The sequence below is a fragment of the Dromaius novaehollandiae genome, chromosome 3, assembly GCF_036370855.1.
Source record: "Dromaius novaehollandiae isolate bDroNov1 chromosome 3, bDroNov1.hap1, whole genome shotgun sequence".
Classification (NCBI taxonomy): domain Eukaryota; kingdom Metazoa; phylum Chordata; class Aves; order Casuariiformes; family Dromaiidae; genus Dromaius; species Dromaius novaehollandiae.
In genome coordinates, this window is record NC_088100.1 from 83896683 (window position 1) to 83967364 (window position 70682).

The 70682-nt window shown below is 43.6% G+C and overlaps 2 protein-coding genes across 16 annotated transcripts in view; one reads left to right on the plus strand and one right to left on the minus strand.

Moving 5' to 3' along the window:
• Positions 1-778: 778 nt before the first annotated feature.
• Positions 779-49275, plus strand: FRMD1 (FERM domain containing 1). 5 transcript variants are annotated; one of them, XM_026117281.2, is made up of 15 exons: positions 779-954; positions 9401-9490; positions 14737-15019; positions 21226-21316; positions 30944-31023; positions 33109-33185; positions 35155-35341; positions 37827-37982; positions 39928-39993; positions 40199-40267; positions 40458-40632; positions 42973-43329; positions 43469-43597; positions 44325-44404; positions 46299-49275. In XM_026117281.2, the coding sequence occupies exons 3-15, from the start codon at positions 14924-14926 to the stop codon at positions 46584-46586; spliced, it is 1851 nt and encodes a 616-aa protein (XP_025973066.2). In that variant the 5' UTR covers positions 779-954; positions 9401-9490; positions 14737-14923; the 3' UTR covers positions 46587-49275. The 5 variants fall into 5 exon arrangements, with proteins under 5 accessions (XP_025973066.2, XP_025973065.2, XP_064365381.1 ...); XM_026117280.2 differs by having other exon boundaries at positions 14839-15019; XM_026117283.2 differs by having other exon boundaries at positions 782-954; positions 14839-15019; positions 43006-43329.
• A 14683-nt stretch (positions 49276-63958) lies between these two features.
• KIF25 (kinesin family member 25) overlaps positions 63959-70682 on the minus strand; it is a 48641-nt gene continuing 41917 nt past the window's right edge. For 2 of the 11 annotated variants that reach the window (XM_064509312.1, XM_026117255.2), the window contains exons 13-15: positions 70109-70306; positions 67283-67438; positions 63959-65971 (exon numbers count right to left, since the gene is read on the minus strand). In XM_064509312.1, coding sequence (XP_064365382.1) covers positions 65814-65971; positions 67283-67438; positions 70109-70306 — 512 coding nt within the window. In that variant the 3' untranslated portion in view covers positions 63959-65813. Of the gene's footprint in view, positions 65972-67282; positions 67784-69643; positions 70307-70682 lie in introns of those variants that run through there. The other 9 variants (XM_026117257.2, XR_010388474.1, XM_026117256.2 and 6 more) reach the window with 9 other exon arrangements.

The following is a 70682-nucleotide window of genomic DNA, read 5'->3' on the forward strand; positions in this document are numbered from 1 at the left end:
CATCTTTCACACTTTTTACTGCTTTTATCTCTGCCAGCACTGCCCAGCCAAGCCGGTTATGGGAAAACAAACTGGAATTAATTCTCATGCCTTGTTGTTGATAATTCTTAATTAAAATTTCATCTACATAAACTTCATTACTGCCAGGAAAGAACAGAGACTTGTTGGACTGGAAGATGATACTTAAAAACACCACCAAACCAAGCCCAAACACCCTGCTAGTGCCTGCTGGCCATGCCCTGCAGGGCTCTGCCCTCGCAGGGCCCCCACAGCCTGGGGTGCCGGACAGGGCAGCCACCCCGGGGCCGCAGCAGACACCGCCGCAGGGCAACCCCCGCTGCAGACTAGAGGAGCCGGATTTCTCTCTTTTTTTTTTTTTTCCTCGCGGGGCAGCCCAGGCACCACCTGCCCTGCCCACGCCTGCAGACGTGCAGCTCCACCACCCCGCTCCCACGCCCGGGGCAACCGCAGCGACACCCCCAACTGCAGCCGTTATGGCCTCGCCCCTGAGGTCCGCCCGGCGGGGCGCGGACTGACAACGGCGTTCGCCAACCAGCAGCCGTGGCGGGCGCCCGTCCCGCCCACTGCTCGCGGGGCTCCGCCAATCCGCTGCGGCGGCAGCGCGCGGAGGTGGAGGGGGGGAGCCCCGCGCGGGGCTTTCGCGGGTGGCCGCGCGCGCCTCCGCTCCACGTGGGCGCCGCCGCGAGGGAAAGAGCAGGGCGAGGCCCGGGGCGGGGCTGGCGGGGGCGGGGCCTATCCCCGCGCGGCCCCGCCCCTCCCACGTCGGCTCCCCCCGCCGAGCCCCGGCGTGCGCCTGCCGTTGGGTCTTGCCGCCCGCTGCTCCCGCCGCCGCCGGCGCCTCGCCCGGCGCAGTGTGGCGGGCGTTGGATGCTGCCCCGGAGGGGACGGCGGAGCCCGGCGCCCCCGGCCGGCCCTCGCCGAGGCCGTCCCGCGGTAAGTGACCCGCCCCCCCAGTGCGGGGCCCGGTGGCACCTCACTGTCCGTCGGGGACGGCGGCGGCCCCGCGCCGGCGGGGGAGCCGCGCCGGGGCGGGCCGGGCTGCGGAGAGCGGCACCTGCCTCCCTCCTCCTCCTTCCTCCCCGTCGGGCTGCCCCTGCCCCGCCGCGGCGTCCCGGGGCGCCTTTCGGGGGACACTTCGTGCCTTGCCCCGACGTGCCGCTACGGGAGGGATTTGGAGGCGAAGGGACAGCGGGGAACTGAAAGTCGTTCAGGTGCCGTCTGTTCAGGGCTTTTTGTTGTTGTTCCCTTCTCCAGGTGCTGCTTCACACCAGACTTAGCTTACAACTGTTAGCTATAAGTCTAGCTGCGTTGTTCGGTTTGTCTGCAAGTCGAGTGCAAGGGTGTCCTAAAATCTTGAAATATGCTTCGGTGTCCGAGCACGGAGCGCTTGTTTTATTCAGCCTTGCCGTGAACAGGTACAGGTTCACAACAGGGCTGTGCTGCTGTTCACATACCTTGCAGCATGTTTGCGTTTCAGTGATTTTAAAGTTGAAGCTTTCTAAGAAAAGGACGTGGGTTGCCGACAAGCCGTGTTGACTGACAGTGTTTCACCTTGTCAAGAGAAGGAGCTTTTGGTCTTGTCCCCCGTTCTTAAAAATATGCTCAGTTCAGCTGCTGTTTCTGTGGGGTTTTTTTTATTTCTCATTTAAACAATTTAATTCTGATCAGATTCTTAAGTAATGGTACAATTAATAGGTTCTCAGTTTGACTCACCATAGCAGATCATTTCCTGACCTTTGAGGTATCAGGTATCTAGTTAGAGTTGACAGTAGTGGGACTTAAAAAGCACTCAGCTGGTCCTGCAGCCTGACCAGGATGAATAAATGAGCCCTTAGCACTGCAAACGTGAAAGTATTTGGAAAGTCTCTTGGAAGCTGAACTACATGAGATTCTTATATGTTTTTGTGTTGGTGTAAATATAAACCACTAACTGCAAAACTCAGGTTCACAACTTGGCCAATAAGAGGCCATGGCCAGTCTAAATTTCAGTTATGGCTAGACTATAAAAGCCATTTCTAGTTTTACTATGTTATCGGTTAACTTTGCTGCTGAAGTAGCAGTGAGCCCAGATCTGAAAAACCTGCGTGCTGCCGTGTGCACAGAGCTAAGCCTCTCCAGGGGCCAGGGTCTTCACCCTTGTGCAGGGCGTACCTAGTCTGGTCAGGGTGACGGCTGGAAACAGAGGAGGGAATTGGTCTGAAGTATTTTGAAGTTGTGGCAACTCTTCAAGCCCTCAGTGTCATCCTCTGTCAGTTGGTCTCACTGGTATGCCATGGCCTCACCTGATTTCAGAGTATTCCCATACTCTGCAGTACTAAACCATTTCTGCTGCTGCGTTATGAGAGCAACTTTTGGCATGCCCCAAGGCAATTAGGCTTTCCTGAATGCCTCCCTGGCACTAAATTAGAAGGTGGCATGGGTCTGGGATGGTTCCCAGTAGGTGCTTGCTTTGCCGCTGCCTTGCGTGCAGATGCTAAGGGAGGTCAGTGACGTGGCCGGTGCGGGCCGGCTTCAGGGCCTGGTGCTGCCCGCTGGGGGGGGCGGGGGGGGGGGGGAGTGTCACCGTTGTGCCGTAGCGAGGTCTGGTCACATCACGTCATGTTGTTGTTAAACGGTGCAGCAGACGTCGAGGCTCAGATGGCTGAGGAGGGTGCGCAGTGAAGGGTAAGTAGCTAAGTACCAAGACTTCATCTCGTGTCTTGTTTCATCTCCTCGGAGGCAGCAGTAAGAGCGAGGGGGGCTGGAAGGAGGTATGGAGGAAACCTCGAGTACTGCCGGGGCTGTTTTGGGTGGTCTGAGGTGAATGCTGTGACAGCCTTTTATCTACCAGCCCAAGACAGGATGAAGGAAGATGAGCATCCCAGGACATATGTATAAAAGGGAGAAGGGGGTGTCAGAAGTCTGTATTTGATTTTGTCCCCTTTTTAGTTCTTTCTTGGCACTGATTTACATCAGAAGTGTCTGCATTTTCTATGCTGCCTGTATTGAGAAATCTTCATCCACTGTATTGACAGATATTCTCCTACTGCTCTGCAATGATGGACTCTTCAGGTTATCTTCCAGGTGGCATTTACAATGCACATCTATTTTTCCACCACACCCCAGGAAACCATAAGGTGCTGTTTGAACCTTGTCCCTTCTTCAGTGAACTATGGTGATACTCAGTCCTTGACAATAAATATTTCAAAAGCATAGGGAATGCTTACCTTTCAAGACTTTATCCAAAGAAAATGAGGGTTTATTTCTAGCACTGATTGTTCCTGGAGAAATGTTCAAAAAGAAACTTTTTGAATATTGATCTCCTGTGCTCTCATGTGTTAGGCATGTTTTTCTTGTTTTATTCCTGGAAAATTTGGAATGACAACAGAATATGTTGTCCTCACTTTTCTATTTATTCCTCCCATTTACTGTGTGCTGTTAATCAGAATGTTCTGTTTTCAGCATTGGTGATGTTAATAATTTGTGTAGTAACCAGTGTTTTGACTTCAGATGAGGAATATCAGACCAGAAGAAAATGGTATCCAAAAGGGAAAAAAAATGTTTTCCTGCAGAGGTCACCTTTAAAAAAAGAAAAGATAAGCATAAACAAAAATAAATCTACAAAATGCTATTAAAGAACACGAATTATAGCAATTCTTTTCTGTCATTTACCAAAAAAATACAGCCCATTCTCTTTGGACAGGACTTTATTTTAAGGATTGTTGTTGTTGTTGTTTGTGCTGTATATATAAAAATCTGTTTAGTTATATACCAGTCATCAACAAATTTGTATAACTTTTTCTTAAAAAGTTTTAGGTTGTATTTACATGTATTTTTCTGATGTAATTTTAGTCTTTGATGGTAGAGGAAGATTTTTGATAGCAGGTAGGGGCTGATCCTTCTTTGAAGCTACAGCACTCTCTTCATTTCCCAGCACTTCAGGTAAAAAGTGTATGAATCCAGTGATTAACTCCATATCAGTTAACTACTGTAATAAAGTAGTTGCCCTACTGCTAGGCTAATTCAAGATAATGTAAATTACTTGCATGCCTGCTGTGCTCCAGGGTTACAGTTCTTTTCTTGCAGAAATTCCTGTGCTACTATGCTGCTCCTTGATTATCTTAGTATTGTTTAGCAGTAATACCTTAATTCTTACTGTTGTAGTTAGTAACTGAACATGGACAAACTGTGGACTCAGCCCAAAAGAAGTCCTCTGACTAGTAGTGGTCACTCTTTTTTCCTTAACTCTTTTCTTACACTTAACTTCTCCTTCTTTTCTGCTCTTTTCTCTTTTTGCGAAATGCAGCATCACCACCATGAAAAGAGACTATTCTTTCTAGAGCTGCTTGTTTTAGTTATTTTTAGGTTTTATGTTTCTGTTTGGAGCTTTGTCTTTCTATTTTCCCATCCTTTGCTAAAGTTAATTTCTAGCAGTACTATGTGTAGTCTTTGAAGCTGCACCTAATCTTAATACTCTGCTGTCTGTGTTAATTTTGTCAGGGTTTTGGCAGATTGATGTTTTCACACTTGTAATGAAAGCAAACTGTGTTTCAGGCTATGTTATATCCATTCTTTCTGGAGGTCCCTCCATTTTACATGAACATATTCAGGACAGATAAAATTTAAGACTAGCTGTACTTTTTTAAAGTGGAAAAAAGAAAAGAAACAGGCTGATGCAGAATCTGAATAGTTGGTCTGAATATTTAGACTGCGATTGAAATGCTGTAAGATCACCAGTGGATTTTCTCTTTCCTTTGGGGAAGTTTGCCAAATTTTTTTTTAACTAGTTAGTAACTGGTTAGTAGTTATTAGTAACTAGTTAGTTTTAACTTGTTAATGTTCTTGCTCAGAAGAGTTCTTGATGTGATAAATTGATAAAAACATGTCTGTTCTTATTGCCTGTAAAGTTATAATGATGCTTTCTTTTTTTTTTAAATTGAGACTTATAGTCTAGTTACATCTAGAGCTGATAAAAGATATTACTTGGTGAGAGTAGAAATGAAGGAATAATGTGGCTGCACATATTTTGACAGCTCTGCAGAATACTTCAGGTGGTTTGGCGGTATGTTTCAATTCAGTCTGGCCCGGCTCAAATAAAAAAAATACTTGATTTTTAGATTTCATTGTCACCACAGTGGAACAAATTCTGCAAAGTCAATCTTGTAGAAGAGTATCTTTCAGCTGCTGTATGCAAGCCAAGAGTATAATAGATTTGTTTGGGAGAAATCTTGTTTATAGACTTGATAGACTTGAAAAAAGGAATATGTTTCCAGTTGGAGAATTAGCCCACAGGCTTTTGGGTGATGGGATCTCATCCATTTCCGACTTGTATGGTAGGGGAAGATGCCTCTCTCTTGAGCTGCTGGTAGCAAGACCAGGCCCTTCTGCTTAGTGCTTTTCCTGTACTTCCTAAGCTTCCTTTCAGTTAATAGTAGAAGGGAACGAAGCCTCATTCTCCCCTATTTTAAAGACCTTGCTGTGACTCTCCATCCATGCTTTGCCTCCCCTGTTTCACATAAGTGCAGAAGAGTAACAGTCTTTAATAAAGAATGATTGCACTACTTGGCAGAAGTGCACAGGCAGAGCACCGTAGTGCCAAACACAGAAGTATTTTCTGTTACTCTCCTTCACATTGAGGTATCAGACTGTGCCTGACGCTTTCTTCGGCACTCCTGGCTCCACGTGTGTATTCCTGTGAATGAGGTTTCTCTAAGGATTTGTTCTGAAAGGGATGTGTCCATGTATTTGAGTAGAGGCAAACTTGATGTTACTGAATGGATATTCAAGCAATGTGCTTTTCTAAATCCAATGTGATACTTTCTTGGTCATCCAGCTGGTAAACGGGAGTTCTGCATTTATGAGAAGGCTTTCTTTGCAGCTGCTTTTGCACTGTGTAATGGACACTGAAGCGGCTTTGCACACTGTCCCATGTTTCTTTCTTATGTTTCTGCACTTGCTTAAGTCAATCAATATTTTCAATTGCCACTAAATCCTAAACTTCAATTCATGTGTTTGATTTATGGAGTCTGAAGAAGTCCTGTAAATGATTGTTAATCAGCAAAAGGAGTCCAGTTACAGATTATATAGAAATAAACAAATTCATTATGGTGAAATACTTCATGTTGGTAGTTTGGCACACTGGGTGTAATGCTACTTTATATTATCAATCAATGAGAAGACAGGATCAGTTGATCTCTTCAGGCCTTTGGCAGGAGGATATTTGTCCTCCAAGGAAAGCGTCATGCTGAAAGAGGAGGTGCATGCTGTAGCTTCAGGTTTCATTGTTTGGATATTGTTTCAAACATGTATATTGCTAAGTTTTGCATGTTTCTGGTAAAATAATGTATTTTAAATGGCTGTATATCTTTGTGTACAAAAATACAAAGTTACTCACTTGGAAATGATGGGGAAAACCTAATGGTCCCTGTGAGATCCTATTTTGTCCCTTTTTGCTTGGGGGCTTTAATGCTCATTGTCTGTTTCCCTCAAAAGACTCCTGAATTCAGTTTTGGTTTCAGGGAAGGATGAAGTCCAGGTGATTCATGCTGAGCTCCTCACTGGGAGTAAACTGCTGAGGAGCTGTTTCTCATCCAGAGGGAGAGCCAGATGGAAGCGCAGCAGCCACGCTGTGTGGTCCTGCCCATGCAGCCTCCTTGTCACTGCTGCCCTGCCATTGCACTTCCATGCACTCTAGGAGCCTGGCCTTTGCTGCTCCATGCTATGCTAAGCCTTTTCTCCCTCCTTGCAGCCTAGTTTGCAGCAGTAGGGTCTGATGTGTCCCAAAACACATGTCATTTTACTTGGCTACTAGAGAACACTACATTATCACTGGGTAGGAATGCTGTATCACGTTTGAGCATAATGTCTAGACCTTCATTCAGATAAGTAGCGTAGCAGCATGATCCCAGGTTATGAACTAGGGTCCTGGGGAATTTGGGGAGAATTCTTCTTTGGGAGCATGCTGGTCTTGTAGGAGGCACAATGCAAAGCAGAAGAGTTACTAACCCTTAGTGCACCTCATGTTCTAGTATGTGTTCTTAGCTAAAGGCGCTGCTTGAGTTGAGGCTGGAAGACTTTGCAGCATGTAGGCGGAGTGTAGGCGGTCATGCCTAAGAGCTGTGTCTAATCCTGCAGTGAAGACTAAAGACAAAGCGTTTTCCTCTCTATTGTTAAAGCTCAGTGTCATCAGAGAGTGCTGTTTGTAGAGAAAGAAAAGAAAAAGGATGTTGGTTGGCATCTAAAAGCAATGCTAAGCAATTGTACCAGCTGTCCCAAAAGCTACGAGGTGAGGACTGAGCCTGCTAGGGCTCGGCAGCTCTGAAATTTTTGGAGGTGTTTCTCATTGCTCCTTTTGAAAATCCCGGAAGAAAGGGCCCACATCCCGTCGCTGCAAAAGGAGTACACTAAGTTCTAACAGATGCTGATAGCAGATGGAGAAGGTTAGCTGTGGTTGCCTGGGATGACTGGGAGGTGGTCTTAGTATGCCTTGTTCAATGGCCTTGAATACAGGCTTCCTACCATGTAGTGCTCTGAAAGTAGGTGACAATTGTGTATTCCATCCTGAAAGCAGCATATGGGTACTGGATTCAGTACATTTCCACCTTGTGGTATCCTTGCCCTTAGATGAGTAGTGCTAGTCCTGGGATGATGCTGAGGCAGATGTGGCTGACAAATCAATGCATTTCTGGGAATTTGCTGCAGGACGTGACTTAGTTGTTTTGGCTATTGAAGAGAAGGTGACATTTTTCACTTCTGCTGCAGCCATGGCATAAAGCTATCTAGCTTCAGTCTCGCTTTCTACCACTGAAACATGATTTTTCTTCCCCTTCATATTTCCAGAGAAATTTTCATCACATCTAAGAATGGTCAGAGGAGGTGTGTACAGCCTTAAGGTCATGATGCTGGGAAAGGCTGATACATACCATCTGTACATTTTTACTTATTCAGGTCCTGTATTACTCTGTTTTACAGATAGGACTGGTATCCTAAAGTATGTCTCTGAGATGATAAATATTTAGGTGATGCAAGTTTCAGTTTTTAAGGCTGTGTTTCACGATCAGTGTAAGGCAACCTAAATGTAGGCTGACCCCAAAATACAGGTTTGTTTCCAGATGGTTCCTCCATCTGTCTTGTTGCACAGCTGGCTCAATTAGAGCTGCTTAAGCTGATTGTGAAACTGCAGCCTAAGAATCTAGTTAGCTCCAGCTTGTCCAGAAGAGTCTTAACAGTGCTAGATACTTCTTGACAGGACTCTGTAATACCTCTTCTGCCTAAAATTTACTGGTTTTGCTCAGGATATTAGATGGGCCAACCTGGTAAGCTTTCCTTAGGAAGAGTCTCAGTGTTCATTTTTTGTCACCTGTAGCAAAACCAGCTTTTCCAAGATGTTCTACTATAATTAACTTTGTGAAATGTTTTTCCAGGTTATGGATGCTTGAGAAACTCAGAATTAGTTGTGCCTTTTTTTCCCCCCCTTATTAGGAGAGGTTTTTATACCATTTTGCTTCTTTGAGTTGGTAGATCATTGCTCTTTCATCAGTTTGCTTTATCCTCTGTAGATGTGGTTGTGGCAGTACCAAGAGGCTGAAATCAGGATTAGGACCCATTTACAATGGGTGCTGGCTGGACTAATGCAAAATACAACTGCACTCGTAATACAGCTTGAACCCAAATATTGTTTGGGTGAGACCTGCTTTCAAATGCACTCACTGTGGTGTGGCCCCAAATTCAGCAAGGGGCAAATCATTTTCATGCTGTTGTATTACATAGGCTATTAGAGGTGGTTCAGTTAGCTTTCCTGCTAACATCCTGCAGTTAACAATTTCTGGAATTGCCAAGTATTGGCTGTGGCTGAGAACTGTGAAGGAAGTCCCTGGGAGAGAGCAGCACCTGGAGAGACAAGGGTTGCTGCTCTGTGTTGGCTTAGCAATACTGCCGAGCCACCCCTTGGCAACTATTTTTAGCTTCCCTGCCCCTTCTCTCAGGCTGAGGCTGGCATTTACATAACTCAGCAGTGTGCTCATTCAGGAAACTACACTGAAAAGAAAACTGTTCCGTAGTAGGAGCAGTGCGCTGCTAGTTTAGCTCCCTGAACTGGCTCTCTGCAAGATCAAGTTAGCCCAAGAGCCCAAGACCTCATGCAAAGAAGAGCAAAAACACGCAGCACTAGATAACTGGGCTTAGCAGGAAAATAAAGGCACATCTGCAACCAACTTCACTGATAACCACTGTCTGCAGGAACAGTTCCAGCTGGTATCAGCTGTGTTGCTGAACTGGCTCCAGTGCATGGGCTAGTTCTTTAAAACAGGTACCAGTTGGGAATCTGAGGTCACGATATATGAAGACAGTAGTGTTACTTCCTGTAACTGATGAGTGGCTAAATAGAGGCTTGTTCTTTCAGGTGGCATTTGTTTTGGGAAAAGAAGAGCCAGGTTTCAAATTTACCTGTGGAAGTGCCTATCATCTCTAGAGGCAGCTGGAAAATTACTGGGTAAGTTGGTGGGCTGGCTGTTTGACCAACAACTTGTGCACATAGGGAATGCAGATATTCTGTAACTGTGAAATGACTGACCAGGAGGAAGCTGTCAAAATGACCCTGTAGGTAGGTATTCTTGAATCTCTTCTTTTCCTAGATGACTCAGTTATTCTTATTCCAGTTACTGAGGCAAACTTAAGCAATCCTTGTTTTTACAAAGGAAATGCTGTGTTTCTGTTCGGATTCTAGGAAGCACCTTGTGAGGCCGTGGAGAGAGAAGGTGAAGACTAGCTTTTTTTCTTAATTAGTTTTTATGACTGTGTTTGAGCTGCTTAAACAGAGAAGCCTTGAAATTAATGACAGATTTATTTTCCAAAGCTCTGGTGCATGTGTGTTTAGGTAAAGTAAAATAAAATAAACAGTGCTAAATAAACTGAGCTATCACTCTAGCCAGTTATAAGACTCCTGCCTGATACCAGAAGCATACAAATAAATAGCATCTTTGACTGTTTCACTGATAGACTGCAGGGACCTTTGACCAAGCCATTACGTCTCAAACTGCACTTCTCCAGGAGCTAAAACATGAAGTGATGTTATTTAAAAAAACAAACAAACTGTAGAGTGTCCCAGAGGCAGATGATTGACTTCAGCTTTTATTAATTCATCTGCAGTGCATTTGCAAGAGCTTTTAGGGTTTAATTGAGGTTAAGAGGTTGGAATCTGTGGTAAACAAAAGAATGGCATATGGGCAGTCTGAAATTGTGTATATTTAAGTAAGAGCATTCCTTCTGTCCACTTGTTTTCATTGGGTAGTTATTCTTGGCTCACAACTTAAACAAAAAGTGTAAACATCAATGCTAGCAAGTTAATGATTCATTACATTTTATCACATTCTAACATACCTCTAAAGAAGAGAAAGCTGATCTAGGCTTGTGTTTGATCTCCCCCTTAAGATTAAGGACGTTGCTTCTTTAACCTCTTACTTGCTGTTGCAGAGTCCAGGGGCTCATTTGTTTTAAAACATAAAACGAGTAACACCTTCTCCCCATGCTTTCTCGCTTTCTTTCTCCCACAATCTACAGTTGTTATCTTAAAAATGCAAATGAACACAGCAAATGTGAGATTAAAATAAAGCTTCTGGAAAGCTTTCCTATATAGAGGCTGTGAGGAGTTGCGTTTCAGTGTCTTGAGTTGTCTACAGAGCAGTATGTGTGTATGTTCTTAAGGCTGTTTCTTTAGCCTTCTTTTCTGAACTGTGCCATAAGCTGTATGAATGTATTCATTAGGCTGCATCTCCTCTTGTGAATGAAAATGTGTAGCATCTACCACAGCAGTTTGACAGTAAAGATAAACCTCCTTATGTTGGAAGGCCTAAATTCATACTCTGAGGTCTTTATGCTATTCCTAAATTTTATGGAGCATCTGACATCAGCTGACGATAACAACAGTGACCTGTCGGCCTTGGGTCCTTCTGTAGACATCTGTTATTTATGTACGGCTGTTAATAGTGTGTGGCTAGAATCTAGGAGAACTCATCAATATAATTATATTGGTAAGAGAGGATAAATGAGAGATTTTCTCTTAATATTTCATCTGATAGGAGCTTTCATCTGTCATCTTCCAGGAAGTCAAGTGTGTCTTTTTTGTTTGCTTATAATTTAGAGCAATCTCCTTTTTAAAAGTCTTAGTTTGTAGACTAAAATTCTGATTTTTGAAAAAATAATTTTAGTGTTTGAGCACAGAATTGAAGAGAAATGGGTAAGGGTTTTTTTTTTTTTTTTTTTTTTATGAATTGTACTTTGTCTTCCTTTTCCCGTTTCCCATTCCAGAGTTTTTTCCACTGTGTTTTTCCCTCTGAAACAGGACAAAATGAATTTAATTACAAAGCAACTTTAAATGCTTTGAAAACCTTTCTATAATGTCTGAAGCCCTTTATGTAATGTCTGTGTGTGTGTGTCTATATATATATAGATTTTAATTTGTGACATCCTGTGAGCACTATTGGGAGTCTTTTTGTTTGACTTCTTTTTTGAAAGAAAGTGCTGGCTTCTTTAATTTATCAACAAGATTAAAAATACCATCTGTGATTCTGAGGCTGTTATAAAGCAGAATGCTTGTGACTGTTTGTTGAACTTAAGATAAATATAAATTAGATGCAAAATTTTCTTTTGAGAATATTTGTTCTGTGGTGTATGTCCTCTGTGTTAGTACGAAATGACCTGCTTCCTTGCTGCTTGTGATCCTTTGTTATCCTTGAACCCATTTTGGAACATGCCAAGGAAAAGTCATTGCATCACTTTATAAACCTTCCCTCCAAAGATGTACTCTGTCAGCGGTGAGCTGTGGGTGAGTGCCGTGCAGCTGCCTTTGCTGGGATACACAGTTCGTCTCAGGGAAGGTGTGCGGGAACTTTCTGGGCGCACGCTAGGCAGCAGCACCTGCCTAGCCAAGGGCACCTGCATTTTGTTGGCAGAAATAAGTCATGTGTCAGAGTAACTTTATTCAGAGTGGCTGGGGTTTGCTGGCTGGCATCAAATGTTGTAGATGGCAGAAGGTAATGAAGATAGTCATGTTGTCACTGACCTCAGAGGTGTAGACCAGGCCTCAGAGAGACTGTTACTGACTTCTTTAAGAAACAGTCTGCAATGATTCAGGCATGAGGTGGTAGTGGCATTGCTTCCCCTGGGTCCAGAGGCAGGCTTAACCAGGCCAAGGACCGGTGAAAAGGATGTCTGTTGCTCCCTTCCGCTTTCTCTTAGCGACCTTCCGTTTTGTCCTCTTCAACTTTGCTGGAAAGACCAGAAACTACTGTTTTTCTCAATAAGGTAGCCACCTGGAGAAGAAATAGTCCACAGAAAGCTAGTAGATGGCACAGCCATGTTTCTGTGGACAGTCTGTAATGCTTGGTTTAGTAATCACGTGTTATTGTACTCTCTTCCCTGGCAAGATAGACTCTGCTGGGGGGATATATATTATCCCTTCTACCCATCCTTTGCATAATACTAGTATGTTGGCAAGAGTAGGGAGGCCTTGCAACATGCACCGAAGATGGGGCCTATCCTCTAGAAACAAGTTCTGCAACCTTAGATGCTGTCATAGAGGGAGAGTTAGCCCTTGGCGAGATACCTGCAGATTTTGTGATCGGCTCCCTCCCCAAGGGATGTTAGGTGTTGTGTTAAGTAACATGCTCACTGATGTAGGTACCTGCTGTAAAGAGCTGGTGAAGAGCTGCAAGCATACGGGCTAGTTAGTGCCACAGTTCTGCTGAATGTGAGGCCATAGTTCATCCTGCTTCAAACTGGACCAGTGCAGTGCTGGCTCACCCACCAGTATTTTGACCAATTCAAGGAGGGGGCTAGGCTTTTGTTTCTGTAAGATTTATCAAGGCATATGATAGTTTATGCCAACTGCTTTTCTGCTGCCTCTAAAGAGATAGATGCTAGCTTGCCTAACAGAAAGCCTGCTGGTACAAGGTTGATGCACTCAGCTTCTCAAACCAATTTAAATGGTTAGGATGAGCTTTATGCTGGATCCATACTCTGTGTGGTCATGGTGGCTTGGGGCCCAGTGCCTTAAATCTGGACTCTCTGTAGTTGTCTGATTTGCCCTGGAGCAGGCTCTGTGCAGAAGAACCTCTGGAGCCTCAGCACTGTGTCTGCTTTCAGCCTGCCTGTGGTGAATTGCACTCATAGCCTCAGCAGGGAGACCAAGCTAGCCTGGCACTAAGATGGACAAAGAACGTGTATACAGTCTGCTAGAGGCTGCCTGTGACCTCTGGCAGAGAGATGGTAACAGGCAGCTGGGAAAGCCATAATACCTTGAACTCCCATGGCCATTTCTGCTGTGAACATCAACCTCTTGGCCTGGCTTGGAGTGTGCTCAAGAGTTAAAAGGCAGGCCATGCTGGCTGAAGTCTTTCAGGCTATGCACTTCCTGGACTCCATAACTGGTTGGTGTCATACTAGTTCAGATCTCTGCCAGCATTCCTTCATCCATAACCTTCCCTCAGAGAGCCTGGGCTCACTTTGGCCGTACATCTTCATGGAGGAGCTCAAGCTCCCTAAGATGCTGCCATGTCTCTGTAACAGTCAGCTGCCTGAATGGAAAATGATTTGGGTCTGGCTGTCATCTCTGAGCTCTTGGTCTGTCGGCATACTGATATAGATACAGCTGCCTCGTGTGCTGCTGTGAGGGAGTTTGTCAATTAGAGCTGTACAAATAAACCAGCCAAGTGGTGCGTATGCATCTTCCATCTGCAGTTGCCAGGTGCCCTAGGATGTTTTCTTGAACTGGAGAGCATTGGGGTGGAGAGGGCTGCAAATAAATGTCACAAATTGCTGAAGAAACTGTATGTAACCTATCATGTGAAGACGATGTTGGCTACTGTGCATTTGGGCATGAATTGAATTTCTCATCCCTTATTTTTGTAGTTATTATTGTAACTTCGGCTCTAAGATATTTGTGTAACTATTCCAGACTGCTGCATTTTTATGTCTGCAATTTCAGCAGCTTTTACACTTAACTGAAGAACATACAACTGTGCCACTTAGGCTCAGCTTCCAGGAAGATGCTGGCAGTATTTGCCTTGCAAAAATTATCAAACAGTGGCTCAACCTTTTCTCTCCTGCGAGTCTGCACATTTTTTCCCTTTGAGTTTATGCATAGTCTCACAGTGGTTTCCCAGGGATAGAGGGGAGTGAGGGGTAAGATGATTCAAGTAAAATCTAGAGTCCTCTTCACCAACATACACATGCTCTCTACTTTCACCAAGATGAGGTATCCCAGTTAAAGAATGGGCTGTTCCCCCCCCCGCCCCCATCCCTATATGCTTTTTCAGGAAGTAGTCCGTTGTGTCATCTGTTTTATTACTTGTTTGTGTCTGGAAATCTCATTCCTGGTTTGGTATTCTGAGTAGATTTAATTGCTTTATGGCTCACTGCTGTGATTCCTGGGCTATTTTAAAGGTTGCCTAGTTTACGCTGTGAGTTTGTTGGAAACATGAAGTGTGGCTTTGTAAAATGAATGAGTCAGGAGATGAGAATTCATAGCAGGTGCCACCTGACAGCCCTATACAAGGATTCATCGTGAGAGAATTTTTTGTTTGTGTCCCCACCTCCAGAGCAACATGACTGCCCGTAATCAATAAGTGGGTTGACTAATGCAGGGATAACCTGTGGCGATCACTCTGCGTATGCAGCCTTTTCAGATGCTTCTGTTTGTCTTTTTTATTTTCCCTTGTGTGTTGTTTTTTTTTCTTTTAGAACAAAGAGGAAAACATCTCGTTAAATGTGGGCTGCATGCTGTTACTGATGCTTATAGCCTTCTTCGAGGAGCATGGCACTGAAGCTCTTACCTTTTGGTAGGTACGTGGGATGAAGAGAGCCTGACCCCTGTGCGGAGAGGAGTTCCCTGGAGGCCCGCTGGCGTGGGCATGAGGAGCTGCCCACAATGAGCAAGGCGCTGCTGGCCAGCAAGATGCCACAGGAGTGTCGGAGCATGTGCGTCTTTCTGCCCAACAGAGAGCAGCTCAGTGTAACCGTTGGGGTGAGTGATTCGAAGTTCTCACTGAGGTCTTGGCATCAGTGCCGCAAGCATTTGAATAGCCAGGGCTGTGGTAGGGCTGATTTCCTAGCTTCTATTGTTCTCTCAAAGGCATCATGTTAGTCTGCTGACCACAAGGCTATTAGCCAGCTTAGTGTAATTGGTGCTCCATTTTCTAATTGAGCAGTTTCAAAACACTTGCACAGTTTCTTGAAAGTCCATCCTGGTTATGTTTTGGGATAGGGGGTTCCCATTGCTTTTTTTAATTATTCCTCTTTTGTTCTCTGTGAGTGTTTTTGCCACAAAGAACAATTGACTGATTTTAAAATTGAACCTGAAATACCTTGATCCTTAGACTTAGCAAGCATGCCTAATACGGAGCATGCCTCTGTTTGCTCTGGCATTTTAGCTGTTTTGGGGTTTAATACTTTGTAGATCTCTTCAAAGACTTCAAGGTAGGGTGGACAGGCATTGACTTTTTTTTTTTTTTTTTTTTAAGTATTTGTACACACACAAACCAAAGGTAAGCCATTTCATTTCTTTGATCGTAGCTTCAAATGTGTAAGTACGTGTGCAGAAGTGATAGCAGAGCCAGGTCAGCTGGCTACCAGTATGGCACAGTATCCACTACAATGCAGTGCTGCTTTGTGTAATACTGATTGCTCTTTAAACTTATGAGGTACTGAACTCAAAGAGCACACTTCAAATTCACATGACAAGCTGGCCTGAAAATTTTGTGCTCTCTTATGAGCATGTGCATGCACTATGTCTGGGTTGGTGAGGTTTTGCTTTGTTTGGGGTTTTTTTTTCCTGTGGGATGTGGAGAAGGCAGATAAAGCAAGCTGTTATTTTAAGCACATGATTGGAAATGTGGCTCTTGAAAGTATTCATGCTAATCTTTAAAATCTGTGCAGGAATTTTCCTACCTACTATGCTTAAATGTGGCATCCTTAACAGAAACAGCTACAAGGACTGAGTAGAGCAAGTCTTTAACTGCAAAATCAGGGGCTCTCTGCTTCTAGATCACCAGTTCAAATCCAGTCCATGTGGAGACTCAGAAGATTTTTGCAATCTGCTAGTTTTTGTGCAAGCCATGAAATGATGATTTAATTAAGTTCTTGGAGGCAGGTGCCCAGGTCAGGGTAATGGTCTGTTTTGATTGACCCTAAATCTCAGCTGTTTATAGCTTTTATCAGAGAGGCTAAAGATCTCAGATAGTGGTGCCTGCCCTGCCTTGTTTAAGGTGATGACTCATGCAGAATTGCAGGCATGGCTGATAAAGTCACTACTCTGTACAGTCTTGTGCAGGTGACTGACCTCGAAGTACAATCGTTCATGAACTGCTGGATCACGTTCCACTGTATTAAATTTAAGTAGTGCTTAGTCCAAGTGGTAAATCCTGAATAGCTGCAGTTTATCATCCCTGAAGCAGGGATCTCCTTCTCAGTGAGGGAGGGCAGGCTGGGAAGGGGAGACAGCTGGAGGCACTAACAGGTTCAGCCATCACTGTCTGGTTTGGCTAGCATGAGTCAAGTGGTGACTGAACCGGGGACACATGAAATATTTTCTGGTTTTGTTCCTTCTGTTTCGGCCCTGATGCTTGCCCTTGGCTGGTGTTTTAAGTACAGTGTCATGCATCTACTTTGACTTCAAGCTTAATGTTAGTTCCAAAGGATGTGACAGCCATGGGTCTGTCCAAGCTTTAGGGTTTTGGACAGGCCTCCCTGTGTAGCTGAAACATGGCCAGTGAAGATATCCTGAACCTGGTTTCTGCCCTGTCCATCAGGAAAGACTCCTTTGCCACCCCTAGTTGCATGGGCAGTCTATCCTTTCAATTTGTTATGGTCAGAATGAGTCAGGTTGGCGGAGACCTTGTGCTGGGACTTTTTGAGCTAACCCCCTGTGCCTTATAGCTGAAAATTGTTGTGCACTCACACAAGCAGCTGCCCTCAAATTTTGGGGAGAGTGGGATTTCCTGGACAGCTGGGTGGCAGGGCAGACAGGGATCAGTAATTGCTGCACTGGCAGCTGGGAGAGGCCCCTGCCCACACCTGGAGATTCCCAGCCCTGGCAGGAGTGAGGAAGGACCTTGTGTGCACTCGCCTGTGTATGCAGGGTTAGGATGTCTCCAGCCAGCAGATCTGTGTTTAAAAGTTGCTTTGAAGTGCCTCAGGCTACAGCAGTATAATAAGCATAGATGCAGTCTTTAGAGTTGAGCTTTACAATGCCAGTGGGAATGAAAGGAACGTGAAGTGTCTCTGCAGACCGTTTCTGCCTGCTTTCCTGCAGCCTTTCTGAAGGACTGCATGGTGGGAAAATGGGAGGCTGCATGGCCCCTTTTATAGTTAAGTGTAGAGCTTTATATTTGGGCCTTGAGTGTTTCCTTTTTTTGTGTGTGACTGGATCCATAACATTGCATCTGTCAGTGGCCTTTTAAAGGTATTTTCCCTTTTCACTTCTGTTTCTACTTGTTTTAGTGGCTAGAAAGATGGGAAAATATGTACTTGGACATGCACATGTGTGAAAGAGAATAGCTATCTAACTGAAAACAAAAGTTCTCAAAACATGGTTCTGTACTAATTGCATAAAGAGTGAAACGTGATCTGTTATAACTGGGTAAGTCACCAAAACTAGCTTTTCATTAGACTTCTTTCTTTACCCCACTGCCCCTTCAAAACAAAAACAAAAATTGGGATCTCACAGCTGTAAAGATCTTTTTAAAGGAACATCAAGGCAATTTTCTAGTAACAGTAGTAGAATCTAAATTTAATTAGCACAACCACAGGTGATACTCTTTGTCTTTATTATAATAATGCCACTATATAGGATTTTCAAAACATTTTAACCTTTGCAGTGTGGAATGCAAATACTGAATAATCTTGCAGCTCAGTGAGGTAGGTAAGAATCATTATCCTTCCAGCAGAAGAGAGCATAGATCCTTCCCTTGATAAGCAAAGGATCTATGTATGTAATTCCTTTCTCCCATGTAAATTCCATCCTAGATAAGAATTTTCCTATATCTGTTTTATGTGGTCAGGTTTAGATTGAAGTCTGTTCTTCAAAATGGATTTATTTCAAGCTCGTGGCAGACATGAATGTTGAAGGAAGAAGAGTGGGAGCCATTTTGAAATCCCTTCACCCATTGTCAGATGTCTCTTGTTTAACTTTAGTGTCCACTATGCTGATGTTACAGATTATTTGAGGGGACGGTGAGCAGGAAAACTGTTCCTAATTATCAGCCATGAACACTTAGAAAAGCAGAGCTGTGAGGGGAAGTAGTGGGTGCTGCAGCTTACCAGCCACCTTGAGGATCACACAGTGAAATGGGAGGCTTCTGCTGGGGAGGATGAATTTTTCTGATATCTAGTTCATTCAGTTTTATTTTTCTGTCAGTATTCTGGCTTATCTTTATCCCCCTGATACTTTTGAACCTGTTGATCAATATCTACTGTTTTTTACAAGTAATCTCCTAAATTTTTCCTTAAATTTTTTTGGTGGCAGTTAGCTGAATAAAAGAATGAGACCTACACTGGTAAAGGACAGGCTGCCTCATGACTGGAGCAGTACAACCAGCCACTCCATCTGTGTTTGAGTAGCTCTGAATTGGTCACAAAAGACACTGCTTCTTGCCAACCTGGTGGAAGAAAGCTGGGAGTATGAGCAGAAACTTGGGAGGGGAAGTCTGGTGAGGCCCTTTAGGTTGGGGAGCAGCAGGCGGAAGTCCTAAATCTTCTCATTGTTTTGTGAGCAGCAGAGCGGAGGTGAACCAAGAAAAATATAAATAGGTAACTGATATGCATGAAAATTTGCGCATAAGGATGACTCTGGAGTAGCAGTTACCTTCCGTAAACTTACACTCGATTTTACTTTGGACTAAACTTCATATATAAAGAAGCCCCAAGTCTGACATGGAGCAAAGCTGAGTGTCAGCCCTTGTCAAGGGAAAGAATGATTCATGGAATATTTGAGATGGAGCTTGATATGAGAACTGTACCCAGAGGGAAGAAAGGCCAAAGAAACCACACAAAATAAAAATGCAAAAGGAAGTGTTGGTTGTTTTGGGCAGAGGTGAATGCAGAAAGAGGGAACAGAGATTGCAAGTGTAATCAATATTGCATAGCCTTGAAAGTTGGGAGTAAAACTTAATACAGAAGGAAAGTGCCAAAATGAGAATGGATGGGATGTGGACTCCCATGCCTGCTGTGTGAGAAACCTGATTAAATCACTGCTTTAGAGTCAAATGTCACAAAATCTTTAGATGTTCACTTCTATAGAGCTAAGTGTGTTACAGCAGGTTTCTCTTCTCTGTGTTCTTTTATATGTCAAAGTATGCCACTTATGAAATGCATCTAATTCTATAGCTTTTACATACAGTCCTGTGTTGCTAGTGATTGTTGTATGCACATAATCATTTTGGTTGCTAGTAGGTCACCTCTTTCTGAGTGAATGCTTTTTAGGTAGGAGAACATACACATAACATACACATAACTCTTACTTTCCCCCAAAATGGAGACAGATCTCTGTCTAACTTTTCCTTCCAATGCGTGTTGTTGGCAGCTAAGCAAATACTGCATTTAGGTGTGAGACTGAACACTTAAGGTTTTGCTTCTTATCAAAACTGTGCACTATCTCTTCATCTGCCAAAGGACATGTGTGCACACATGTACGTGCATTGGTGTTGTGCACCAAAAGCTCCCAGTAAAGTGATACTTGGTGGCTGACTAGTGATGCATTGTCAAGTGGAAAAACTGGGTATTTAAATGACCTCCAGTTTCCAATTGTCACTATCTAGCGATATCATGTATCCTGGGGCACGGAGGACAACGTGAGTGGTTTCTGGGGGGTGTGGCATGAGTGTGCTGAAAGGTTTGGAAGAATTATGTTGGTGGTGTGAGTTCTGGGTAAGTGGGGTAATCGGCTTCTGCTCTGTTTTCTTTGTTGCTGTGAAGGTAGCACTGTACTTTCCCACCCCAGGAGGGCTGCTTCCGCTACTGCTCAGCTTCCTCCAGTAGTAACAGCAAAATTCAGAAGATGGTGGCCCATTTCAGAGCTGGAGCTTGGCACACTCGGAGCTGAGTGCGGATTACTTGTGTCTGTGTTACTCTGCTCTCTGCTCCTGCTCAAAATTCCTTTCTCACATGCCTCGAAGGGCTGGGGGGGGGTTGTGTTTTTTTTTTAATTATTCTTTTTTTTTCCTGCTTAGTCTGTTTGTCTTTGTTCCTCAGGTGATATGATGGGACAAGGGGAAATGAGGCTATAAGTGGGAGTAAATTTAGTTGGGGAATTTTCAAAGCATAGTACGCATCTATGTCTGCCCATGTCACTAGCCTGAGACATGCCCTAGCTGAGGAAGCTTCTGCTGCAAACACCCCTGCCAGAAAAAGGTATTCAGTTGCTGTAACATAGTGCTACAACCCCTTTTTTACCATGCACCATCCTTGCGAACGTCTGGATACCTAGCCTTTGGCCCCCTGCAATAGCATGCATCTTTTGCCAGTGCTTCTTCAACGCATGCACACTGTTGGGGGGCTCACTGAGGGGCAAGGATGCTGGAAGGTCTGAATGTGGCGTGTAAGTAGGCAAGACCCGACAGGCTGTACATGACAGCTTCTGAAAACTAAGTTTTAATTGCTCTGTGACCAGAAGTCAGTGGGGGACCAAACAAACTGCCCTGTCTGGGAGACAGGGAAACCTCCTCTGTATCCTGCAAGCTTTCTACTCTAAGTATGCAGTTGTTGGGTTTGTTTGTGTAGTTCTATTCTTGTTCTTAATTCTCCTGAATGAAAGGTGTCCCGTCTCATTCCCCCCACCCCATCCCCGCAACATCTGAAAACATTTGTTTACAAAAGTAGTGCTTTCATTTCTGTGGTTACACACGCATGCTCTTTAAGAAGACATATAAATAGCCTGATAGGTACTGCATGAAACTAGTGCTCCAGCCATGGTCCAAACTCTACTTATACAGGGATGCCAATAGATAGGAAGCCTTAAATTCACATCTTACTGAGCCAAGCCACTTTGCAATGTAAAGGAGGGAGAATAACACTTTCATAATTCTGTGATAGTAATAATAGTAATACTGAAAACAAAGCTTGTTCTGTTTGTTTGTTTGTTTGCTATGGTACCCAAAGAATCAGTATAAGGAAGGAGAATTGCTCCATCCAGGTGTGTGAGCCCTCCGTAATGTTGGATTGGTTGTTTTTTTTCAGGTCAAAGCCACTGGACAGGAGCTCTTTCAGCAAGTTTGTGATTTAGTGAAGATTAAAGAGCCTCACTTCTTTGGCCTCAGCATTGTTAAAAGTAAGCAAACTCAATGCACAGAGCAAATGACTTGGCAAACTTCCACAGACCCGCTTGTGTATTTACAGTGTGTGCATATATACACACTGGCCATGCCTGTGGGGAATTTGATTGTAATAAGGTCACAAAGTATGTAGATTATGCACAGCCTTCTCGGAGCTCTTTTGATCTTTGGTATGTGGGCAGACAAATTGGGAGAAGGGGGTCCTTTTGTTCTCCTCCTTTGTTCTTAAGTTCTACCTCTTTGTGGGGTTTTCTTTTCCTGATGTAGCTAAGTTGCTAGCCAACATATTTGTCACTTTGAATTCAAAACTGCCAGTAGTTGAACAGGAGGAGACTTTTAAAAGGAATTTGGGGCTGAAAGTGTTACTTATCTTCTAAAGTCACAAATAAAGAATGCGGCGGTGGGGGGTGGAAACTTAAATGACTTGAGGGGACTGAAAGTGTTGGGGGAAGTGGGGTTTTGAAATACTATGTGGGAAATAAAGAACTTAAGTCCATGGGTCGAAGTCCAGTCTGCCTGGTGCTGTGCCTTGGTATTGACTAAGGGACAGTGTAAGATGATGCCTTAAGGAAGGAGCAAACCAGTGTGAGATACTAATACTTCTAGAAGACTGTGTGTGTGCGCGCGCGCGCACTTCCCCCCCCCGCCAGCTCTTAGTAATTGGATGTTGATGTATTGTCCTTCTTATTCTCCTTCCCCACACCTCCAAAAGTGTGGGAGAGACTTCTCTTCCCTCCAAAATTCTTCTTCAGTGTTTTAGTATTTACTACTGCAACTCTAGATACTGCTGTCATTGATAATAGTCTTTTATGAGCCCCTCTAAATAAGATTTCTTTTGCGTCCTTATGAATTTTGCATTATGTGGGGGAAAATTGTTCCTTTTGTTAAGTTTTTTCTTTTTTTCTTTTCCTTTCTTCTGTCTGTATGCTGAGAGAATGTAAGGTTTGTGGGCTTTGGGGTTGGTTCCCCCCTCCCCCCCCCCCCCCCCCCCTTTGGAACATAGCATTCAACCTAATGTCAGTATGAGCTGTTCATGAGGTTTGGAAGGTCTCCAGGAGATTCCATCAACATAAATAAACCAGTTAACAAGTTTATCTCTGACTTTAAAGCAGTGCAGCTTTATATGTGAAGACCTGAATGCTTTTAACTTTTTTCACAAACATACTGTGTTCACTGTGAGTCTGCCCCTAGCCGTCTTATGGCACCAGCTATTGCCTGTGCCACCTGTGGGACATCTCCTCATGTGGAATTCAAGTTCCTGTCCTCCCCTTTGAGACAGGAAAATTTCATTCCCATTTTCTTTGAATTTGAAACAGGCTCTTCTCCTGTTCTTCTTTAAGATTCTTTCACGTTTTCCCTTCATATCTTGCTTGTTTCACATTTTCACCTCTCTGCTTCTTTCCGCATTTCCCTTTTGTATGGAGCAGTTTCCCTCTCTGTCTCTCAAGCACAGGTATTCTGATCCCAAAATGCCAGTTTGTGGCAGGTGTCTCTCTGTCTTTTGGAAATACAGTATAATGGCTCCAACTCAACAAGTGTAATAAAATTACTGCTGGCTAGAGCCCAAAAGTTACAGTAACTTGCCTGCAGCTTTAAAAATAAACAATCTTCTCTCACTTCTTGTAAATGCTCCTCCATTTTGGAGGAGCTAATTCTTGATGAGACCCTTAAAAGATGAGGAAAAGGGTTCCAGGAGTCCAGAAGCCTGAACTGACCTCTCCTTTTTTTTTGTTCTCATTTTCCTGACTGTTCCTCACTTGTGTATGGTATAGCTCAGTTTGTAAAGCTGCTTAAGTGGAGCCATGCTTACCCTGGTTCCTTATTCACAGAATCACAGAATGGTTGAGGTTGGAAGAGACCTCTGGAGACTGTCTAGTCCAACCCCCATGCTCAGGCAGGGTCACCTAGAGCACATTGCACAGGATTGCATCCAGGCAAGTTTTGAATATCTCCAGAGAAGGAGACTCCATGACCTCTCTGGGCAGCCTTTTCCAGTGCTCTGTCACCCTCACGGTAAAGAAGTTTTTCCTGATGTTCACATGGAACTTCCTGTGGTTCAGTTTTTGCCGGTTGCCTCTTGTCCTCTTGTTATTACACTCACCTTCCTCCCACGCCCAGGTAGATGTCAGTGTTTTGGATAAGAAAGAATTTTTTTTTTGTATGTTTGTGCCTTTGAAGAACTACTGACTAGCTACTGGAGCCAGACAACAGGAGAGGAAAAAAGTATTAGCAGTGATTTTTCTCAGCCTGAACTGACACAGCCACCACCAGAAAGGTGGCAGACAGCACTTGGGAAAGGGAGTGATGCATGAGCAAACCTGATCTGCTTGTCTGTGCTCACAGGGCTTTCATCACCTTTAGGGCACGAACTGTCCACTCAGTTGCTGACTGGAGTCCTGGTTTTTGTTTTCCCTAGGTCCAGGTTTATTACTGCAGAGCTATAGTGATAGATATCTTTTTGTTTTCTGTTTCCTCATCCTGGTATTTTTCTTTCTTTCTTTCTCCTCCTGCAGACAGGTGATAATCTCTGTTGCTGCTAGTGGTAATTGAGGTCTTGCTTCCATTGCAGATGCAGCACTCTCCCTCTTTAGAATTTGGAAGCAGCCTTTAAGGCATTGTCTGCTTTCAAGGACCAGCTTTTTCGGGGATTTTGGTTTCATGGCAGACTATCACCTCAAGGAAGTGAAGCAGTCTGTTCAAGTCATGGGAAGGCCTGGGTAAATTTTGCATTGCCCAGAGTTGTCTTGTGAGTACTTCAGTCAACTGCCTTTACAGGCAGCAAGTCAAAGTGTACTTACTGCAAAGTTTGTGAATGGAAGGCACGCTACCTTTCTGCAGAGAGTGGTGAGGGAGATCGAGATAGGAAAACTAGAGAGGGGAGCCTCTGTGTTTCAGAGCAAAATATACTTTTCTTCTGCATCACATTTTTACGCCTTTATATTGCTGCTCTAAGATGGTGTTTTACTAAGGGTGTATTCCACTATTTCTTAAAGTGTGTTCATTTTTGACGGTCTGATACTGCCACATGCAGAACAAGGTATTCTAATCCACCTGCATTCATTACTTTGCTACTAATTTGTCAATAAAACCCTGACTGTCAATGGTGGCAAGAGATCAAGGGATTTCTGCAGAATTGTAACCAATCACACTGTGTGGATTGTCTGGATTAGGAGCACATCTGACCTGCAGATGTTGTACGGATATACTAATGCTCAGTTAGTCTTGTAGTAAACTACATGTGTGTGAGGGAGAGAGGTTGGGCTCCTTAATCAAAAACAGAAGTTTAATCCCCAAGTGTGGAAAAAATGAAAATAGCACCACAAAGCAGTGTGCAAGTTGCAAACCATAAATGCTGTGAGATCTGAGCTGTAGATCTTGAGGCAGCTTTTCTAGCAATCATTGCTTAAAGGTAAAAGAATTTGGGGCTTTCCTTCACTGCTGACTGTTACCAACGTGGAAAGTGAGCTTCAGGATTTTAGATAACAGGAATGGTGAGAGGACAGATTTTTTCACCTCTTGTGCTTTTTTTTCCTTGTCAAAACAACAAGTATTTCAGTCAACTGTGTCAGAAGAGAGCTTGCATTTGTAAGAGGAATTCAATCCTTATGCAAATAAAGCTCAGGAGCGTACATTAGCGGGAAGCCACACTGGCATGAAGCTTGGGACATGTTGCTCTTCTAGTTTTGTCACAGATCATCAAGCAGGCTATACCGTGTGTTCTGTTGCTGCTTAAGTGCATTTTTTCTTGTACTCTGCTCAGTGAAAAGACCCTGTGACCCTGCCAGGTTCAACCTGGCTCCATGGGCTTCGGCAGCTGGGTCTTAATATTGCAGCTTCTCCTGCAGGGTCAATCTTACCTAGTGCCCAGCAGGAGTTTTCCCTCTTGTTATCAGGAAGTGTGTGCAGTGACACAGTTCAGTCTTCTAAAGCGAAACTGATTGTCAGCAAACAAAGAACAGCCAGGTCTCCTTTGTTATTGTAACCTGGATCCCTGCGATCCTGAATCTTGAGGTCCTCCTTTCTTAGGGGAAACCTTGTTCTACCCAAGCAGATAGAAGCTGTAGGTTGGGAAGGAGCAAACCTGCAGCTCCTACGCCCTGCCGCTCTGTCTTTTGGTATCCTCTTACCAGTTTCTCAGGCTGGCTTTCTAATAAAACCAGATCTCTTTGTTTCAGCACCCCTGCCTGAAGGATCATCCTTCTGTTATTACAGCTCTGGCTGTTCACTTTGCCAGACCCAGGGAGGCATGCCTCCAAGTCCTAATTACTTGTGTGCCTGGCAAAGAGCTTGGTGGTTGACTCTATCAAGACCACTGTGTCTGCAGTTAACTCTTCTGTGTCTGCATAGCCTCCAGTACTGATGTTCATGGATAGAATGTGCTACCCATTATTTTTACGTTACGTGGGTATCTATTATACCACACTGTCTTTTAAGACAGGTGACAACAGAATTTCTCCTCAAATACCCTCAGATGATTTGTACATCCCAGTCCTTCCCCACTGTCTGCACTCCCCCCCACCTTCTCCCTCCAAATATTGTTTGGATAGCTGCATTTCCTTTGTGAAGGAAAAATGTCCATATGCTAACCTGAGAAGATAAGGCCCTATTATAATGGCTTGGTTACCCTGAACAAGAGTTAAATGCAATGTAAGAAAAATGTGTGCAGAAACATGCCAGATAGAGGGAATTGCAGGGGTTCAAGTGTTCAAAAATTCTATAATGCTCCTTAGCAGTACTTGCATGGCCTTTCCCTAGAAAGGCTTTTTTTTTTTTTCACATGTCTGCTATCGGTTATTTCTCCTTTAGTATCAGTACAACATCCAGCCAGGTGCTCTATAGTGTGAGGACCACAAGGGGTTTGTTTGCTACTGGCTGAGCAGTGGTGAGAATGGTTCTGCAACTCTTCTTATGCAGAAGAATCCCATTTGACACTGTCAAAGGTCCAGAGAGTTTTGCCTGGGTGTGCCATGTTGCTAACTGTAAGATACCAACATAAAATCCTGCAGTACTTAAAAATCCTCAGGAATGAGTGGGCCTTTTTCTCAGTCTTCAGACTGAGACAGTTTGTAATAACCACCCTACCTTAAGTGTTTTTGTTACCTCCTTTCATTTTTCCCTCCATATACCTTCTGTCCACCCCAGTTAAAATGTCAGCCACCTGCCTCACCTTATTCCCAGCTGTTGAGTATCAGGTAGTCCTGCAGAGGTGGTAGGAGCAAATGCCACACAAGGATTGAGATTCCTAGGCCACCAGCGCTTGGAAGCTTGGGGAGCTCCACTTACAAAAGGAGTGTGTAGTCCACTTTGTTCAATAAACAAAAAACCCCATGCTGGCATTCAGGGAAGTTAAAGAGCTTAGGTGAGGTCTGTGGCATGTGTTGTGAGGTACTTTTTCTTTGTTTTTACTTCAGCTCTCCCCTAACCCCACCATCTTCCTCTTCTGGTCCTGGTCTCTTTCCTGTTGCCTCTCCAGGGATGGATGTGCTTGGAGCAGTGTCATCATCTCTACTCAGCAAGTAACAGTGGTGGTGCTGTGAGGTTTTTTCAACATCTGGGAGAAATTAGGTGCTGTAGCCAGGGACAATTTTTTCCTTCTATTTAAAGCAATAAATGCATGCTATGTGGAAATTTGGCTTTGCACTAATTCTTATTTTATTTGAGTCCTAATCTCCTAGGCTGTCTGAATAGTTGTAATATTAAAATATACTTGACTCAACCAAGTGAGTTAATGGGATGTTCATGGCTGCCAACTGAGACGGAGTTCTCCCTCATCGTAGGACTGGTGTTTAGCTTACCTCTGTGGAATTTCTTAGCACTCTTAGCCCCAAATGGGCACATGAAGGGAGCAGGTCACTGGAATTCACTATTACTTAGTTATTCTGCAGGGAACTAACCTTTCATAAAGACAAAATGGGGAGGCACTGTTTAGTATAAAATAAAGGCTTTTAAAGTAACAGTGACTCGCAATTTATTTGACCATGTATTGCAGTCGGTATTTTCCATTCCTGTTTTCCTGCATTGTAAATAATGCCTGTAGCAAATATGCACAACTCATTGGGACTGTGCCACTTTATTTTGATTAGAGATATGTCCCATTATTTTTTGCAGCAATGCACATTCTATATTGGCTTAAATATGTAAATGTGCTAAACTAATTTTACAGAGTAGGAGCTCTTGAATGTTTGCCTTTCTGTTGACTGGTTAAGTGGGAGTGAGGCTTTTATGTTGTGCACTCTTTGCAATTCATCTGGGGGCTCTTACTCGCTGAGCTTGCAGCAAAGGAATTTACACATTTCTCTCAAACTAGCTGGCTGTACACATTTCTCTCAAACTAGCTGGCTGTACAGGTGGGTTCTTTGGGATTGCATTGTAGTGCAGTGGTGTGTTATGCCAGGTCTGTTACCTGTACACACATACATGAGGGAGCCCTCCAAGAGAGGTTGGTATGATGTATTTGCAAGCTCACTACCAGTATTGAGACAAGATCCGTGAATGCAGCGTCAATAGTTGCCCATGGAAGTGTGTGTATTTGTGTGTATGTGTGCTTCTAAGCCAGTTTCTGCTTTGGTCATTCAACTGAGACCACAGGAGCAATGACAGTTTATACCTGCTGAGTGTCTGGCCCTGTTTGGATCTGCAGATTAGACAAGTTCTTCCCTGGAAAGGTGACCATCTGTGCATTCCTGTACAGTCCTTTACAATGCTGTTTTGAGGTGCTACAATTCAGTGCCTTTATCTCTGGTAAAGAGAAAAATGCTTTCAAACCAGAGACAAGTTTCAGCATCTGACAAAGATCTCTAAGAGTCACCACTAATCCAGTTTAAGAAAAAAAGAAACCCACTACCCACATAGTGCTCGGGAGGGAAATACCTCTTTGTTTTTGCAGATTGAGGCTTACACTGCAGGCTGGCATTCCAGCAATATTAACTTCATTAAAGCAGGAATGTAACACTGCATTCTTGCACTGAATGGAGGATGGGGAATGATGCTGGGCTGGACTGGGGGAGGAGTGGGACCACCAGGGAGAGCTGGTGTATCAGGATATCTTCCTCCTTCAGCCTGGCATATATGTGGTGTTTATGTGCACCTCTCAGTCACCGTGCTAATGACTTTGCTGCCGTGCTTGGTATCTGAGCCTTCCCAAGGTTGTCTTTCTAACCTAGTTAATATGCACAGAAATAAACAGGGGCTGTGGAGTGTGGGCAGCAGATGTCTTTACTACTGTGGAACTGCTCTGTTGTCCTCTTTTCTTCTTCTGTCCCAGCATGTGTGTTAACAGGATGACTCGGAGTATATCGCCACGCTTGCTGTCACTGTCTGTCCTCACGGCTGAGAGATAACTCGTGTATTTCTCACGGCTGAGAGATAACTCGTGTATTTCTCACGGCTGAGAGATAACTCGTGTATTTCCCTAACTGCCTTTGGGCAAGGGATCATTCCTGAGCAGCAAGGGAAACTGACCCTACTAACTTGTTGCAAAGGTGAAGGTTCCCTACTCTCTTTACAAGATCAGTTAAAGCTTTAGTATTGACAGAGACCGTATGAGACTTTAACCATATCTGACCCAGTCGGAAACACCACTGTGCAGTTGTGACCTGCCATGAGGAGCAGTCGAGGTCTGGCTGCAGGGAGCCTGTAATGGAGTGAGCACCTTGACCTGGGACTGCTGAAATCCGCAAAGGGACTGTGTCTTATGCTTGTGTTATCCCATTCTTTTTGCTGGCTGTGCAACTGTTTCCTAAAAACAAACCTTTATTTACTTTTTAAGGAAAGCTTTATAGAGAGATACTTGTCAGCTTAGGACAAGGGACAGGGACAAGTCTGAGAGAGGTACCAAACCCATTCATCTCACTGGCCAGGTTTTCTAGCATACTTTTCAAGGCAGTGTTTTCTGATCTTAATGTACTTAAAGAAGCAAAGGTGATTGGTGTCTGCATATCCCCACCTGCCACCCTACCTTGTACACATAAGTGAAGAGGGAAATACAAGATGCAGTCTTTCTGTGATGCTAAAACCTCTGCCTCTCTCCTTGTCAAAATAGTAAAACAACTTCTATATCACATTATGTGCTAAATCATTTTAACTTCCCTCACTAAAATTCAGGGCTTCTGTCCAATGATTTCAACAGTGCCATTAAACACTGTGCTGTATACCTACCTGTGATGTGTCAAACAAAGCAGTAACTAGAAATGTAATTATATTAAAATTACTGCTGTGATCAGTACAATGCAAGAAAGACCATACATAGGAAACATGACTTTTTTTAGGGATTACATCATCTTTATTTGTTACCGGTATTTTGCACAAGGCTTTGTGTTATTGTGGTGCGCGGAACAATTCTGGCTAGTGGAACAATTCTGGCTAGCGCCAGGTTTGATTTCTTTTGCCTGAGGTGGAAGGGGATGAAAGTGATGTGTGGGGGATTGTTTTGCTTATATGTTTGTTTTCTAAAAGCTTGCCTAAAAAGAAATATTTGCCGTATCTGCACCTGTAAGGAGCTTTAATGTTTTGGGAAGATGGCTTTGAGGTGACTCAGAGCTCACTTGAATACCTCTTCGAAAGTGAAAGCCAAACTTCGAAGCCCAGACTCATTTTTGGGGGCAGAAGTGATTTTTCTTTTTATTTTTCCTGCTCCTTTTATATCTCTTAAGTAACATGCTCTTCAACTTGGCACTTATGTCACCTGTCAAAACACTTCCCTGGGCAAGACCAAAGAATAGAGTTAATAGTCACGTGAATGTGCTCAGCTGGCACTGCTTCTGAAGCCTGAAACACTCATAAGGTGTGTGGGTGTTTTGGGGTTTTTTTGTTTTTTTTTTGTTTTTGTTTTTTGTTTTTTTTTTTTAAGAGACTTGAGAAGGCTGAGGGAAAATCTTTCATTGGCTGAGTTGTTTGGCTTTGATAATTGGTAAGTAGTATTACAAAACATTGGCTTTGAAAGCAGCACAAGCTCTTTCAAGATGTAAGCTGTTCACACTGCCTCTTGTTCTCCTTCTCCCTAACCCAGATGGAGAACATTTCTGTAGCCTTTTGAGGTAGGCCAGGGAGTTTCCATTTCTTCCTTTCATTCATCTTTTTGCTCTATAAAAGAAGTTGGATCTGAGTAGGAGACATCAAACTCTCTGAAGGTGGCATTTGGGTTTGATACTCCTTCTCCTCACCATTTCAGAATATCCCATTCATATGTAGAGGTTGAAACCAGTGACATACTCGACTCTGTTTGCTCTTTATGCCACTCTCGACAGTTGTGCTATGTGATGGTAAAGCAGAAATTTGGGTAGGGCTTGCTTGTTAAAAAAAATAATAGTAAAAAAAAAAACCCTTAATAATAAGCTTGTTGCTTCAGAAAGCAAGAATTCTGCATTTCTGGCTCAAGTGTTTAGGAAACTCTAGCTCAGCATCTCTTTGAGTTAGGGCACAGCTGGGCTTCCTTTCATGCTATCCAGGCTAACATGCACGCTGCAGTCCAAATGCCCACACTCTTTCTTGCCCTCTCTGTTCTGCAGTTCAGCTGTTGTTTTAGAGTGCATTGTTTGAAAACAGTTGGTATATTCTTTTAAGTACTTCATGAATAAGAATTTTTACTACTTTAATATTAAATGGTTTTTCCTCCTATCTTTCAGATAATGAATATGTTTTTATAGACCTGGAGCAGAAGCTTAGCAAATACTTTTCAAAGGAATGGAAGAAAGAGACAAGCAAAGTAAGACAGATGTTTAATTTCAGAAGCTACTGCTTTGATGTTGGGCTGCTCAGTAAAGTGGAAGCTCTTAAACTAAGGTCCATAAAGCATTTCTTGAATGTGGTCTGCAGAATGCTGTTTGGTAGCAAGGTGCTTTGACTTGCTAGGCATGACTTGCTGGGCATAGTTAATACACTGAATTAAAAGGAGCTAAAATAACATCTTCTATAATTTTACCTGGGCAATTGTAGTCATGTGGTTGTTGCTTAATTGATGCAAGTTCAGTCAGTCTTCTATTTGAATGAAGCTCAGTCTATGAAAATCTGGAGCCTCTAGTCATACATGAGCAAAACAGGCTAAATGACCTTTTCTGACTTGAACCATCCCACTTGACATGAGAGGGGGGCCTGGAGCTATGGATTCTTTCAGAGCATATGCAGAAGGACAGTGGAAATAGAGGAAGGATATTTTGTTTGAGAAGAGTCCTAGTTCTTAAAGACTAGTCATCACAGTCAAGGGAGGGAAAAACTACGTGAAATAAAGACAAGCCTATATAACTGTCTAGTACTGCTCATTCAAACATGATAATGCCTGTTTTGCATGTGTTGTTTTTAAAGGAGCTGCAGTCTAGAATGAAGCGTTGTATCCAAATACATTCTGATATACATCCAAATACATTCTGATATGCTTGCCATTTCTACTACTTAAGGAAGTTTGGACATGACTAGGGAGGTTCAGGGATCTCTCTTACCACTTTCGCTTCTTCCAAACAAATAACAGTTACTTTAAATATGACTCCCAGTTATGTGGGAGGTCAGTCTATCCTGTCAGCAAGGATTTCTTCCAGGGTAGGTATTTCACATAGCTCTGATCACCTCAGTATGGGGTATGCTTTGCAGTTACTTTGGAACTTGCAACACTTTTTAAGTGAGGATAAGTGTTGAATCTGTTGTGTGAGATGAATCATAAAAGGCTAAATGAATTGCCCTTGGCAGTAATGAAGTCTGGGGCTGAGTTAGGCTATTGAACTAGGACGTTGGGAAAGGGGATTTAATACCTGTTGAGAGGCCTCAGCTGAAAAGCCCAGCTCTGCTGATGAAATAGGGTCTCTATGCCCAAACTCCAGAAATAAAATGTAAATATTTGCTTGATGATCAAGATGTTGCCATCAGCATCAAAGATATGCGTGACATGCCATGTACCTTCTCCCAGTGAGATGAATCAGACGCACAAACTCTTGGAACTGCCCATGCGAGTAAAGATACCTGTACAAAAATTAAAGAAGTAGGAGGCAAAAGTAGACAAGACAAGAGAGAATGAACTACTAAAATGATAAGATGTTCCTCCCTCCCCCCCCAACCCCCATTTAAATAAGCCTGTAAGGCTGAAAGGAAGGCTATAGTTAAAACAACAACAACAAATCTTACTGGCTTTCTTTTAGCAAACATCTTAAACATGAAGCAGACATCAATGTCTCCTTTCAGTCTGTGGCTGTAGGAAGCTGTGAATAACTAAACATTAGCCCTGCCAAAAAAAAGACAAATAGTGTCACACTGGTGTGCCTCAGCCTCTGGCAGTAAAGGCTGAATGTGTTACTCTTGCAGCAATGCGTGTGTCCCTGTTATATGATGTGGTGCTGAGCAGAGATAATAGCGTTAACTCTAGGTGTGTTCTGGAAATGGTACAATGGTGCAAGTGTGGCATGCTGCCTGAACTGCTTTGCCTAGTACTTTCAGGAAGGTTATATTAAACTTGCTTGTTCAGCATTAATATGCCTGCAGTGCTGCCAGGTGCTAAGTCAAATAATATTGAGCTAGGCTGGGCATCCCCAGGCTATATTGGGACACTGTTATATCTGCTCACCCTCCCAGGCCAAATTTTCCTGCTGTCCCTAGGATGTTTTGTCATGCATCCTGTCTAACTGTTTTGTGATGCTTCATTGATAGGAGCTTTACTGATGGTCAAATCCTCCCAAACCCTGCTGAACAGCTAAGTGTGGAGAATGAAAACAATATGGGGAATGAGCTTGGAGAGGGGAACGTTAAAGAAGATAATAGGAAGATGCTGAATGTTTTTTTTTAAATGTGTCTTCTCCTTTTGCTCTAGGGAACAGAGAAATTTAGCCCTCCTTTCGTGGCATTCTTTAGAGTACAATACTACGTAGAAAACGGAAGGGTGATAAGGTAAGTTCCCTTCTGCAGTAGTTAACTATGTTTTAAATTATTCACTGTTGTCTTAAAAGCAGGAAAAATCGTGTTTCTTTTGGTGAGCTTGTCTCTGTGTTTGTGAGAACCCAAAAAGAAGTCTACGGACGCTTGCCCAAGTGGTTCTGCCAGTACATTCTCCTTTGGAAAAATAAACAAAATAAAACAGGATTCAAATGATGTGTGTTTTAACTAGTTGTTTAGGGGTTTATTTTCTCTGCAGTACATTGTCTTGAACCTGCCTTTTTTAATTTTACATCTAAGTAACTTGAAAGCTGCAGTTATTAGATATTACTCGTTTGGTAGACAGAAATTCCATGTTTGTTGTCTTCATACTTACATGTGCATACTTACTTTTTATATTTGATTCTAGCTGTTGCTTCTCTGTGCTACCCACAATGAATATGGCAGATTGATTTCTTTTTTTAAGGTCATCCCAGATGATCTCACCACAGCCATGAATGTTCCCCCCCCCCCCCCCCCCCCCAATACATGCTCCTTGTTATTCCTAGGAGAATTCTAATGCATCCTTATCTGTGTCTAGAGAGCGGGTTGAATGGTGACAGTACTGAAGTACACTTAACAATCTTTTACGTCTACAGCATGACAAGCATCAAATGAACATACAAAAAATAGCTATCTGTGCTCCAAAACACTTTGTAATATTTTTGGTTCTTTCTTTTGTATCTGGGCAGTGCTCTGTGTAATTTACTCCTGGAAATGAATGGACTTTTGGAAGTGGACAAAAGAAATGATTTCATAAGTTAGGATTTTGCATTTGAGTGGGATCCATTCACATGGAATATGGGCTGCACTCAAAACACAATCACTCTTGCAGCACCATGCAGAACAAATGATGAGTTAGTTAAAAACGAACACCTGACAGATTTTATTTGCTTCAGCACTACTGATGTGGCTGTGACCCCAGAGCAGGCTAAGAGCTGAAAGGATTCAGGTGGATTAAAATAAAGCATGATCTTTACTTAATATTTTGGCATTTGTTCTCATCTAGAGCAAAGCTTGTTGGTTTTTTGTTTATTTCTCTCTACGGTCTTTCTTTTTGGATGCAGGGGAGTTTTCTGGAGTCTGGCTGTTAGGTGTTTTTTGTTTAGTTTAGTTTTTTGGTACAAAGACAGAAAAGCCTCACATTCTTGCACCCCCTACATATTCATACTCATTTGCACTAGTAGTTTAATTGAAGAGGTTTGTGAAGCCGTACAGAATTAGGTAGGTGGCCCCCTTCAAACTACATACAAGTACTTTTACAAGAGGCTCTAATGTCCAGCATTTCATCCGTACGAACCTGTCAGTGGCCTGCTTTCCATGTGCTCTCATAGTGGAGTGTGTGTGCATTATTAATGGCATGCACTAGTTAGCATTATTAGGCTATCCTTGGCTAGCGGCTTGAGGTAGAGGACAAAAACAAGCCCAAGGCTCCTGCCTCTTTTGATCTACCTTGCAGGAACTAGCTGTTGAAAAGCACCTTGAGCCTAAGGCAGGGTGAAATGAAAAAGCAGTGCCAGGTTTAGAGGGAAAAGGAAGATAGGTGTGTAAGAAACAAGACTGGGATTCAAGGTGGTTGGTTTTTTTGAAAGCCTGTAGCAGTCAGGAGAATCAAAGTGCTTGGTGTAGTCAGTCTCTGAAACAGGTGTGATATGATTGTCTTTCATCTACCCTGTGCCCTAACTGCTTAGGTGTTATGCTCCTTAAGACAGAGGCTGTCATTTCCCATGTCTGTACAAAGCCTAGAGTGAGAAGGCATTGACCTTGGTTGGGACTTCCTAAATGGGCTTGGGGCTCCCTAAATGTGCTTAATTATATCATGGTGGCATTGGCACACATCAGGATGCTGAAGTTTAATTACTCCTCTTGCATGTGTTTGAGAGACCTTGTCTGAGCCTCACCTTTTTTTCTCTTGCTCAAGCAAATCTGCCTTTGTATCTTGCAGTGACAAGGTGGCAAGGCAGCTCTACTACTGCCATCTCAAGGAGCAGGTACTGAGGTCTCGGTGCAACCACAAAGAAGAAATCTACTTCCTGTTGGCTGCCTACAGCTTACAGGCAGACTTGGGCAACTACAAGGAGGAAGTCCATGCTGGCAGATATTTTGAACCTCAGGCTTATTTCCCACAATGGGTAAGTTTGGGGGGATCTTTCTGTCAGTAGTTTGTGCAGACAGCAGGATTGTAGCCATGCAACTTCCCTGGGCTCCCACTGCCAAGGATGGGCAGAGTGGATAGAGCTTTGCCCTGATTCTCACTCAGAAGCTATATCCCTCTCCCTCTTCACTGGATATAGCTGCCCAGTCCTCCTGGGCTCCTGAGCGAGGTGACTGGTGCGTGTTCTCCCTCAGTGAGGAAGAGTATTGGTGTCAAATGTATGACTGACAGCATAGCACTTTTGTTTAAATCTCTATGGCTTAAAGGGTTGTATGTTCGCAGTAGTATATCAGAAAGATCTGCACAGCCTAAGATCCATAGGAAACCTCAGGGCCATGAAGCTAAGTAAATTTCTCTTTGGTCTTGGCTCCTTAATGTTTACCTCTGGGATGGCTAGATCCAAACCCCCGGGGGTAGTACTGCCTTATAGTGCCTTTGGTGCTTGCTTTGCCATTTATCTAGGGCCCAATTGTAGTAAGAGAAAAGGGGAAGGCCTGGAAATATTTTTTCATGTTTGTTTATAACCATGTGCATGTTGGTGTGCGCCCTCCAAAAGTAGCAAACAGCTTAGAAGGCCAAGAGTTGGTTTAGTCGCTGAACCAAAGCTGTGAATCAAGAGTTTAAAAAAGTAGTCTCTCGGAACTGGTTACTTGCAGAGAATTCTCTTCTTGGGGTGAAAAGATCAAGAAAACTGTCTATAAGCACTTCAGTGACCATAAAAATAGAAGGGGAAACTAGGTTTGTTATGGACGTGAGAACAGTGATCACCCCTCAATGTCATCTGCTGGTGAAGGATGTTTCACAAGAATCAGATGGACCATCTTGCAACCCAGCTTAGTTTTGGAGCCTCTTTCTCTGTTCTGACAGCTGGTGTTAGCCCAGCTGGGGCCTTGGGATAACTACCAAAAAGCCTGGATTCCTCTGGTGATTGGATTCGTGTCCCTGGACAGGTCACTTCTCCCCTGCAAGGCAGTACTGTCCCCTAGCGTCCGGGAGAAAGTTCAGAGCAGTAGACAGGGGTTGTGTCAGGGAGGCAAGGCTGGTATAGACTCTTTTACATAAGTCTTAGCCTGCCTGCCTTACTATGCAAAAATGCTCCTTTCTCTCAGACAACAGACCTTCATCCCATGCCTTTCCTAGCTGTCGGGTGCCTGGCATTAGGTAGCTTACAAAGGTCTGGAAAAGATGGGTGTGATGTGCACTGTTTATGGGGCAGTTAAAAATCTTATCACAGACCATTGCTCATCTGGCAAACATTGCCAATGCGAGGCACAGCTCACCTGCACTGAGCCACAGCCCTAAGCAAATATGTGGGTGATTTATCATTACAAAGAGCAAAATCTGGCAGTCATGGGGATGCTTCTCTCCCTTCCCCCAGGCTCCTGTGGGGAGACACTGTGTGACCTCCTCCACAACACCAACACATTCTTGAGATCTTTTAGCCAAGGGCTGCCACAACCCTTGTGCAGGTAAGAAGAGGCAGTGCTGCTCCAAAGTGAGCAACCTGTCTTTGAACTGTAGAGTTGGTGCTTCTCTTTGTGCTGATGTTGCACAGCTGATTGCATCAATGTTGTTCTTGACAGAGCCTAGCCTTCCTTGTGGGAGGATAACTAATCATGTGAGCTGGCTGGCTTGCGGAGAAGGCAGAGATGTTATACAACAGAGTAAGCGAGGGGCTTAAGTTAAAATGGAAGTGGGAACTGATTGATGAGGTCTTGATAGTTTCAAGCTAGGACGGACTGCGCTTGGCAGGATGTTCTCAGATACCTTATGGGATCTAGTTTTAAATGTCCTGAATGATGGGGGTGGTTTATGAGTAGAATCCAGCCAAAATCCCACTTGTCTCTCACTGCTGCTCCCAGCCTAGAAGGGGCCTCTCTGGTGCAGGAGGAGACTGGGCTGCACTGTAGCATTGTAGAGAGAGCGCATGCAGCCAAACATGGGGACTGGGTGCTCTCAAGACAAGAGCTAAAGGTCCAGCGCAGGATTCACCGCTGCTTAATGAAGTCATGTGTCTGCCAACCACTCCAGATGGGTACAAAATATCTTTAGGTAGTGTTTTTGTCCCCTTTGAGGATGGAAATGCTAAATCAGCCTAATGTGTTTCTGGTCTTAAAAACAAATCCCTAACCACCTAGCATTTCTGCAGTGTTTGGAGATGTTGCTGCTGATTGTGTTGGCATTCAGAGAAGTATTCGTTATCTTCCCATAAGCCTTTAAGCTTAAGAATAAAAATAGCTGACACAATCCCTATAGGAGTCTGTCTGGAGACATCAGAATCATCTGGGTTGCTTTAAATGCTTTTTTCTTTTTTTCGTGAGGTAGGGGTGAACTTGAACTAACTTCTTGAGCGAACATATGAACCTCCTACAGCTCCAGTCTAGCCCTTGCTGTTGAGCACAGCTACCTCCCATGGGGATTATTGAAGAGTTGCTGACTTGTTTGTTCCCCTTGTGGTTTAGATAATTGCAAAGAGGGGGAGTGACTACATCTTGAAACATGCCCCAGAGATGCACCGAGAACAGCAAGGCCTGACTGCTAAGGAAGCAGTGCTGAAGTTCATTAAGGAGTCCTGCTTATTGGAAGATGTGCCTGTCCACTTCTATAGGCTGCAGAAGGTTTAAAAAAAAGCTTCTTACTTTAACTTCTCTCCCTCTTTTAAATGGGTGTACTGTTGTATTTTTCACTTTCTGTGTTTGTTTGAGGGATTGTTGCCTCTGGTGCTGAAAGGCCAAATGAGTCTAAAATTTTCAACTTTTTCTTACTCAAGCTTGCTTAATGCACTTTATTTGTATGTGCTAAGAGAGTTTAGGTCTAGAAATAGGACTAAAAAGATGTTTTCTGTTTCACTTAGGTGAGTGAAACTTGCTCATGCAATTAGGATTTGCATGGAACTTTTCCCAAAAGGAGATAGTCCACTTCATCAGACTTAATTTTAAGCTCTTCAGCTGTTCATACTTGGTCAGAATCATGTCTGAGAGGTATCTGTGTCCTTTGACCAGATCTAATAACTCTAGTTTTTATAGAAACACAGAGAAGAAAGTCTCGTGTCCTCTGGAGGAAGTAAGTTCCAGTTTGGTCTCTAATCCACTGTTAGTTTAAATTCCTCACAAACCATAGCTTCCTCTCCTACCTCTCCTTTGTCCTCTCTGTTTTGATACTAATGCTATTAATGATGCAGTCATAAGAGTGTGTGGGTTACACTTGAAAGCTATAAGAAATCCAGCCGGCAGGACATGATACAATTTATGTCTGAAGGCACTGGGGGCGTGAAATTGGTTGCCCTTAATATCCAGATTCCGGACTTGAACTTATTTTATGCATTGTTAACTCCTTCGTGTGTTGTTCAATTCACAGCGTGCTCTTCTCTCTGCTGTATAGCGTGCAGGAATCTCATGGGTAGATGTCTTCCTCCTGGGTGATACCTGGGTCACAAAGCTCCTGATCAAATGCATAGAGGTGCTGGGGTGGAGGCTTGAGTGCCAGTGCTTTGGCTGCCCTAAGATTTCAAGAGCTGTCACCTCTTGTTTCAAGCCAGCCTCATGGCTGATACTGAGATTGTGCACTCTGAAAGAAACCACTGACTGTCCTGAGCCCTGCATTTTTCCTCCAGACCAAATGTTGATTTATGAAAGCTCTTTGCCTTTAGAAGACAAACTATTTCTTAGTCACTTTAAACTGGGGTTCTACTGGACATGGATAGTAACTGAGAGGGGGAAGAAGGTGAGGTAAATGTGATGGCTTGACAAGCCAGATGAGGAAGGCAAGTTCCAGTGCAAAGTTTGAGGCCTGTGATTCCAGAACTTGTTCCTCAACAATTTTCTTCCTCCTTTTCATCCTGTCATGGTAAGAGAGAGAGACTGAGTGAACTAGTTTGGGATTTTTTTTTTTTTTTTGGATCTTTAAGCAAAAAAATCTCCTTATCAGAGAGCAATTATGTTATACCAAGATACAGCATGAGGAAAAACAAGTCAGTATTTCAACTAAGCCTTGAACATTTAAAACCATCTGCTGCCTACACTGAAACTAAAAGGTTAAAAAGAAAGTCCCTGTAACTGTGGGCATTGATTATCTCCCTCCTGGCCAGTGTCCATCTGTGGTCCAGCAAGCAGCTGGATGGGAACGGGTGTGCTGTGGCCCTGTTTTGGGCTGTCTGTCACCTGGAGAACCATGTGTGTTCATGGGGATAGCAGAGGCAGCACATGGCAAAAAAAGGGAATCTGTTACAAATTACCTCTGAGAGCAATAATTGTCCATGCACTCAAATGACTGAAGCTACAGGATTCCCTGTCCAGGGCAGCCTGGAGAATTGGGTGTTTGCTGTTGGTGAAATGCTTGAGACCCACAACAAGGGGGAATTCATAGGTGTTTCTTATTGCAGAGAATTTTTTAAGGGCCAACAAGGCAATGTGCTTTTTAGAAGCACAATAAAAAGTAAATGAGCATGATCAAATGCTGATGACATTTGCCTGGTGAGCAGTCGTACTACCTCTGTTGCAGTAGGTGCCGGGAGTGTGGTCTTTGTAGATTAACCTTTGACTCCAGGCTCTTCTGTCCTTTTAGGATAAGAAGGAGGACCGCCCGACGGTTATCCTGGGTCTGACCCTTAGAGGAATGCACATCTATCAGGTAACAGACTGCCATGAAAGCCTTCTGGTGTTGTGTTTAACTCTGTGCAGCCCTCCTGTTCTTCCCCCCTGCCACAGCTCCTCTGCCTGTGTGCGCCAGGCTCCGCATATCTCACGTTCCTGATTGTTTGCAAATTCTTTGCACATCACTGACTCCACCCTGTAGCCGTCAATCCCTGTGTCACTCTGAGTTTGATGTGTTGCAGGAGGTGAATCATGTTCGTCAGCTCCTCTATGACTTTCCCTGGTCACACATCGGGAAGCTAGCATTTCTGGTGAGTATGACAGAATGGAGGTCATCTGGCACTGGGCTATCAACCTGTGACCTGGCAAGACTGTTGGCCTACCTAAATTTCCTTGTCAAGTCCTGTTACTGGTATGCATAAGATTGCAGCTATCTCTGTTAGTTATGTGACTGAAAACATGTTCTTGTTCACTGGTCTGGTATCTCTCCTCTTTATGCAGGGGAAAAAATTTGAGATCCAGCCAGATGGCTTGCCCTCTGCACGGAAATTGGTTTACTACACAGGTTGCCCCTTTAGGTCACGGCACTTGTTGCAGCTCCTCAGCAGTAGCCACCGTCTCTTTCTGAATATCCAGCCAGTGTTGAAGCAAATCCAAAAACTGGAGGAGGCTGAAGGTATGTGACAGGAGAGCAGATGACTTTTGATAAGGGTAAGAGTATGGCATGTTAGTCTCTCTGCTGTGGCTTCACAGTGGCTGTTCTCTAATAGATGGTGTTTCTGCCTTAACAGAAGACAGTGAGAAGAATAGAAGTCTTAGATTTGTTTCAAGTCAGTTAGTGGGAAGTGGTTTTGGTCCCACCTTGCTAGATTGTGATCAGAAAAAAGTGTGTGTGTGAGCAGTGACGGGGGAATTTCTCCCTTTAAGAAAAGGTCTCTGCTTTCTGGGCTGTCAATTTTTGCACATTTGACACATGCCTCTGAGATAAAGTAATCTCAAATAAAAAGCTTTCTTTTGGGATAAGATCTTCCTTTGTTCAAGGAGCAGTACAAGCTGTGAGCCTGTGTCAATTTTTTTTTTAGTGCTCCTTTACTACACAATGTTTGCAGTTTAGTCTATAATGTCCACCAGTTAGGAGCTGCAGGTGCCAGAAGCAATCCGAGAGCAGATAAAGGCTCCCAGAAATTATCTTCTCTGATAGGGTCCCCTCTCTGTAGGGATGGTGTTTGAACTCTGAGAGTCCTTAGTATCCTTCTAGGAGACTTCAGACATTTCGTCCCCTCCCTGCTTGTTTCTTTCCCTTTTTCTCCTATGTGGGGCCCTGGCTCTCATATAAACTTCTCAGCCCACCTCTCCCCCGTGCCTGTTTCTGAATGCCTTGCATAGGCCCTCTCTTGGAGGATTTCTCCCCTTTTTTATAGCCTTCTTCTGACTGCTTTTTGCCCCAGTTCTTTCCTGGCTGCTGTTCCCTGCATTCTCCATTAATGCGTTCTCTATCTTCTGTGGGGTTTGTAAGACTTTTATTGGTATCTTTAAGTCCATCAGGAAGCAGAAGTCAGTAGAAGTCAGCCAGTAGCAGTCATTCCTCTTGTGTGAGGACTTAGCCTTGTTCCATCCAATGAGAAGTCAGGAAGAAACTCCTTTCTGTGGTGTTAACGCAATTATTGTCCATCTCAGCTAATCCTAAAGAATTTATATCTGTCTCTGAAGTGGTGGTTTCTTGTATGGAATCAGTGTGCAGAGCAAGGTGGCCATGTCATTTAACTTGGTCATTTTTGTGTCTCCCTTTAGTGAGGTTATACAAATGGCCTTAAGCAGTCAGTGGTGCATGATACTCATCTGTACAAAGGCTCACTAATGAAATGCGTGTGGGCAGAAGGCTTGAGCATTGCCTTCACAAAACTTTTACACTGTTTCGAAGGCATCTTTGGTGATTCCCTGTAGTCCACTCTGGTTCCAGACAACAGAATGGCGATGCTTGGGCAAAATTTGCAGCCGAAGAGCTGCAGTATTAAAAATGCTGTTTCTTATAGATGTTCAGAGTCAAAATGAGATCTACTTTTTTCTTACTTGGTATGTATCCTGCCACCTGAGTAGCTGCTATTTCTTTTCCCTTTTTCTAGTGGCCTCCTTAGGGCTATCCTATGTGAGCACCCCTTCTGCTCCAGTGGATATTTAAACATTCCAGCTTTCTCCTTTAATAGATTCCCATCTTGTTGGAAGACTGAGGCATTGCAGACAGTGAGTCTTCCCTGGACTTGTACTAGAACTGTTGCCCTGTCTTTGCTGGCATTTTGAACTCTTCTTTCCTTACCAAGCACTATTTCAGGAGAGTTCTGCTAACACTCATTGTCTACAGTGGGTCAGCACCTAAATACAGGTCTTGCAACATTGTGGTAGTACCTGGGGACATGGTTCAGTTGCCCGAACAGAAGCATTCAAAGTGCCCTTGTGCATTTTTCTCTGCCTTCTAGCTCCTGCTTTAGGGTGGGACAGGTTTTTTCCTAGGTTGTCCTGCACTGTGTCTGCTAGTGTCTCATGGATTTCTTGGCCACCCTTAGCACACCTCCATTTAGGTAACACATACCAGCCCTGGAAGAAGTGATTAATAAGTGCCAGCCAGGCACTCCTTGCACAACAGGGGATCCTGTTCTTGTCTGTCTCTACACATTGGTGACTGTTTTGAGGAACAGTCAACGGTCTCTGTTTTAAACACTGAGCACTTAGGTTATCGGGTAACTCGGGTCTTTTCCTTTATTCTGTAAGCTAGTGTTTTCTGCACCATAACTGTCTATACCTGCCTGTTCTAATTCATGAGATACTGGCCTTACTGTATCTCTGATTAACTGTAATTCTGTTATAGCCAGCTGGGCATCCAGTTATCTGTTGAGCAAACAGAATGTAAAACTCCCTGTCTTTGTTCAGTAGCTGCAGTAATTGTTTCATATTTGCCAAGTTTTGCCAGTCTCAGAACTTACTGATTATTTTTTGCTATCATTCCTTCTGTCTTGCTTAGCTTCCCCTGGTTTCTCATGTCTGTCTTCCTCAGAGAAGAAGCGCTACCGGGAGTCCTACATCAGTGACACACTAGACATGGACCTGGACCCATCTGATAAGAACTCACGTGGCAGTGGGAGCAGTGGAGGTAGCCAGAGGGATAACCGTCTCTCACGCCAGTCCACAGGGAGTCATGGCAGCTCTCACACGTCTGGCATCGAGGCTGACTCAAGGCACCGAGTATCTGTGGAAATGTCAGTGGATGAGCCCTTCAGCATTGATAGGATACATAGGAAAGAAAAATCCTGCAGCTCAACCATCAGCTATGGTAGCTCTGGCATTGACAGTGGCAGCAAAGGAAGGGCTGAAGATGATGGTAAGGAATTTGGAGATGTGGAGCAACTTTTAAGCATGCTGTTGTCTTCTCCTGCAAGAGAATGGGGAGTAAGAGAATGTGAAGCAGCTTGGAGCAGAAGTGTAATGCTAATCCTTCTCCTGTGGCTCTTTCCTGCTAGAGCTTGAGCTGGCAGTAGATGAGCCTGAGGAGATGCCTGTAGATGAACCTTTAGATGGAGATGAGCTAGAGGAGGCTACTGTGGGAGAATCTGTTGATTCACTTCGTCTAGATGCTGCTAGCTGCCCAGGTGAGATGACTTTCTACTACTACTCAGTGCTTTTCTTTAGGCTGTAGCTATAGGGAGATGCATCTGGCCACCCAGGCATAATCTGAGAGATCTAACAAAGCTCTGTCTTCGCTGCCCAACTGCAAGAGGATTTCAAGCCAGCTCCTCTGGAGGTTGAAGGCTTGCACTCTATACTGTGCAGTGCTCCTCTCCTGTTTGCTCCTCAAGGTCTCCCTTCTGCAAATTTACCACGCTTATTTTATTTATATTCAGTTAATGGCAAAAAGACAACCAAGGCAAACTTTTTGTAGTAAAGGAATTTAAATTAAAATCTTATATACCACAAAACAGCCAAAGGGTTCAATGAACAGGTTAATGGGCCAGGCACAGGAATTAACAGGTGAAGTTCTGTGGCGCATGTTATACGGAAGGCTAGACAATAGGCTCACACAGAAGCTGTCTGGTCTTATGGTATGTGACTGACATGTAGCCCTTCTGGCAGAGCGAGATGAGTGAATATGGGCAAGTTGGTGAAAAGCTGTGGGTTTCGGGGGGGCAGAGTTTAATGTTGATCCTTAAGGGCAAAGAAGTACTTGTGAGCCAAACTCTCAGAGGGTGCTTACTGATGTATAGTTATATTAGCAGAATAGTGCTGCTTGAATGTAGCCTATGAGAATGGCTTTCTTTTCTACAGTAGCCAGTAAAAATTCAAACCTAGTTCTCTTTGTTTCCTCCCTTTCCTTTGCAGCTATTAATCAGGAATCACTGTCTGTGGTGCAAGTCACACTGATAAAAATGAGAGGTCAAAGTGTGGAATCCCTTCATCAGGTAAGGAGAAATGCTTGGCAGGAGGGTTTGTGTGTGGACATCTAACCAACTTCTAGTGTAATGGACACTGCTGTAAATCAGGTGAACTTGATTGATCTGGGTTTAACTGATTTAAATAGTATAACTGAAAACAGCTGTTTGCCAGCTATTGCTGTCAGGGATAGGATAACAGCAGCATTTGAGTGCAGAGTAGTATAAGGAGGTTTGGAGTGATCAACATGGAAATCTTGCAAGCCAGCTATTATCTTCCTTAGGCTTCAAGAGAGGAAATGGAAAATAAGCCACTTACACATTTTCAGTGCAACATAGAGCCAAGACCATCCATGCAGTTTGGATGTGGGTTCCAAAGTTGATCATTTTCCTGCTCCTGAAGCTGGAAGGAGCTCACATTGGAGCAAAACCAGACCCTCAAGTTCTAATTACTATCGTTTGTGTGATTGTACTGTGTGCACCGCACTCTTTGTTGTCAACATCTTCTTTTCATCAAACCCTTGAGAAAAGGCAACTATGTATGTAAAATATGTTATATCATAGGTTGTGTTGTGGAAAAAGCTTATTTAGTTTTTTAAAGGCCAAACTTTATTACTTTTCAAAGTGGAGCTGTACCCACAAGCGTAGAAACATTTAAAAATGTGTCTACTGTTTCTTCTCTCACTGAATCCAAATCAGCCATATCTGCTCAAAGAATTTTTAAAATCTGTTCATCCTTTTCCCCTTTACTCCCACTTCTTTCCTGATCAAGGACTTCAGTCACTTCTAGGATTTTTTTTTTCTTCTCTTTTCATGCCTCCTACTGGACCCACTGAAGAATGATAAGGAATTTTCACTTAGCACTTTAATGGACTTTTTTGGTTTGTAATTGTTGGTTTGTTTTTTCCCAGAGATGAAGACTGTGCAGTACAAACCGTGGTGAACTTATTTCTGTAGTTCAGTGGAAGGACTGAAGTGTGCAAGGCAGAGAGCGAGCATCTTGCTTTTGAAGTGTGGTTTTTAAGTTGTAACTAAACAGTACAGAACTGGGTTTCTCACTGTTGCCTGGACTATACCATGTATGTCTGTTCCTGAGAGCACACTTAGCCAACATAGGGTCTCATCAGAGTATTTTTTTAATTCCCATCTGGTGTATAAGAGCAGTGGGACTGGGAGGCAGTTTTCTGTATTGCTCACAGAAGTATTTTGGTTTCAATGTCATATTCTTGAAATCAGCCTTAAAACTAGCATTTAAAAGCTAATTGTCAAGAGGCAGAACAAGAAAAACTAGCTGGGAAAGTTGGAAATTTATCAGGTGGTTAGTAATTCCTCCATAAAGGCAAAGTTGCTACAGCTTATGTAGAACAGTGCCCGCATCTGAGAATTACTGTTGGTTCGTTGCTTCTGTTTTCTTCATTTCTTAATAATGTTATGTAGATGGAACTGTATATGGCACTTAGTGAATTTTGGACACCTTCACCTGTTCATTTGCATAGTTGCTTGCTGAACTTCTTTCAGCTCATGAGACTTTAATTAACCCATCTAGTGTGTTCAAGCACTTGGGATTTTTTTGTTTTGTTTTTTAAATGTATACTTTGCCCATGAGTGAGGCTGACTGCACAGTTCTGCCAAGAAGTGTCAGTTCGTTGATGTTGTGTCAAGTGTTTAGTCCAATGTATTGGACACTGAGGACATAGTGTACAAAGATCAGGATCTGGCTCAACATGGCAAGGCAGCTGAGTGCACTTGTAATTTTTTAATGGTTCACAGCTTCTTTGTTAAGCCAGTGTCTTTCAAAAGGCTGAGAGAGTGATTTGCAGAAATGGAAGAACAATTTTGGAAAGCTTAAGCGTGCACAGCCAGCATCCTTAGGCTGTGTCTGAGCTCATCATTTTTATTTGTGTTTGTCTTATTAAACTGGCAGGTCAGGCCGCCCAAAGGCAGGAGGTGCACAGACCAGCACAGCCAGAGTTTGGATGATATCCGCCTTTACAAGCACCAGCATCCACCACTAAGTGCCACGCTGTCTTCGGACACGTCTCACAGCTACACATTCGGCTGTACCCTGGAGGATAAGCTGGCTATCTATGGCTGCGTTTATTCCACAGCAGACTGCAAAACCAAGTCCGCCCTTTATGGGAAGCGATCCATGAACTGCCTCTCCTTGGACCTTCTGGGAGAGGACCAGCTCCCAGAGGAATTTGTGGTGTAATGAGATTGGAGCTCTTCCACATCAGGGAACAGCTCATCATGGAAACAGAAGTGATTATATATACCTCATTAACCCATGTGATGTCAATCTGGTTCTTGCAGGAGATTGTAAGTAGCTTTGTTACTCAGCTTCATAATCAGTAAGTGACATCACTTCTGCAGACATGACTATAGGGCAAATTAACTGGAGTGTAGCACTTAATTTGGCATTTAAAGCATCTGTTTAGAAGAAAATTAAAGTGGCCTGCACCCTTACCAGTGTCATAACTGATGTAAAACCCCCAAATAGTGGACCAAAACTGATACTGAGTTGTTAAAGAAAGCATTTTGTCAAAATGGATTTACCAGAAAGAAATTAAACAGTCCATGTCAGTTTAGCTTTCTGCCTTTCTCTTATGATCCATTTATGTTAATGCTAGTATACAAATAGATTTGTTGCCTTGAGTTTTGTGCTGCTTCAACACTGCCAACAGCTGTCAGGCTAGGATATACTCTGAGTATGTCAGCAGGTATGTGTATGGTAAAGTCTAGTCTGTTCTCTTTTTAATGAACAAAAGTCACCCATTTCCTTTACTGGGCACAAGACCTGCCCCACTGTGAGTTTTTTTCTAGGCGTTTTTGTTTTGTTTTAAGCATCCAGCCAAATACAGTGTGGGTTTTCTGTTTTCCTTTGTTCTTTCTATGTTTTTCTTTTTCTTTCCTTTTTTTTCTTAATGCAAGAAATGGAACTGTCAGCTGTCTACTACTTCCATGATTAGATTGGTAGGTAAATTCTTATATCCTAGGGGAGGTGGGGGAGAGAACAAATGAGTTGACTTGTCCTCGCAGAAGCAGCCAAGATGATAACGCTAATTGGCTCTTGAAGATGGGAGTGTGACTGGAAAATTTGTCCAAGCATGATCACCCCTTACTTTGAATCATAGTTTTTAGGTTGTTCTTTATTTTTAATAAATCTGTTCCTTAGAAATTTTTATCCTTTGCTTAGGAGGCAAGTATGGGCTGGAGAAAGTCACTCTGGAAGGACAAATCGGGTAATTATTAGTGACTTTGTCCGATTTAGTCCTGGATAGGGTGAGCAAGTGTGAGTGAATGATGCTGTAGGACCCATGATGGTGGAAGTTTAGTGAGGTTGTGTGTCAAGCCAGGAGAACGTGTATGATGACTCTGAGTCCTACAGAGCTGGCTATGCTGGCTCTCACTGATACAATAGCTATGATTATGCTGTTTGATTAAAGCATTTGTTTGGTGCAAAAAACATGTTGTCACCTTCTAGCAGCTAAATAAAGGAATATTTATTTGATTTTCTTCCCTTCCTCCTCCTCCTCTCCCTCCCCCCCCAAGTTGATTCCCAGCATTTTTTTTCCATTATTTCAAGCAAAGCCAAAAATGCCTTTCCAAAATACTGAAGATATTTGTCCTGTATCCAAAATAAACTCTGCTAAATGGATCTAAATGGCTAAAGAGCATCCATCTGCTCATGAACAGGCTGGTCTTCTAGCCTCCCCTACCTGGGGCCTGTTTGGCAGTAGTCTATGGAGAGGGGCATATCCATGACCCAGGAGGCTGGTGGCTGTGCTTCATGGAAAAACCTTATTCCACAGAATGAAACCAGCTTCAGCACTGGATAGATGGGTCTTATTCTGGTGGTGCCTATGTTTTAATGAAAAAGCAGGGAGTTCTGGTGTGACCTCTCTGCTTAGCTGTTGCTCTCCACACTGTGCTGATGTATTATTTGTGGTTCTGTCAACAGACACTTACTAGAAAAAAAAGGTTGTAAAGTGGGAAGAGCTGTTTGGAAAACTGTCATAAGACATGGGACACACATGCTCACAGCCATTCACATGTGTTTTCTCAAAGGCAATCACATTCATACCTGCTTCAGCCTAACCAGCTTACCCGAAATGTTTATTACCATTAATCAGCTTGATGTTTTCTTTTTAGTGTTACCAAGCATTAAATGGAATTGGTGAGAAAGAGCATGTGTTGGAACTCTGGGTATTTCTATTTCTGCTAAGATGACTTGAAAACAGTATTTCTACATACACTTGAACTCTTGTTGCCACTATTCCAAAATGCTGTAATGTTAGTGTTGCTGGTTTACAAAATATGCCAATGCCTAACAACAATGTAACTGGTTCTTGCATGTGCGTTCGTTGCTTCTGATGCCTGTATGTACTTGGAGGCGGGGGCAGGGAGGGTGTATTTATTCATGCCTTGTGGGGAAGGAAAACTCTCCAAGTTTGACTGTCGTCTTTCATTTGTCTACACAGCGCCCTCCAGTAGTGTAAGCTACATATGTATATGAAGGGGAGACTGGACACTTTTGTGTGTGTAGACTGAAAATGAATTAATGAATATCTTACAAGCACTGTGAATATCTATTATGCAAGTTTTTGTATTCATATGAAAAAAACCTGTTTCCAGTAGTAGTAGATTTTGTTATCTTTAAACTTAGAAGGTCTCTTATTATTTTGGTTTTGATTAGTTTGATAGAGGGTAATGTAAGCATTTATCAGCTGATGTTAGGAACTAGCCGCCAATATTTGTACATATTTGTAATATACTCGTGGTATAATCACTCTATTTTAATTGTAAGCATTTCTCCTTTCCATGAAAGGAATTTCTTGTTTAAAATAAAATATAAATAATTATATGTACACCTGCAATAAAGTATGGATAGAAAAAGGTAATTGTGTGAATTTTTTTCAAGAGGTGTATGTCAATGACATCTTTCATTAGAGATAAATAGGTTATGGAAATGAATCTGCTACTAGCTTGTAACACATGTGAGCTCAGATTGGAAGTCAAACCATAAGCACCATAGGCTGTGGAACAACTCCTTTTTCTCCTTGCCAGTCGCCACACCAGTCTTGTCATGTATTAAGGACCCAGTCCAGCTGGTTGGGGTCAGCAGGAGCACTAATGGGAGCTGAATCTAAATAAAGAGACAAGTTAGGCTGCTGTGGGAAAGAAATAAACACTCATGGTTAGTCAAGAAAACAGCGTTTGGGCAACTCTGCATGGTGTAGAGAGATCCTGGCAGCATCTTCCCTGGGGCTGCATCTGAGGCTAGGCACACCAGCATGTGATTCAAAATGCTGCTGAAGAGCTGTCACTGACAAGTAATCTAACATGCTGGCCTAGTATTTGTCACACATGAAGAAAAAATTTGCTTTTCTCAGGGCATAAATGTATTTTCTTTTTCTTCCAAGTTACATATCTTGCATTTTCTCTGAGGACAAATCTCTGAAAGAGTGCCATAGTAAACTACCTGCATCTCCTCAGAGTAGCTTGTTGACTGGGATTCCCTCATAAGTTCATTTTCTTTTTTCTATGTTATAGACTTCTAAAGCTAGTATTCAAAGGAAAGACCTTTTTTTAAAATGTACTTCAATGTTGTACTGTTGCCTTGATTTTTTCACTGCCTTCTTCCCCCATAATTCACATTTTTCTCTAGTACATACTCAAAGACTTTAATGACTTTCATACAACTCTGGCTCAGGGATGTGGGGAGGAGGAGCTTGGTTCCAAATGCAGTTTTCTATGGAGATAAAATCGTGATAGTGCCTTCCTGCCTGCTAGGATGAGTTTGTCTCTGAAGATGGGACTTGTCATGGTACTAGAGAATCCCATGTGCATTCAGTAAATGTGAGGCAGCCTGGGGTGGGGGAGATATTGTTAGTGCACCTCATCCATGGTCAGGCATGTCAAACACGGGAGCTCATGGAGGAAAACAGCATCTGTTTTGCTGAAGCTGACTGAAGGGGTGTTTGAAAATGCCCTCAGTATTTTAGGTCGAATGAAAGCAGTTTCTCTGTGGAGTTCTTGGCAGTGAGGTCTATGAAACTAAAGGTAACAAGTTCTTTTAAGGGCCTGAACACATTCAAGTGAGAACTGGCTGCAAGGTCCCATGGGGGTGAGTGCAATCTCTGCCCTTGCTGCTTGCCTGCCAGTGGTGGTGCTTCCCCTGCCTGGGCAAGGTGTCTCCTGGTAAGAGCCTCTTCTTAGCTGTCCAGGTTTCTCCTACCTACTGTCCCTGCCAGTGTATCTGGCATCCCCTTTTGCCCCCATTTTTGTACCATGTCTGAAGCCTGCTCCTTCCCCAAAAGCCTTCCCAGGGCCCTTGCACTCCTCCCACAAGTGGCCTGAGGATGGGACCATGCCTTCATGGCCCTCCTGGAGGCCCACCAGCCATGAGGGGGAGGTGGGAAACAAGTCGCATTAGCCTTTTCACAGACCTTAGCCTTTTCATAGACCTTGGCTGCAGCTGGGGAAGTCGAGGCACAGAAGTGTACTCCTTTTGTTGTGCCAGCAGAGGGCTTGGGAAAAGTGACCAGTGTTTCCCACTCGGGGCCCTGCTGCAGGCATGTGCGCTGGGCCATACAGCTCCTCAACCTCCTTTTCTTGTTTTACTCTCCCCATTGGGCAGATTTGCTTCAGTATATTAAAAAGGGGGGGATTCTTAACCATTTATAGCCTGGCGGTACCTGTTCGCTCCCTTTCTGCAGGGCAACGAAGGGCAGACTCGCCATGTGCACTACGGAGGGCAGAGACCGGGGGGGGGGGGGGGGAGGCTTGGGGGGCACCGCCGGGGGGGGTCCCTCCCTGCCGGGCCCTGGGGGCAGCTGGCACGGCAGCACCGCGGGCCGCAGCAGAGGAGGGCAGGGGCTCAGCCTGACCAGAAATTGCTAATCTTTTTGGTTGAAATAACAGTTTAGGCATTGAGAAAGTTTTACTAAATCCTTCAGCTTTTAAGATACCCTCCCCGATTCTTTTTTTTCTTTTTTTAAAGCGCTGAGGAAGGGAGGCAGGGCGCCCCCGCGGCGGTTGCGGCGCCCCGCCGGCAGGGAACAGTACCGTGCCGGCGCGCCCCTCCCCCCCCGCGGCGGCCGTTGCTGCGCGGCGCGGGCGCCCCCGCGCGGACGGCGGTGGCGGAGGCGGGCCGGGGCGCGGGGGGGCGCCCGAGGAGCGCGGCCAGCGGGCGAGGGGGGGAACATGGCGGCGCCTCGCTCCACCCCGGGCCGGCGCGGAGGGCGGCTTCTCCACGTGTTCAGTTTTTATAATTGCCAGTCCCTGTCCCCCTTCCCGATTCCCCGTTGTGCCCCCCACCCCGTGCCAGGGGTCAGCTTGGGAGTGCCGGGGGGGGGGGGGCACGACTTTGGTAAGGGTTTGCTTTTTACTTATTTATTCATTCCTTTTTTCCTGTTTCCAGAAAGAGCAGTTACTAATGAGCTATGTTCATCTGACGGCAGAGGAAACACCTTGGACGTCTCATGTAAATGTGAATACATTTTTCAGCCAAACACTACCAGGTTTGTACAAGATCTGTTTTTTCATAAAAGTTGTTTTTTTCATACTTCTGTAAGCTTTGCCCTGGGTACCACGCAAGTGGCCTTTCCATAGTTTTTCTGCATTAATCAAGAGGCTTTTTATAAAATACTACTTTTTTTCTCGCTCTGCATGTAGTTGTGAACAAATGGTCTATGCTATAACTTGGCACTTGGTAGCCTCATGTCTTTCTTCTGTAGCATCCAGCACTGTGTACTGTCCCACTTAAGGGAAGCTGCAGGGGGGCTGGATGCATCCTCAGATCTCAAACTCCCCTGGGTCCCACTGCCCTGGAGTAGGTGGCAACCTGGACAAGCCTCGGAGGGAAGTGCCCGGAAAGCCCACGCGAAATCACTCCTCCAGGAAGCCGGCAGCTGAATTGCTCGGCACTAGTCTTGCATACTGCCTACTGTCATTACGTGTTCATTAAATTCCTTTGCAAAAGGCATAAGCAAATAAACCCCAGACTGTTCTCTTACTGTGCAAGTGGTCTCAGGTCACTTTAGCAGCATCTCTCAGGCCCAAGGGCAGCATATCCGATTCCTGAACAGAAGGCTGTATGCCTAAATTACACTGGAGTCAAAGCTGTTTCTTCTTAATGCATGGTGATCTTTGGCACTGGATGCTCTAGATGTGAAAAGTTGATATTAATTCAAAAAACCCAATACACAGATGTATGGAAGACAAACCCATTCAATGCAATACAGCCCCTTGGATTGGAAGTCCCAGAGCCACAGGCTACTGGAAGCTGAGAGGTTATAGTAGAGGCAGTAATGCTATGTGCCTGCTCTGTTTCTGTATTTTCCTGTAGGCATCTTGCATGAGCCACTACTGAGAGGACACAGGTGTAGATGAGTCTTGGATATGATGCAGTAAAGTCATTTTTCTTTTATTGCCAAGCTGCTTCCTCTCATAGCAAGTATCTTTTCCTCGAACCATTTGCAGACATCAGAGGAGTGTCCCTGAATATGTCCCCTAACCACACAGAGAGAATCAAATTATGGAGATAGGAACATACATTAAAGTATTCAGTCCCCATGATACCTACAGCTTATTCATTTGTTTTTGAGCTCCATCCTTAAAAAAAAAAGAAAAAGTCTATGTGAGGCAGGATTTTTCTCTTCTAATCCCATATAACAGCCTTCCAGCTAGTTCCCATTTTGCCCAAAGCTGAGGTTCCCATTTCCTTTGATTGAAAAGAAAGAGCGCCACATTTACAGTGTTTCCTGGATCCCTTCTCATTATTACCAGCTGCACTGCAGCAGAGACTTGTCCTAGCAAAAGCAATTTCAAGTTATTTTCCCTGTGACCTCTTCTGAAGCCTGACCTGGCCCTGAAGTCCTGTCAGTCTTCAGCCTTTCTGTCATCTTAGGAGTACTTCTAACTGACTCCATCCTCAGCTGAGAAATGTGCTTTATTTTCTGTCATCTGTTACCAGGCCTTGTTAGCAAACACAGAAATGAACGATTGCGCTACATTTTTAATAATATCTCCACACCATTGCAGTAACTTCCCTGTTGCTACTTTTCAGAGACCAGCTCTGCTTTGTGATACCTAGTTTCAGTGGTGGATGGCCTCTGTTTTGCTGCTGGGCCCTTTTGCAGTTGTTGTGGCCCTTCAATCTCATTGTAGCTGGGCCTGTAGCTTGGCAAGATGCGACACTTGGCGCAGCATACAGGATGTCTCTTGCACAGGAGCATCCCTGGCGTGGTGGGCACTGAGCAATGGCCCCAGACCGCTGCAATCAGCCCAGGCTTCACTGTGAGAAGAGGCATGGAATGGGCGTAGCTGGTGCTGGTAAGGTGTCTTCCTGTCAGCAGCGATGGGCAGGAGGAGGTGACGGGAGATTATGTAGAAATGAATAGTCTAGGAAGGACTATGTTTCCCTGCATATGATTTCACCTCTCACACCCAAACAGTGTTTTATAAACTAACAGTAAACCCACCTCAAAGTAGTTCCCATCTCATTTGAGGCATGTATTGTGTCCTAGCAGCTCATATTTTGAGGGACTGGAGGCCAGCATGCTCCAGCATGTGCTGTACAGAAAGCAATGCTGCTGTTTTGTATCGAAGACATGAAACCTTCTGACACTGTGAGAACACCAGGAAGCTTTAGTGGACGTTTCCCATGGCCATGCAGCATTTTCACGCTGATGTTCAGCTGAGTGCCAACTGCATCGGTCCTTTTGGACCCTGAACTTGGCTCCGGAAGGAGGAAATTGTAGTTTGTACAATAAGATCCAGGTAGCAACCCTTGCATTGAAAGTCCTCTGTCCTATCACAGAGATGTAATGAGCAAAAAAATCATATATGTTCTTTCTAGTAGACTGCAGGGGCAGCTGAATATAGGCTGTTGAAGAACATAGCTGTGGTATTTTAAAATTCTGCTGTATTTTTATTTCTGGAAATATCTGCCTTACATTTTTATTTTAAATCTCATAAATACATTTATACCAATCTTTATTTTTCTTTCTCCCAATCACTGCTGTTCTCAATATACAATGAGATAATTGGACATGGCATGTGTTAGAAATCCTAGGTCTCAACTCACCACATGGAAAATACCACTGAATATTTTAGAGACAGCAGAGAATTTGATGTAGGAAAAATTAGTTTACATTAGCCACAGAAAATACTCAGCCTTTTTGCTACGGCTAGTTAGCAAATAGCCTGAATTTTTTGAGGATTGTGGCAGCAGTGACCCACAGCCATGTTCCTCACCCTTTAGAAAATGAAGTTTTGAGTGTGCCTTGTACTCTAATCAGTAAGTTTAAAAATAGAAGCATTGTGTTAAGACAATCTGTCCCTGCTCTTGCACTGAGTACAGACTTCAGTGTTACCCTCTTCTCTGGATCGTCTTAGAGCCAAGCACTGTATGTGCATTAAAAAGTTTAATACTCCAGAGAGCAAGCATGCACTTTCTCAGTGAAGCAGAGAGCTGCGTTTCTGAAGCTTAAGCCTGTGTTGCTCCCTCTGCGGCTTCCCTCCTCCCTCCCTGCATTTTCTGAATTTCCTTTATTTTAACTGCTGGAGATGTTTGTGTGGTGAGGAAGCACTGGTTTGAGCTCTGGCTATTAGAATGGAGATACGTGATCAAAACCATTCATTGTAGGAAGCTGGATATTTTTCTGTCCTTGATGTGTAACTTGGCATCCAGGGATGAGAGTGAGGGGACATTATTGTCATCTTCTGAAGCATCAGTGCTTACCCACCACTAGAAACAAGTTGTGGTGCAGTCTGTTGTTATTCCTGGTGATTGAAATCTCTCTTATCTGGCCTGTGGGTTGTACTTCTATACTTAGGGTTATATTGTTTGCTGTAGGTATGATGGGGAGGAGTTTTACCCTGGATCTGCTGGGAGGAAGTACTGGGAGCCTGATGGGCTTTCATTGAGCGTGTCTGCCGAGGTCAGACCTGAATCCTCTGCATTCGCAGGACTGGGGCCATCGACAATGCCTCCATCTTCTCCCATGGCACATGTAGCTCTGAGCATTGCTGGGATCATGGAGGGTTTTGATTGTGGTCTTTCTGGTCAGACACGAACAGAGGGCTCCCATGACCCCTCTGTTCAAGTGCTAATGGGCTATGAGATGCATGTTTGGCAGCTACAGCACCAGCCCTACCTAACCAAACAAAGGGATGGTCAAGAAGGACACGCCAGTCACTGGAGCAGATGCATGAGGTCAGATGAAGCACCTGGGTCTGTGTGGACAATATTTACTATTGCTGGCTTTGACCACATTTATCTCAGGTGTTGCAGTATACTCTGTTTTCTTTTGAACCCCCAGCTCCTTGAGTCATGTTCTTGCATTAAACTTTCTGCTTTCAATAAAAAATTAAAAAACCTTACCAGCCTACCTGCCTGAAAGGAAAAGGTTGGCAATGTGACTGTTCAAAGGGCCTGTGCCAGGAGGACAATAAAAGGAACCCCAAATATATATGTACTTTTGGATGTCTAGAACTGAACTCATACTTAGGAAATGTTTTGAGGTTGGGTGTGTAGACACTGGACCTTTCTCTGGGAGCAGTCACATTTCTGGCTAAGCTGAGCCCCAGCTCGGCTACAAGCACTTGGATTTAGCTAGCCAAGTCCTGTAGCAGGAGATGAGGCTGTCTGTCCATGCCCTGGTTAACAGCAGGACTTGCTGTGGGAGCAACTGTATATAATTTTGCTTAACATTTGCACTACAAATAGCCCAGAGGGCACAAAACATTTCTTTGCAATTTGCTTCAAAGCAAACCACTTCCAGAGGCAAAACAGAATTACTGCTTAAAAATACAGGGCGAGGGCTAATATGTGAAGGGAGAGCTCTGTAGCCGTTATGCAGTTTTTGTGCTGTTTTCTATACTTGCAGCTTAATAGAGTGGGGTAGGAGCTCTTGAAACCTGACTTTCCCAAGCAAGTTGACAGAGCAGCAACTGAGCTTTCAGACAACACAGTACCTTTAAGGTTAACAAGCCTTAAAGACCTCCACAGCTGCTCCCTCTGCCCTGGCCCTGCTTATCAACATAGTCCTGCAGACTCTGAGCTGCCTTCTAATTCCAGGCAGGTGCCCACAAAACTTCCAGGACAATTTCTCCTCATGGAGGATGGATAAAACACAGAGCCCTGGGAGGCACAGTGACTGTAGGGACAGCTGCTCAAGTGATCATGTCCCCGTCCTGGAGGAGCAAGGTCAAACAGTGCCAAGAGGAATGTAAGGTGGTTTCTAGCATCCCCTTCTTAAGCTGTTCTCCTGTGCCCAAGGGCAGGGGCCAGAAGGAGTTTGCAACAGCTTGGAGGCTCAGCTGGTTACCTTGCCACAGCTGGCAGCAGGTCCAGCTGGAGGCTGCTGCAGAGAAAGGCAATCAAAGTGCAGGAAACCAGCTGTCTTCTGAAGAGTCAAGGAAAGGAAAAGGTCTGTGAAAGACTTCTGGGAGAGGAGTTACCTGTAGGCTGTAGTGTTGTGCTTCAGTGGATTAGCTGCCCAGGAGAGAAATAAGGAGAGTTTTGCTGGTGCCATGTGGTGGGGTGGGGCTTGCTTGCTTTTCAGTTTTGCCTAAATGTTGTTCACTCTAAAAGTTATAAGCAGTTATTGGAATGAGGCCTGGAAACTGGTTCTTCCTCTCTCCCCGTCTGAGTGTCATAGTGGTAAAGCTACTGAGTGTTTCCCAGGGTATGCTGGTTTAATGAATAACTTGCAAGGATTGCAGGCGTTGATGGCACGGGTGAGGGTGGCAGTCACTAGGCAGGACCTTGACAAGGTTCTCTTGTGTTACTAGAAAGAGCTATGGTGTTGGGCCACAGCTTATTTTACTTCTTACTGTTCTTATTTCATCAGTTGTCTGTGGTTCTTGTCCTGTTGTGATTCTTGCTTGGAGTTCAGGGCTCTCCTAGGAGAGTAGCTCTGTGGTCCCAGTCTCACAGGCTGTGGAGGGCTTAGGCTTTGCACATCCTGACAAGTATGTTAATTGTCCAAAAGTGTCCTCTCCTATGGTATGTTTGCTCTGGCCATGGCTGCTGAATTTGACCTCCCTGGGAGCAGATCCATCTGGTTTGTAAAGCTGAAATGCCTGGTAGTGAGAGCAGCATCAGGGTTGTGGCAGCTCAGGGTGTGGGTGGCAGATCTACAGGTGATAACCTGGTGGCAACATCACTAGTGCTGGTGGGTAGAGGACACCTTTGCTCTCCAGGGGACTGACTTGCTCTATTAAAAATGTGCTTAAATTGAGAGTCTGGGCAGGGTTTGGCAAAGTCCTCATCCCTGAGGATCAGACCTCAGCTGCATGTTTCAAAGCACTGATTTATTCTGAGTTCCCAGGGCTGGATCAGAGCTGTGCTAAGGACTTTAATGAGTTAATGTTATGCTAGTCAGCTTCACGCATTTCAAAAGTCCTGTGCCTGCCGGAATTTTATTGGCGCTCCCATAGGATTCTCTGCTCTTTTCTGTTTGTTCCCTTTATGCTCATTATGGGAAGTATGGTGTCTAAATGTCACTGGCTTTCTTGGGGGCTGAGTACTTTTGCTTTTTCCTGTTGTGAGACCTGTCCCTGCCTTCAGGCATGCTGTTGCCATAGCATCATGCAGTGGTTGCATCGTGTCTAAACTGGAGTGCAGCTTGCTGCAGGCGTTGTGCGTGTTGTTTGTGCCTGGTTCTGCCCACAGCAACCCAAACTGGGCTCGGCTGAAAGTGCTAGACCCTCTCCGACTCTAACAAAGCTTTTGTGTGCAGGCCCTGGTGCTGGACTGTGATTATTGACTGTCAGTGATGTATGTAATTTTAATTGCATAATGGAAACATCTGTGTATCCCCAGATAACAAGTATCTGCTGACTTTCTGTGTAAACATCTTGTCCTGCCCAGCAATCCAGCATTTTGAGGGTCACCATGTCTTGTGACAGTATCCTGAGTGCTCAGCTGGGTTCCCTGTAGCTCTGAAAAGGCATTCTGGCTGAAGGCAGCTCGGCCTCACCTTACGCAGTACAAGACTTTTCAGGACTTACAGAAGTGAGATAGAAGAGATGAACACAAACCAGGAACGTAGTCCCACTGAAAAAATATAGGCTCTTTGCTTGCATTCCACTCAAAAAAGATGGCTGTTGTGCATCGCTTGCAGCCGTAGAGCGTCCACCTCAGTATATCCATCACAAGCCCATGAGAACAAGGCAGAGTGACAAATGGAAGAACTGATGCTGGTGAACGTGCAGGCAGAGCTAGCTACATTTGGGCATCACAATGTAATCCTGCCCCTTGCTGTTGCAAATGCTATGCAGAACTATGCAGGTAAACTAGATTCTGGTAAGGAGGCAGAAGTCAGACTCAAATCTGACTACGGAGGTCTTCTCTCCCTTCAGATTGCCACTTGCATGTTCCCTGTGTCACAGCTGCCGGGATGGTAACTGGAATGGGCAGTTTCAGTGAGTCTTCACAAGCCAAGGGAACAGGAGAGATAACCCATACAAAGTGTATTTCACTGCAGTGACTGACCTAAGTGGCTTGGTAGCAAGCGGTATTCTTCTGCTCTTGTGGCATTAGATAGACAGGAATAGCAAAAGATACCACTGTTAATTCCAGCTGGTAAACATCTACAGTGAATCTACGACAACTTTCCACAAAAAGGCATAAAAGCCTTTCTTCTGGATGGAGCTTGGAGAGGGCAGCAGATAGGACACGTGTCTCCATCCACAGCACAGTGTCAGTGGGGATTGTCCAGAGCTGCGATGTCCTTATGGCCTCCAGGCATTTGTTGGAAGTAGCCTGAGCCATGAGAACTGCAGGGCTCCATCTCGCATGGCCTGGTGCCTTTCCAACACCCAAACCGACAGGTGGTGGAGTCAGACTGACAGTGCCCAATAGGCTGGGGCAGCCTTCTCATTTGATGCAGAACCATAAACTTCTTCCTGTTCTGTTTCTCTGAACTCAGTGTGTTTAACATAGAGTGCTAACCACAGTGCCCATGGAAGCAGGGCTTGGTTCCCCCAGGTAAAACCCTTGCTAGACACTCCCTTCCTTGCATTCTCAGGCCCAGCATTGTTTGGAGGGGTTTCGCCTTTGCACAGGAGGATATCAAGGTTGCTGACTGAACATACTTAATGAGGATCCCAACTGGGACTTGCACAGCATTGCCCTTCCCTTTCTGTCCTGCTGTGTCTTCATCCCCTCCAACCTTGGCCAAGCTGCCCTGCCCCTAGGGGCCTACTCATGGCTGTCTGGCACAGAGTCTGGTCCCACTCCAGAAAGGCAGATCTTGTGGCATCCCTTTGCTGTTTGTATTCCCTCCTGGCATGAGCCCTGTATCATCTCCATAAGGTGTCCCACTTAGATACTGCAATATGGAATTCCGTCCTGTGAACTTTGTCTTGCCTCTGTTGGGAGGTGCTTACTACAAGTCAGACACTGTAAAATAACTTTTCAGATCTGGCTGATTAAGCTCAGTCATGTTGTCTGGGAGCATTAAGAACAGGCTTGTTGTTCTCCATGGATTCAGCCTTAGCAGCAGACTCAACTAGAGAAATGTGGGCTGCTTCTCCAGCTCCTTTTTAAATAGCACGTGGATGATTGTGTGCAGGCTGTCTGCACTGAATGATCTCACTCCAGAGAGGGCTTGGAAAATGGGTCAGCAGGAAAAGTAATGCAGATGCCTGGATCTCAAACACAGATGAAGCTCATCAGAGCACATGTAATGCACATTGCAAGTTGGGAATGTCGGCACTCCATGTCCAAAATACTTAGGGCTGGAAGTATCCCAGGCCTGCGGATAAAACTATAAAGAAAGACTGCTTGCTAATGTGTCAGCTGTCCTGCAAAATGCTTGCACTTCTGAAGCTGATTGTGAGTTTAACCTGGAGTTATTCCAAATGCCAGCTCAGAGCATGTAGTGGGCAGAGTATGTGTGTACATGTGCTTAGAAAGAGGTGGCGGAGATTCGTTTTGCAAAGAAACCAAACATCTGAGATATGGGAAGAATTATCATGTTTTAACAACTTCTTTTGGATCTTGGAAGCTTCTGGAGTGGCTTACAAAGCTCTTTATAGTAGCAGGGTTTTTTTTGTTTGTTTGTTTTACGTTTCTTTTTCTTTAGAAGAAGGAAGAAACTGGTTAGTAAAGTCCAGAGAAAAATGAGCAAGGAAATAACACACCTTCTGGTGTTTGCCTTTAAGTGAACTGCTAGGCAGTGACTCATTGCAGCCAGGACAGTAATTTCATATAACAGAAAAACATCAGAGGGGACACATGTTGGAGGAGATATTTGCCAGTATTAAGCTGGAAAAGTTGGGAGGACAAGGGGGAGATAACTCTGCTTAACCATGGTTCCCCAGGGAAATGAGGTGTAATTTTAAGCCTATGGTCTGTGGATCAGATATGCCAATCTCAGATTCCTTACCCTGATAACTAAGAATGGCCTAGTTTTTTTTCCCCTGTTGTTTCTATCAGAGCTGATGCTTGATAATGGAAACACTAGAATTCTGTTCTTTTGTTGCTCAATTTAGGCCCTGGTATTTGAACTGTTAGTACAGATATTTGAATGTGTTTGGTCACTTAACTGTTTAAGCATTTCAGGAATTTTTCTGAAGCTAATTTCCAAGTCATTAGAGACATGTCAGATATTAAAGAAACAAAAAAACCTAAGGTGAATTTTGATCATCACATTATTCAAGTACTGAGTTCTGTACTGTTCTTCCAAATGCTTTGTCTTGATCTGTCTCAAACCCATGAGTATGGGGAAGAGGGATCAACCCTTCTTTTTACCCAACATCTTGCATAAAAACACAGTTGGAGAGGCGTTCTCTTGGGAAGTAAAGAGGTGGTTAAAATAATCCGTCATATTTGCTCTCACAGTCTACGGAGAGATTTGCAGTAGAGCATGGAGAGGCATTATCAGGCAGGCTTTAGAGCTCTCTGTACAGAGCCCACGTGGCTCCTCCAGTGTGCCAGGACCCTGGGTGAAGCGCTAGGTTATGCCTGAAATGATGAGTGGTGCTCAGATACCTTTACAGCCTTGGGCCTCGGTGCCTGGCAAAAGCCTACTGTAAGGCACAAGTTGAAACCTTTCAAATACACAAGTGCCCCATTCACTGGCTACGTTCTCTCTCTCTGCCCCCCAGCATGCTGTAAAATATTTGCTTCTAAATGTCACCAAAGAATAGTTCAACACAGCTTTTGGACAGTTATTGTTTGGATACATTGCCAACATAAGTCAAGACCACTGGCACCTTGCCACTTATTAAAAATGATTCCAAATTAACAAAACTGAATGCAGCTGTCCACTAACCCAGTAGGGCAGATACTTACATTCAAGAAGGCCATCTTATTTTTTTTTTTTTCCTCACTCATATAAACTAAATGAGAAAGGGCAAAATAGACCCTGTTTTTTTGGGCTTTTTTTTAAAAAAAAAGGATGTAAGAGAGGAGAAGAAATCTGTATGCAACATTTTCCCCTTGCTCTTGCCCTTCAATTAGATCACCCTATGCCCCTCTTTGTATGGTATGTGGCTTGCATTTTTGTCTAACTGAGGCTGTTCTTAATGTCACTGTGCAAAAGCCAAGCTGGTGCTGTGAAAGACCACGATACCTTCAGAAGTCCTGCACTTTGGGCCTGTCCGCCCCTCTGTGAGCGGACACTGCTGCTTCTTCCTCTTGTTGAAAAGGGGCTGCAAACTCATCAGCTTGCAACTACTTGTCCACAGCGGGAGATGAAAGCCTTTCCCACTAACGACCTCATTCTGCCTGTTTGTTGCATTCTATAGATGTTTGGAAAAGTGCTTCATAAAATGGAATCAGCAATGAATATTTAAAAGCAAATGCAACATTTTTGTGAACTTTCCAATGCTAATTATGGTTTTTCTAGCCTGGCTAAAATCAAGAGGAGCCTTTCTCTGTGGCATGGCTGCTGCCAAGGCATGAAGCTACATGTGGAAATTAAATATATAATTTTCGAACTTCAGCATAGGTCAAGATTTTGTTTAAGACTTGGCCAAAGGCACTAGCTGGTTTAATTACTGCTTTTTATAACCCCGTGTTGAGCTGCAGCAGAGTTAACCAATTGTGCTCTTGGCACTTACACATCAAACTGCTTCCTTGGGCTCTACTGACAACAGTACTCTTAGGTCATGAGGAAGCTTAATGGCTTGTTTACAAAGGGGTGCTGAAGTGCTATACGCTACTGTGAATTTAAAGTATGCCAGCCATGTGCTGTGTGTGAGGTAGCTATCGGAGCATAGTAAGCTGCCCTGCACAAAGGGTACATAAATAAATAAAGTGTCCTCACATGGAGTTAATGTAGAGCAGCTACTGTGCTCTAGTTTACTGCCTGCTGGCTTCCCTTGTATGGAAAGCTGGGCTTGGCAAGTGATAAATTCCATCTGTAACAATAAATCCACTGAGAAATGTAGGCACCAGACTGTAGCTTTGGGCCAAATTTTGGACTTGTACCTTGAAAGCTTTTGTCTGATTCTAGATATGTCTAGGCTTTTTCTGCTAACTTGGTATATGTGTTTTTTTTTTTCTTTTACCCTAGACAAGCACTTGCTGCTATTGGGACTTGGAGATTGGTCCAGCTCAACCATAGCCCCATTTCCACTGCACCATCACCAGATCTACAGGATGTCCTCACAGCTAGAGCACTCACTTGTTAGAGGTGAGATATGAGTTTGAATATTCTGTTTCTGAGCTGGATCCAGAATTTCTGCTTCCTAGGATGGTGCTTGGCCTGTGGGTTAGAGGATGGGGTGAGTAAGGCACAGCGATGAGGAGTGTTCTCAGTCTCTTGGTTGAAGCTGCTTCCCTTTATGTAAGACAGGAGTATGCTGGCACGAGTGCTGACTCCAGACCTCCCAGGCAGCTGCTGTACTGGTATTTGGATTTCAGCCTTACAGTTGGAAAATAATGTGGACTGATCTGTCAGGATAGGTTTTGGTCAGCAAAGGTAATCTTAAATCAGCTGCTCTAAGGAATTCCATGGATATCTTTCACCCCTGCTTTTCTAACATAGCTGTCATTTTGAAGCATATAAAACCTGAAAGCTAAAAAATTATAGCAGAGAATTAGAGGACATTGTACATGCACTTTCTGTTGCTCCTCAGGACATTAGTTACATCTGTCTGAAGACCACTGCATCTCTATAAACAGGTCTGAGAGAGCCTTTGCGCAGAAGATGATCCAACTTACATGACAGAGTAAAGCCATTTCACCCTTTCAGGCTACAGCTTTCACCCTTCTCTTCAGTACATCAAATCTGATACAGGGACTGAGAAATCAAGCCTTTATAACCCAGGAAATTCCAAAACTGAAAGTTCTTAGAGCAAAATGTTAACTTTGCTGCCCTGCATATCTTGTACACTTCATCGTGTAGGTCAAACAGAGAGTAATACGCTACAATGACAAGGAAAACAGGAACAGGGAACACTGCATATGCACAATTTGGCAGAGTTAATGTTAATGTAGAAACTTAAACTTTTGGTATTTGCTGATATTCAAGGGTTTTATTTCTCAACCTTAACAATACGTTATTGCTGTTTTTTCCCTACCACATAGATTGTAAATAAATGCCAAGTTTCGAAGAGTAGTTTCAGAAAAGAAAGCACAGTTTATGACAAGTTACATGCGTATGTACCACTTTAGAAGGTGCCAAATCCTCAGAAATATTTGAGGAACTTAAAGATGCCGGTGGAGTCAGCTAGCCCTCTCCTATCACTTAACCCCTTTTAGAGCTCTAATCTTGGGTGATTTAGTAGCCTAACTGTCATGAGATTATGGCAAGTTTGAAGCTGTCTGCTCCTGTGTTTCATTTAATAGGCTAACATTCCTCCATCTAGCACTTTATGTGAGATTGCCTTAGTGACCATTCAGCTTCATAAGGTCGTGTGTCCAGATTTTTCTGCCCTTCTGTTACAGCTGGTATCAGGTAAAGTTAAAGCATTTTTACGTCTGCAACATTATTTAGAAAAACAAGTATTATTACAACTTTCCAGTTGCAATGCTAATGTTCTGAACACCAGAGCACTGCATGCAATATAGCAGCTGTTATATATTCAAGGGTGAAATTCCAATAGTAGTATGCTATATAATCTCTGTATAAATATTTATGCTTGTGAAGGTTAAGTGACTTGGAGTACTAAAAACTCCAGCCTTTTGGGCAGGCAACTGCAATTTAAGCCTTCTTTCAGTGACCTACCAGTGACCTCTCTCCTGGTCTGGAGGCAGAGTGATTACTGGAGGCAAAAATTCAGAGTGAATCTTGAGGCCTCTGCTGAGCAATAAACAACCAGTGCATGAAACCCACCAGATGTTACTAGAACCCAACTATGTATCTCAGAACCACTTCTCATCTTAAGCATTGCTTAAATTTACTTGAAACTTCTCCTCACATAACTTCATTCAGAAACCCCTCATGATGTGATTTCAGCATTGATAAAAGATGGTAAAAGCCCATTGAAGATAACAAGCATTGTATCATAAACTGGGTTCTTGGTGTTTTATTCACTCGGTAGTTGGGAAGCTTCTAGTCATCCTTCTCTAATGTGCAGACATGACTTTAGAGTCGTGCTCTGGTTAACTTATGTACTACAGAAATGCAAATGAAACAACAAGCAAGTCTGCTACTAAAACAGTTGTACAAGTTAGTTAGGTCCCATTAGTCATGAGAAGCTGTAGTTTAGTGCCTTTCATCACTCATGGACCAAAAAACAGGCAAAGCATTATTCCTAGAGAACTCAGTAGAGGTGGAATTCACTCCAACCATTTCACCTGAGCATGTTTTACAAAAGCTGTATAATCCCTTATTTACTTCCTGAGCTACATTCCGGAAGGATAACAGATACAGCCTAATTCCTTTTCTCCATCTCACTGTTGTCATTATTTCATGTCAAAAATCAGCAAGCCCAACCCCATTCAATACTCTACACTCCTGTCTGCTGATAATGCATTAGGAATGACCCCATGCTAGAAAGAAGAACATGCCAAGAATGGCATGTCTCATTTTCATCCAGGCTGGTGGGAGTTTTTCATTTGCTGCTTTGAAGCATTGAATGATAGTTTGACTCATGCCTGCCTTCTACTGAAATAACAAAATACAGCCTTGGCGTTGCTGAAGTGAGCCATCCTAAAATCAGGGTTCTGTTGACCTTGTTCTACTTCCTTGCCCAAAGGAAACACATCACCAAAATCACGTCTTGAAGTAGCTCTCCGAAAAAAAGCCTCATCTCTTTCTGTGCCATTCCGTCATGGTTGGTAGCTGTTGTCAGTACTTGTTATCCCTGGAGCAAGAACATTATCAGCAGGTTTATGGCTTGCTAACGCCATATTGAGGAATGTTTATTTTATCTGGCAGTTGATATCTAGAAGAATGGCTTTAGGACAACAATATACATTTCAGTCTGAGGAACTCATTAATAATACTTTAATCCACAGGAGTCTTAGGTTTTATTTTGCTTTACTCGGCACTGGGAGATTTTTTTTCTTGAGTTGCCCTCTCTGAACTTGCCGAGCACGAGTTCCAAATCCCAAAGACTGCATCGATTCTGCTAAGTACTTCTGGTCAGGAGAGATGCACAGCATCACCAGCAGTTTAGCATCACCTCCTAAAAGCAAAAAAAAAAAAAAAAAAAAAAGAAAGAAAAGAAAGAAAAAAAAGAAGACAAAACCCACCCATTTACTCCATTATTTTCAGTAAGTTATGAACTGATAATGTACTGATCTACAAGCAACCAGCATAGGCTACCATTGCTTTTAGAAGCAGAAGACTATATGCAAACACAGCTGTTGAAAACAGACAGCTGCTTACAGGGAAGCCTATATCTAAGAATATGATTGCTTCCCCAGTGGCAGAATAAATATTTCACAATTTGTAATATAGAATTCTTTCCCCTTAAGGCTTCATCAGTTAGTCTGCATGTACATTATGGGTCTGGACATCTCATTAAGCTTTGTCAGATGTTTGCACATTCAGGGTGAAGGCAAAATGGCTCATTGGTGTGGCAGTACAGCAAAATGGATTTATTAAAAGTTTGCAGTGATTAAACAAACACAGAAATTGCCATTTTAAGCACCGCACCTAAACAGTATCCCACGTCATATGCCAAGCATGATTGAAAACAGGCTCAGCATGCATATAGCCTAGCTCCTGCCTATTTGCTGCTTTGGCTTCCCCCTTTCACAGCACTCACTCCAGCACTAGGGGAAATCAGAAGGTCAAGTAAAAATGAATAGTCTTTTTCTGAAAGTCTGAAGAGCTGTTACCTCAGTCACTGCCACTACCTTGAACTAGAGACTTCTGATGCTAAAAACATAGCAGCTGATGCTCTATGGCTGAAGGAAAGAATAAACTAATATACTGTATGGACTTGATACAAACCTGATATTACTACCAAGATTACTTGCTATAAAGCTGTTTCTGCATAGATGAAGAGCTAGAGAAAAAGTGACCTGAACACACAAAAGTTATAGTAGCCTACCATACAGGTGTTCTGGAGTCTGTCTCCTTTGTCTTAATACTGTGTCCTGTAGCAGTAAGAGATTTGCAAATACCTGACTGTGCCCTGTACTAATTAAGATTGAAGCTTAACTTGTAAACTGTACATAACATGGAACACCAGTGAAATGCAATCATTAGCTTTCACACTGTATTATTAGAGATGCTGTGATTATTCTAAGCGTATTAATAAACTGAACCTTGGAAACATCAAGACTTAGCCAAATTCAGGAGGAGCTCAGAACTCACACTGTGTAGTCACAGATCTGTGTACTCACACTGCTCCAAAGCACAGGCCCACATATAAAGGAAATGTGTCAACCCAAGTTCATTGTTTAGTTTTACCCGATGAAAGAGGGGGAAAGGTTGGGAAAAGTAGTCTCTTTTATATTGTTAAACAAAAATCAGAATAATTGCTCACCTACAGCATCCTGGAGCAGATGCGTAAGTTTGCTGTTTCGATATGGTACATGAGATCGCTGTTCTGCTATTGCTCCAAGAACATCTGCCAGAGCAGACAAGCTGCGGTTAATAAATGATGTCTCTCTCAGTGCTGCACCTGTCACTCCAGACATACCTAATACAGTGTAGAGGAAGGCAGTGATAAGACTAGGCACAGCTACTTCGAGTACAGTGTGTGAAAAATTCTATTGTTGTGTCACCTACTTGTGACACAACATTTTTAAATAGACATTCTGAAACATGACTTCCAATCCACCCATGCTAAAAGCAGAATGCAGTGGTGGTTTACTCCACAGTAGCAATACATTGTTCTGTACATTTATTCTTCTGAAATAGGGTTAAAGAAGTTCAGTGAATGCAGATGGTCTGAGGTACCTCATGTTACAGTTGATCTCTTCAGCCATGCAGTGCATCTTGGCTCTGTATGTATCAGGAATAGGGAACTGAGTAAGCAGGAACACTACAGGATTAAAGAAGACAATACTGCTTTTGTAAACACCAGTCCACAGTGTCTTGGGAGAGAAACCTGTTGTGTTCCACCATTTCTTGTAATAGTTAACTGCCCAGTGTGTATACCTTAGCACCAACAGGAGCGACACTGAGTTTCGAAGCTGATGACATAAGCTGCAGAAACAAAGCTGTACAATGGCCATAAGTTTGAGGAGTTTAACAAATTCTGTAAGGTACTGTTCTCTATGGTATGATTTGCTGTACTTGCTCATACAGAAAAGGATGCCCTTTTACCATCCAGCCTGCATGGTGGTGTGTAGCTAAAGCTGCCCTCAAGCAACACTGAAAGGTTTGGTCTACACATCAAATTGCACCAATTTAGCAAAGCTGCTTAAAGTTCAACTCTTTGATCAGTCTTGATGAGTGTGCAGTTAAGAGTAATTCTTCCTGTCCTTACTGCTGCCATTTGGGGAAGAGAAACTTGCTATTAGCATTTAGCATCACATTATTCAAATGCTACCTCTTTGGGGTAGCAGAAGAGCTACAGGTGCATCTGCAATCACATCTCATTACCCAGAGCACGTGACCAGGTTAGGCATAGCTAATGCTAGTGTAATGATCAGAATGGGCTACAGTTTCCTCAACTGCCTTCTCTCCCACCTCTAGAGAGAGAAAGAAGCTGTACAGAGAGAGGCTAAAGATCTTATTTTCCCCTTTAGGCCAGCATTTTCCAAACAGGGAGAACAAAAAAGGTGTTCAAAGGGTAAGTGTGAGAAGGCACAATAAGAGGAAAAACACAGAGGGCTGGAAGAATGTTACTGTGATGGAGAGGATGAGGCTGGAATGGTAGAGTCTCTTGGGAGAGTGGCACAGAGGAAAACAGTTTGGAAAACCCTGCCACAGGGTGGATAATAATCTCAAATAGGAGGTATCTGTGACTAACTTTACTTGGGTCTGTATCTGCTGGCTGTCCCCAGGCTTCTTCTATAGTCAGTGAAGAGAAGCAGGGATTCCCTAAGACAATGGATATCACCTTAAAGCAGAAAATTGTGAATGAGTGAAGGGGTACACATTTAAATGGCAGACATCTGTGTCTGATCAGATGAACTTGCACAAAGCATTTAGCTGAGTTTTCAAGGCGAAAATGAGTTTGCTAAGAAGTGACCACTTAGCTTGTGAATGGCATAAATGATCTAGGGTGGCTGTGGAGCTGTTGAGAACATTAACAGCTGTTAACAAGGCAAGGTGCTGATGTACATTTTAAGTGTGTGTGATACCTGATGTACTGCTGTTCACTTACTTCGATTTGCCCACATTTAAAAAAAAAAAAAAAAAAGAAAAAGAGTCAACAGCTGCCCTCACTTTTGTCAGAGTAAGTCCAGCTTCTTCAAATCTTCAGCAGTGTATCCAATGGCAGAGGTTAGTCTACTGCATGTGCTGGGCCATACCTAACACCGATGTAAGTGAGCACAGCTCTGCTGGCTTCACTGAAGGATCTGGCCCACTGAGCCCCAAACTAAGTAAATATTTGTCCTGACTGAACTGAGAGAACAAACACACACACTATTGCTCAGTTACATGTTTACCAAACAGTTTCCAGCACACGAAAAAGTAATGTATTACATTATGCTTCTCTATAGAACAAAAGTTTAACAGTGAGCAGCAGCGAGAACTCTTGGCAGTAATGTAAAAGACTTTCATAATACTGGTTCAGTTTTCAAAACATTATTTCTGGAATGGTACATTTGGCTGCATGGCTTTTCTTGGTAAGAAAGCTTGTCCTTTAGGAAATAATCAAGCTTTTTAAATTATTGTGTGCACAGAGGAGGGGGAGGAGGAAAATGCTTTGAAGAAACAATGAAAACAGTATTATCTTTTCAAATCAACTTCCTTTAAGAATTTTTCCACAATGAAGCAGAGAAACCCACACATGGTGATATCAATTATTACAAATATTTGTAAGATTAAAATAATTTACACACTTTGAACATTCCTGTACAAAGACATGATAATTTTCAGAGTAGAAAAACAAACCTAAGAAAAGCAGTCTGAACAAAGAATATACCTATGATATGGGTACCTGCCCTGGGCTTACTTCAGGCTAATGCAATCGGATTTTCAGTTAAACTTCACCAGTGTAAAACTGGAACAGTAAGGCCCCAAAACTTCATTTATGTCAGGATCTGTGAGATTAAACCACCACCTGTACAAAAGTAGGGTAACATGTATCCTTACATAAAGAGCTAAAGGCAAGTGCTTTACTCCAGATCTGGGAGGATCTATGCCCATCATTCCAAATAGCTCTTTTTTTTTAGAAACAGATACATTTGCTTACCGACACACTCGCTACCAGCCAGATCCACCAGCTGCAGTCTAGTTTTGATTTGCTTCGGTTTTTCAGTTGTTTCAAATTGTGCTGGTGAAGAGGCCCTGGAAGAAAAGGTGGATTTATTTTCCCTCATTTTCTGCGGAAAGGTGCAGGAAACTTCTTTATTTCGCTTCTGACTGGTTAGTTCATCTTCCCATGAAATACCTGGTTAGTGAAGAAAAAAAAAAACAAGGAGAGCTTCTTAGTGACACTGCAAATTGAGATGGCATCTACGGGAGGAGAACAATGTCTGCTGTTTCAGGATATTCTAAGAGAAGCAATATACAAATCAGAATCAATGATATGGGCAGGCTGAACAACCTGGTTTGAAACCTTGCCTATCCTGTTTAAGGTTTTGCTTATCATACCGATCATACCAGTTGGTAACAAGACTTGATGTAGGTTGTGATGTATCTGATGTCCCCAATATCCACACTTCCAGCTGGAAAGCAAGAAACAGGAGACCACTGAGGACTTCAAAAACGCTTTTTATCATGTTTTAGACTGACTGCAAACAAAGTGGGATTTTGGATGGTTAGGA

Coding starts and splice junctions, on each gene's coding strand:
- FRMD1 (XM_026117281.2), top strand. CDS start 14,924: ATGAGCAAGGCGCTGCTGGCCAGCAAGATGCCACAGGAGTGTCGGAGC. Junction 31,024..33,108: donor GGAAGAAAGAGACAAGCAAA/GTAAGACAGATG, acceptor CTTTTGCTCTAG/GGAACAGAGAAATTTAGCCC. Junction 40,633..42,972: donor AAAACTGGAGGAGGCTGAAG/GTATGTGACAGG, acceptor TGTCTTGCTTAG/CTTCCCCTGGTTTCTCATGT.